At 46.2% G+C, this 60948-nt stretch overlaps 2 protein-coding genes across 3 annotated transcripts; both read right to left on the bottom strand.

Annotated features, from left to right (window-relative positions):
- Nucleotides 1-42875: 42875 nt before the first annotated feature.
- LOC136462759 (two-component response regulator ORR10-like) lies at nucleotides 42876-44125 on the bottom strand. Its single transcript, XM_066461809.1, has 4 exons — nucleotides 43980-44125; nucleotides 43722-43938; nucleotides 43296-43418; nucleotides 42876-43158 (listed from the first exon to the last, which is right to left on the bottom strand). The coding sequence occupies exons 1-4, from the start codon at nucleotides 44123-44125 to the stop codon at nucleotides 42997-42999; spliced, it is 648 nt and encodes a 215-aa protein (XP_066317906.1). The 3' UTR covers nucleotides 42876-42996.
- A 655-nt stretch (nucleotides 44126-44780) lies between these two features.
- LOC136466399 (pheophytinase, chloroplastic-like) lies at nucleotides 44781-52004 on the bottom strand. Of its 2 annotated transcripts, XM_066464784.1 has the most exons (7): nucleotides 51931-52004; nucleotides 50814-51811; nucleotides 48278-48955; nucleotides 47595-47821; nucleotides 47105-47296; nucleotides 46868-47024; nucleotides 44781-45229 (listed from the first exon to the last, which is right to left on the bottom strand). In XM_066464784.1, the coding sequence occupies exons 3-7, from the start codon at nucleotides 48923-48925 to the stop codon at nucleotides 44987-44989; spliced, it is 1467 nt and encodes a 488-aa protein (XP_066320881.1). In that variant the 5' UTR covers nucleotides 48926-48955; nucleotides 50814-51811; nucleotides 51931-52004; the 3' UTR covers nucleotides 44781-44986. The 2 variants fall into 2 exon arrangements, with proteins under 2 accessions (XP_066320881.1, XP_066320882.1); XM_066464785.1 differs by lacking the exons at nucleotides 50814-51811; nucleotides 51931-52004 and adding an exon at nucleotides 49253-49511.
- Nucleotides 52005-60948: the final 8944 nt, after the last annotated feature.

Genomic DNA, 60948 nt, shown 5'->3' on the forward strand with positions numbered 1-60948 from the left:
TTTCCTTTGCTATGCATAGACCAGATAGTCGACTCCACCTCAGGTTGCGAGATCCTCTCCTTTCTGAATGCCTACTCAGGCTATCACTAGATCATGATGAAAGAGTTTGATCAGCTTACAACCTCGTTCATCACCCCATATGGTTCATACTGCTACGTGACCATGCCTTTTGGTCTGAAGAACGCTGGCGCCACCTACCAAAGGTGCATGCAGTAATGCTTCACCGACCAAATTGACCCGCTCGATCAGCCTGATCAAGCCGAGCGGACGAAACCAACCATCGCTGTCTATGTTGATGACATAGTGGTCAAAATAGCTCGAGCTTGCGACCTAATCGCAAACTTGGCCGTGACATTCGTGAACCTTTGAAGGTTCAACATCAAACTGAATCCCAAAAAATGTGTTTTTGGGATTCCGAAGTGGAAGCTGCTTGGATACATCATGTCTGAGTGTGGCATCGAGGCCAACCCCAAAAAGATCATGGCCATCTCCAACATGGGCCCTATACACAATGTCAAGGGCGTACAAAGGCTCACTGGTAGTCTAGCTGCCCTGAGCCGATTCATCTCCCGGCTCGATGAATGGGGGATGCCACTCTATAAGCTCCTAAAAAAGACAGACACCTTCATCTGGACTGAGGAAGCTCAGTAGGCTGTAGAGAGCCTCAAAGCATCACTGACATCGGCCCCAATCCTTGTCGCTCCCGAATAGGGAGAACCCCTCCTCCTCTTTGTTGCAGCAAGCAACCATGTAGTGAGTGTCGCCCTAGTCATCGAAAGGGAGGAGCTGAGACACAACCTTAAGGTCCAGCGACCCATATACTTCATTGGGGAGGTACTCACTGACCCCAAGGTCCGATACCTTTAGGTGCAAAAACTCCTATACGCCATGCTGATGGTGACCCGAAAGCTCCTGCACTACTTCATCGACCACGAAGTCACAGTTGTCACTTCATACCCACTCAGAGACATCATCCGCAACCGCGATGCCATGAAATGGATCTCCAAGTGGGCACTCAAACTCATGGGCCACGACATCAGGTATATCCCTCGTACCACTATAAAGTCTTCGGCTCTTGCAGATTTTGTCGCTGAATGGACAGAGGTCCAGCTACCGACCCTAGATGTCATCCACAAGTACTGGACAATGTACTTTGATGGGTCCGTAATGGCACCTGGCTTAGGGGCTAGAGTGGTTCTGATCTCCCTAGATAGGAGTAGGCTCCGCTATGCCATTCGCCTCCATTTCTCAGCCTCAAACAACACCATAGAATATGAGGCCCTCATCAATGGGCTACGCATCGCCATCGAGCTCGGCGCTACGTGACTCTACATCCGCGGTGACTCAAAGTTAGTCATTGACTAGGTCATGAAGGAGTCCTCTTACAAAAGCCCCCTCATGACAGCATACTACCAGGAGGTGCACAAGCTCGAGGACAAATTCTAGGGGATTGAGCTGCATCACATCCCCCAAAAGGACAATGATGCCACCAATTTTCTCGCAAAATTGGTCGCCAGGCGGGATCCGTCTCCGAGCGAGGTCTTCATCAATGACCTCCATAAGCCGTCCACCCACATCCTAGAAGGTCCAATCTAGACACACCCTAATGCCAACCCGGTGCTCAGGGGCACCGACCCCGATGCCAAGCTGGTGCTCGAGGGCTCTGACCCTAGTGCCTCCATGACGACGTCACCCACTGACGTTGCCGTGTTGACACTCGATCAAACCGACTAGTGAGCGCCGCTACTCACCTACCTCCTCGAGGAGGTTCTCCCACCTAAAAGGACTAAAGCTCGATGGATCGCTCAATGCGCCAAGACCTTTGTCACACTCGGTGACAAACTCTACAAATGGAGTCCATCGGGGGTGCTCATGAAGTGCATCCCTACCAACCAAGGGAAGCAGCTCCTCCTCGAGGTCCATGCTAGGATCTACGGACATCATGTGGCCCCAAGGTCGCTGGTCAGAAAAGCCTTTCACCAAGGTTTTTACTAGCCCACCACACTACGAGATGTAAAGGAGGTCGTCCGTAGGTGTGAGGGATGCCAATTCTATGCTCGGCAAACTCATTTACCGGCCCAGGAGCTTCAAACCATCCCCATCACCTGGCCATTTGTGGTCTAGGCCTCGACATGGTAGGACCCCTAAAAAAGGGCCCAGGCAGCTTCACTCACCTGCTCATAGTGGTTGATAAGTTCACCAAGTGGATAGAGGCTAAGCCCATCACCAACATCCGCTTAGAAGAGGCGGTCAAATTCTTCCTCGACATCATCTACCGGTTCGGCGTTCCTAACTGCATCATCACTGACCACGAGACTAACTTCACTGGAAAGAAGTTCCTAGACTTCAGTGATGGATACGACATTAGGATCGACTGGGCCTTGGTTAGACATCTACGTACTAACGGTCAGGTCGAGCGTGCCAATGGCATGGTCCTCCAAGGACTTAAGCCATGCATCTTTGACTGACTCAACAAATACACCAGGTGATGGGTTGCAGAGGTCCCAATGATCCTCTGGAGCCTAAGAAGAACCCCGAACCGATCCATAGGGTTCACACCCTTCTTCCTAGCCTATGGAGCTGAAGCAGTGCTGCCCTCCGACCTCGACCATGGCGCCCCAAGAGTAAAGGCTTTCGACCACGATCGAGTCACAGAATCTTAGCAGGACACAGTCGACCTGCTCGAAGAGGCCTGCGAGATGACTGTCATCTGCTTCGCTCGCTACCAACAAACTCTCCGTAGGTACCATGAAAGGAAGATCAAGGGAAGGATCCTTGAAGCCAGTGGTCTCATACTCTAGAGGACCCAATCAATGAAGGAGAAACACAAATTCTCACCATCATGGGAAGGACCCTATACGATGACCGAGGTGATCAGACCGGGTGCCTACCAACTGAAGGATGATAATGGCAATGTTCTCACCAACACTTGGAATATTGAATAGCTATGTCATTTTCCCCTAAATTTGGTCTTACCGCTTTTATTCAACACTTGCTCATGTAAAGCACCCCGGCTCGAACACTTTCAGCCCAGGTCACTTAGGGGCTCCATGAGGGTACAATACCAAATACTACCTCTCTTCTTTACTTTCAGATGGGACGTGGCCTAGGTATGGCCCACCACTACCGCATGACTAGGTGCGAGAAACAAAGCGCCACCATGTGCAGGCGGCCATCTGCCTTCCTAGGTGGAACTTGGAAAGGCCAAACTATAGGATTTCCACCCAAGAGAAACCATTAGGCTTCCTAAGTCAATCAAATGGCTCAGGAAAATGCCGAGAGACAGGTAAGGAGCAAAGGGACATCCCATGTGGGCCATGCCAACTCCATCACAAATGACGAGCACGGATCCTGGTCTGACATTTCTGATTGGAGCTCTTCAAACCCCATCACTCGAGTCATCAAGGTAACATTACCAAACTCCCACTATTTCTTTATATAATCATTCATACATCCATACATGCATTCATTCCATACACCCGCGCCCCTAGACGATTCTACCCAAATCGCCTGGGGGCTCAGGGGCTAAGGCATTGCATATGCGGTTAAATGCATCACAACGCTCTGTGTTGCGTCACAAAATGGTAGTTGCCTCATTCAACATAAGCAACAACCAATTGAGGTTCGAAGGCTAGCCCACGAAGGGCTCAAGGCCACCTCATGTCAAACAGAGCCAGGGGAGAAAACACAGATGAGCCCCAAGCATCCCTCGCCCAGTCAGCCCCAAAGCAGATAGGGTCATCTCAACCTTCTCATTCGATCCTAAACCTCTGCCAAACCCATAGAATCTCCATCGAGGGGAGACCAGCTGAAAGGTCCTAATATGGCTAGAGGGGGATGAATAGCCTATTTAAAAATCTACAAACTAATTAGAGCAATTTGATTAGTATAACAAATAGCGAAATGGAAACTTGCTCTAGCTCTACAAGGGTTGCAAGCCACCTATCCAACAATTCTAGTTATTATGATCACTAGGCACACAATTTATAAGGTCACTACTCACTAAGAACTCTCACAATTGCTATACTAAAGAGCTCCACTAGATGAACTTAATCCACAAAGCAAACTCTCAATTCTAGCTACACTAAAGAGCTTGTTATAGCTAGTTTGTGGAAATGTAAATGAGTAAGTGAGGTGATTATACCGCCACGTAGAGGAGTGAACCAATCATAAGATGAATACTTTATTAATCACTGGGAGAATACCAAAGGGCAAGAGACAACCAATTTTCTCCTAAGGTTCACGTGCTTGCCAACACGCTATGTCCCCGTTGTGTCGACCAACACTTGGTGGTTTGGTAGCTAAGAGGTGTTGCATGAACCTCGTCCTCACAATTAGACACCGCAAGAACCTACCCATAAGTGAGGTAACTCAATGACACAAGCAATTCGCTAGAGTTACCTTTTGGAACTCCACCAGGAAGGTACAAATCCCCTCACAATCACCGAAGATGGCCATGAACAATCACCAACTCATGCCAATCCTCCTCCACTGCTCCAAGCCGTCTAGGTGGTGGCAACCACCAAGAGAAACAAGTGAATCCTATAGCAAAACACAAATATCAAGTGCCTCTAGATGCAATCACTCAAGCAATGCACTTAGATTCTCTCCCAATCTTACAATGATGATGGATTAATGATGGAGATGAGTGAGAGGGCTTTTGCTATGCTCACAAGGTTGCTATGTCAATGCAAAATGGCCAAGAGCGCGAGCTAGAGCCGGCCATGGGGCTTAAATAGAAGTCCCCATGAAATAGAGCCATTGTACCCCTTTACTGGGCATAACATGGGGTGTCCGGATGCTCCAGTCAAATTGACCGGATGCTAGACCTCAGCATCCGGTCACACGATTTGTGCCACGTGTCCCCTCTCTTCAAATGTTGATCACCCGATCTCAACGGTCAAGTGATGACCGGACACAGCAGCCCAAAGTGACCAAACGCTGAACCCCAGCGTCGATCATTTCCAGTAAGCATCTAGAGACAACTTTTTATGACCGGACGCGTCCGGTCATGCTCGACTAGACACACCCAGCGTACGGGCACACGACAACTCCCCTGTGCGCTGCCACATCAGCAGGACCAGACGCAACCTTCCAGCATCCGGTCACTTAGTGACCCAGTGTCTGATCAGAGACCGATGCCAGCGTCTTCATGCTTCACCTGACCGGACATGCTGGTCCAACCGAGACCAGCGTCCGGTCACTTATAGTGACTTCTATCTTTTCTGTCTAGGGCGTCGTTGGCACTGTTGGATTGTTCGCACTCTATGGGCAGACACTCCATCAGTGAAGTTCCTAACCCTTGCTACAATGTGCCAACCACCAAGTGTGTCACCTTGTGCACATGTGTTAGCATATTTTCACAAACATTTTCAAGGATGTTAGCACTCCACTAGATCCTAAATGCATATGCAATGAGTTAGAGTATCTAGTGGCACTTTGATAACAGCATTTCAATACAAGTTTCACCCCTCTTAATAGTATGGCTATCGATCCTAAATGTGATCACACTCACTAAGTGTCTCGATCACTAAAACAAAATGGCTCCTACTATTTATACCTTTGCCTTGAGCCTTTTGTTTTTTTCTTTCTTCTTTTCCAAGTTCAAGCATTTGATCATCACCATGCCATCACCATCACCATGATCTTTACCATTGCTTCATTACTTGGAGTAGTGCTACCTATCTCATAATCATTTTGATAAACTAGGTTAGCACTTAGGGTTTCATCAATTAACTAAAACCAAACTAGAGCTTTCAATCTCCCCCTTTTTGGTAATTGATAACAACCCACACAAAGATATGAATTGAAATTTAATTGAATCCATGTTGCTTGCCCAAGCATATTTACCATGTGTAAAAGAATATGGACAAGTTTCATGAACTCCAAATGGTAGCAATTGCTCCCCCTACATATGTGCTAAGAGTTTGGATTGTAGCTTGCACATATGCTTAGATAGGAAATATAGGAGACAATTTCTACCAAATGATGCTAAGGTATAAGAGATGGACCTTTGAAGCGTGATACCAATCGAAGTGCACCAATATACCATCCTTAGCACCATTGATAACTAGACATACATCAAAACTAGAATACCCCATGAGATCAACATTACAAGCAAGGGTCTAGTTTCTATAAAATGAACATAAGTCTAGTTACTTTAGCCTATGCATGCTAGTTTCTCATTTCATCATTCAAGCCTATAACTAGCATACACCACACAAGCATGGATATTGAAATTTAAAACTTGTGCCATGCAAGCAAATATATGAAATGCACATTCAAATACAACATACAAGTTTATGAGCTTGCTCCCCCTACTTGTGTGCATTTTTTATTGATCCCCTTACAATGTCATTTCATTTGTTTTCATTTGTTTGCTCCTCCTATCTTACTATCTTTGTGAATTTCTCTCCCCCTTTATCAACAATTAGCACAAAAGGTGAGCTCAAATTATAGATAGGTTGATGTGAAACTATGTGAAATGAGGATCATTTTCCCAATTTGGTTCAAACTAGATCACTTGCAAAAGATATTTAACTCAGTTTAATCCAAGGACAAGCTTCTTCACACCTCTAAATAAGGCTTATCTTATACCATGCTGAGTTAAACACTTATAGATTATTTTCTAGATCAAACACTAGGTTTACAAGCCCATAAACATGTCATATGCTACCACTAGATCATTTCAAGCATATAAGCAATAGTGGTACCATACAAGCATCAAATTCATTTGATTTTTATGAATAAGCCTAGGACATGATAGGAATGACTAGATGCACTAAACAAATCCTTAGCAATGGATGGATGACATGTCAATCAACTTTATCTTGCTTTGCTCGAAGGAGAGACATGTCATATAATGGGGGGTGCATCAACACATATTTGAGAAGTCAAGTATGTTCAATTCATTCTTTAGCTTGCAAAACCTCTTCTCATCAAGTGACTTAGTGAAGATATCGGCAAGTTGATCTTCGGTGCCCACACTCTCAATGCAAATATCCCCTTTTTGTTGATAATCTCTTATGAAATGATGGCGGACATCAATATGCTTTGTTCTTGAATATTGAACCGGGTTGTTGGTGAGCTTTACGGCACTTTCATTGTCACATAGCAATGGCACTTGCTTGAATTTGATTCCAAAATCACTCAAAGTAGCCTTCATCCAAAGTAATTGAGCACAACAACTATCGGCCAAAATGTACTCCGCTTCGGCGGTTGAAAGTGCTACACTATTTTGCTTCTTTGATGACCAAGACACAAGTAAACTTCCCAATAGTTGACATGTGCCTGATGTGCTCTTTCTCTTAACTTTGCATCCCGCATAATCAGAGTCTGAATATCCAATCAACTCAAATCTTGCTCCTTTGGGATACCACAATCCAACATTTTGTGTATGCTTCAAGTACCTCAATATTCTCTTTGTTGCCTTCAAATGACTTTCTCTTGGTGAGGCTTGAAATCTAGCACACATACATACACTAAACATCACATCTGTCCTTGATGCGGTCACATAGAGTAGGCTTCCAATTATAGACCGATACATCTTTTGATCCACCATGTTGCCGCTAGCATCACTATCCAAGCTTCCACTTGTTCCCATTGGTGTACTAATAGCTTTAGCATCATCCATTCCAAACTTCTTAAGCATGTCCTTGATATACTTACCTTGACTCATAAATATGCCATTCTTCATTTGCTTGATTTGAAGACCAAGGAAGTAACTAAGCTCTCCAATCATAGATATCTCAAACTCACTTGCCATCATCTTGCCAAACTCCTCACAAAAATCTTGATTTGTTGACCCAAATATGATATCATCAACATAGATTTACATTAAAAACAAGTCATTTCCAAGCTTCTTGGTGAAGAGAGTGGTGTCAACCTTTCCCATCTTGAATCCCTTAGAGAGTAGGAAATCCCTCAATCTCTCATACCATGCTCTAGGTGCTTGTTTTAATCTATACAAAGCCTTTCTCAACTTGTAAACATGGTTGGGTTTCTTTTCATCTTCAAAATTGGGAGGTTGCTCAACATACACGAGCTCATTGATGTACCCATTGAGAAATGCACTCTTCACATCCATTTGGTACAACTTGATGTTGTGGGCACAAGCATTGGCTAACAAGATCCTAATTGCTTCCAATCTTGCAACTGGCGCATATGTTTCTCCAAAGTCAAGACCTTCAACTTGAGTGTAACATTGAGCCACTAATATTGCTTTGTTCCTTATTACTATCCCATCTTGATCTTACTTATTCCGAAAGACCCACTTGGTTCCAATCACATTATGATCCTTAGGCCTCTCAACTAACTCCCATACTTGGTTTCTTATGAAGTTGTTTAGCTCTTCATGCATAGCATTGACCCAATCAACATTCTTCAAAGCTTCATCTATCTTCTTAGGTTCAATGGATGACACAAATGAGAAGTGCTCACAAAATGAAGCCAATCTTGATCTAGTTTGCACACCTCTTGAAATATCACCAATGATAGTGTCCAATGGATGATCTCTTGCAACATTGGTTAGTTAAAGTACTTGCACTTGATTGCTTATATTTGATTGATCACTTGGTTGAGATAATGAACTAGCCATGTGTTGTTGATCTTGCACTTTGTCATGACTAGCATTTGCTTGAACTTGATCATGAGAACCACTAGCTTGCACATTTGAGTTAGAGAACACTTGATTCTTGTCATCTTCAACATCAATCACCTCTCTAGGCCTTATATCAACAATGTCCATATTCTTTATTGCATTGACCAATTGAGTGTCTCTTACATCATCTAGATTCTCATCTTCCTCTTAGGAACCATTTGTTTCATCAAATTCCACACCATGAACCTCCTCAAGAGTACCACTAGCCAAATTCTAAACTCTATATGCCTTGCTAGTAGTGGAGTAACCAAGCAAGAAGCCTTCATCACATTTCTTTTCAAACTTGATCAATCTAATGCCTTTCTTCAACATGTAGCATTTACAATCAAAAACCCAAAAGTATGCTATGTTGGGCTTTCTTCCATTCAATAGCTCATATGGTGTCTTCTACATCATGGGGTGACAATAGAGTCGATTGCTATAATAGCAAGCCATGTTTATTGCTTCGGCCCAAAATTATTGACTCACATTGTACTCACTCAACATTGATCTTGCCATGTCAATCAAAGTTCTATTCTTTCTTTCAACTAGGCCATTTGATTATGGAGCGTACTTGGCCGAGAATTGATGTCTAATTCCAAATTCACTACACAACTCATCAATTCTAGTGTTCTTGAATTCACTACCATTGTCACTTCTAACTTTCTTGATAGTTGTTTCAAACTCATTGTGAATGCCCTTGACAAATGATTTGAATATTGCAAACACATCACTCCTGTCAACAAGAAAGAACACCCATGCGTATCTAGTGAAATCATCCACAATCACAAATTCATATTTGTTTCCCCCAATGCTAGTGTATGTAGTTGGTCCAAACAAGTCCATGTGCATCAACTCAAATGCCTTAGATGTGCTCATCATGTTCTTCTTAGGATGTGTGTTACCAACTTGCTTTCTGGCTTGACATGCACTACATAGCTTATCCTTTTCAAATGTGACATCTTTCAAGCCTCTAACTAAGTCATGCTTGATCAACTTGTACAATTGTTTCATTCCAACATGACCAAGCCTTCTATGTCATAACCAACCCATGCTAGATTTAGTGATCAAACATGTTGACAATTGAGCTTCTCTAGCATTGAAATAAACTAAGTATAGATTTTCATATCTAAATCCTTTGAATATCAAGTTAGAGCCATCTACACTTATGATCTCTACATCATCCACCCCAAATATACACTTGAAACCAAGATCACACAATTGAGCTACCGATAATAGGTTGAAGTTCAAGCTCTCTACTAGTAGCACATTGGTAATACTCAAGTCATTGGATATTGCAATCTTACCAAGCCCTTTGACCTTGCCTTTGCCATTGTCACCAAATGCGATACTATCAATCCCATTGCTCTTATTTTCATTGATTGAATTGAACATTCTTGGATCACCGGTCATGTGTTGTGTGCACCCACTATCAAGCACCCAATGCCTTTCTCTGACTTTATAATTGACCTACAAAAGAAGATCAATTCTTTTTAGGTACCCAAACTTGCTTGGGTCCTTGAAGGTTAGTTACCAAAGTCTTTGGTACCCAAATGGCCTTCTTCTTTGGGCCCACAATTGGTGTACTAATGAATTTAGCCTTCACACCATTGACACCCTTAACAAGCATGTAACAAGAATCAAATTTAATTGAGGATACATTAGGTAATTTATTCTTTCTAATCTTGCAATTTTGCTCTATATGCCCAACTTGTTTGCATCTATTGCAAAACCGACCATTGCCCTTCACAAAGCTAACTTTAGGAGTGACAAAGGCCATCTTGTCTTTCTTGGGGGTATACCCTAATCCCTCTTTGTTGAGAGAAAACCTTTGGCAACCCAAACACTTTAGCAAGCGGGCATCTCCACCATAGGCATTGCCTAAGGCACGAGTGAGCTCATTCACCTCCTTCTTGAGAGTCTTATTTTCCACCATTAGTGAGGCATCACAAGTGAGACCATCACTCAAAGGTGAAGTAGAAGTAGTAGTGCTACAAGAAGTGTTAGTGGGAGCAACTACAATGGGCTTATAAAAAGTTTCATCAATAAGATCACATGTTAGTCCCACATCACAAGACACGATCACTTGCTCCTTCTTGGCCTCCTCCTTCTTGACTTGCTTGATGAGAGAGGAGTGAGCTTTTCAAGCTTAGAGTGAGCTTTGCCAAGCTTCTTATGGGCTTCCATTAGCCTCTCATGAGTGGCATTGAGCTCATTAAGAGATTGCTCAAGAAATTTGACTTTCTTGTTCAATTCTTTGCACTCCTTTCTCTTTATCTCAAAGCAAGTGTGCACTTGCTCACACATGTCCATGAGCTCCTCCTTAGAGTACTCTTCTTCTTCATAATCACTCCTACAAGCATCACTTTCACATTCATCATCATCACTCACATCATATTTTACCTTGGTAGGCTTTGCCATGAGGCATGTTGATGAAGTGTCGAAGATAGAGGGCTTGTTGTTGATGGCGATGCTTGCTAGTGCTTTCTTGATAGATTTCTTGCCATCATCACTAGAGTCATCAATATCCAAAGAGCCATTACTATCCCAAGTGACCACATAGCCTCCACCCTTCTTCTTCTTTTTTCTCCTTCTTCTCCTTCTTTTCTTTCTTGTCCTTCTTGTGCTTCTTCTTCTCATCCTCATCATTATCACTATTGTAGGGACAATCCACTACAACATGATCGGGGCTCTTGCAATTGTAGCATCTTCTCACATATTCTTTGTTTTTGGTGTGATCTCTTCTCTTTCTTGCACCATACCCCTTCTTCATGAATTTGCCCATCTTGCGCACAAATAGAGCCATGGCCACATCATCAATGTCACTAAGATCCTCATCATCACTTGATACTTTCTTGGACTTGCCCTTGTTCTTGGATGATGAGCTAGCCTTGAATGCTAAACTCTTCTTCTTCTTGTCTTCTTCCTTCTTGTCATCCTTGTCAACACCTTCCCTTTCCACATGGTATGTCTCTTGTGTTATGATATCACCTAGTACTTGGTTAGGGATAATCTCCTTTAATCCTCCTCTTATGATAAGCAATCTCAACATCTCAAATCTTGGAGGTAGGCATATTAAGAAACGATGAGAGACATCATCATCCTTGATCTTCTCTCCCAAAGCCTTCAAGTCATTGACAATTACTTGTAACCGATGGAACATCTCTAGAATGCTCTCATCATCCTTCATCTTAAAGCTTGTCAACTTATCCTTGAGGATGTACAACTTGGCACTCTTCACCACCGGTGTGCCCTCATATGTTTCCTCCAATCTCTTCCATGCCTCATTAGCTCTTTCACAATCCTTGATTTGCTCAAACACCTTGGAATCAATGGCATTGTATATGGTGTTGAGAGCCATTGTATTGCATTGCTTGTTGGTCTTGTCTTGGTTGGTAGAATTATCGGGATCAATGATAGCATAGTCATTCTCAGTCACCTCCCATACTTGATCATTGATTGAACCAAGATACATCCTCATCTTTCTCTTCCAATAATCATAGCATATGCCATCAAAGAATGGTGGTTTGCCCCCCACATGGTTCAATACAACTTGAGCCATAATTTAACACTGAGGTTGTTAAGCCTTTAATCAAACGGTGACCACGGCTCTAATACCACTTGAAAGGTCCTAATATGGCTAGAGGGGGAGTGAATAGCCTATTTAAAAATCTACAAACCGACTAGAGCAATTTGATTAGTATAACAAATAGCAAAATGCAAACTTGCTCTAGCTCTACAAGGGTTGCAAGCCACCTATCCAACAATTCTAGTTATTATGATCACTAGACACACAATTTACAAGGTCACTACTCACTAAGAGCTCTCACAATTGCTACACTAAAGAGCTCCACTAGATGAACTTAATCCACAAAGCAAATTCTCAATTCTAGCTACACTAAAGAGCTTATTATAGCTAGTTTGTGGAAATGTAAATGAGTAAGTGAGGTGATTATACCGCCACATAGAGGAGTGAACCAATCACAAGATGAATACTTTATCAATCACCGGGAGAATACCAAAGGTCAAGAGACAACCAATTTTCTCCTGAGGTTCATGTGCTTGCCAACACGCTACATCCCCGTTGTGTCAACCAACACTTGGTGGTTCGGCAGCTAAGAGGTGTTGCACGAACCTCGTCCACACAATTGGACACTATAAGAACCTACCCACAAGTGAGGTAACTCAATGACACAAGCAATTTGCTAGAGTTACCTTTCAGCACTCCATCGAGAAGGTACAGATCCCCTCACAATCGCCGGAGATGGCCACGAACAATCATCAACTTATGCCAATCCTCCTCCGCTGCTCTAAGCCATCTAGGTGGTGGCAACCACTAAGAGAAATAAGTGAATCTCATAGCGAAACACAAATACTAAGTGCCTCTAGATGCAATCACTCAAGCAATGCACTTGGATTCTCTCCCAATCTTACAATGATGATGGATCAATGATAGAGATGAGTGGGAGAGCTTTTGCTATGCTCACAAGGTTGCTATGTCAATGCAAAATGGCCAAGAGCATGAGCTAGAGTTGGCCATGGGGCTTAAATAGAAGTCTCCACAAAATAGAGTCATTGTACTCTTTCACTGGGCACAACATAGGGTGACCAGACGCTCCAGTCAAATCGACCGAACGTTGGACCTTAGCGTCCGGTCATGCGATGCGTGCGATGTGTCCCCTCTCTTCAAATGTTGATCGCCTGATCTCAACAGTCAAGTGATGACCGGACGCAGTAGCCCAAAGTGACCAGACGCTGAACCCAAGTGTCCGGTCATTTTCGGTAAGCATCCAGAGATGACTTTTACGACTGGACGTGTCCGGTCATGCTCGACCGGACACACCCAGCGTTCGGTCACACAGCAACTCCCCTATGCGCTGCCATGTCAGCAGGACCAGACACAACCTTCCAGCGTCTGGTCACTAAGTGACCCAGCGTCCGGTCAGAGACTGACGCCAGTGTCTTCATGCTTCACCTAACTAGACACATCGGTCCAACCGAGACCAGCATCCAGTCACTTATAGTGACTTCTGTCTTTTCTATCTAGGGCGCCGGTGGCACCATCGGACTGTCCGCACTCTATGGGCGGACACTCCACTGGTGAAGTTCCTAACCCTTGCTCCAATGTGCCAACCACCAAGTGTGTCACCTTGTGCACATGTGTTAGCATATTTTCACAAACATTTTCAAGGGTGTTAGCACTCCACTTGATCCTAAATGCATATGCAATGAGTTAGAGCATCTAGTGGCACTTTGATAACCACATTTCAATACGAGTTTCACTCCTCTTAATAGTATGGCTATCAATCCTAAATGTGATCACACTCACTAAGTGTCTCGATCACTAAAACAAAATAGCACCTACTATTTATACCTTTGCCTTGAGCCTTTTGTTTTTCCCTTTCTTCTTTTCCAAGTTCAAGCATTTGATCATCACCATGCCATTACCATCACCATGATCTTTACCATTGCTTCATTACTTGGAGTAGTGCTACCTATCTCATAATCACTTTGATAAACTAGGTTAGCACTTAGGGTTTCATCAATTAACCAAAAACAAACTAGAGCTTTCACTAGTGGGCCACCCTAGGTCAGTCTCCAGAACAACCCTGGCATCTGCCGGGTTGCGGGTTAAGGAGCAGTGAAATGTCACATGAGGGCTATGCCGACCCCGTCACGAATGATGGACCCAAATTTCACTCGATCAAACTCGTTAGTGAGCTCACTGAGCATGTCACTCGAGCCCAAGCCATCGAGGTAAACGACATTAGCTCAGCCTCTTCGGTTGCGAGAAACCACGGACAGGGTAACACACAAAACTCAACCAACCCCTACTAAGAGCAAACAGGGCTCAGGGGCTCAAGACACCCAAAAATGCCTAAACTGCCTCGGCTGCGCCCAACGCGTGCACCCGACGCTAGGATCCACGGGCTCCATCTCGCCCGATCCCTAAACTACCTCAGCTGCGCCCGACACTAGGTTCCGCGAGCTTCATCTCGCTCGATCCCTAAACTGCCTTGGCTATGCCCGATGCATGCACCCAACACCAGGATCCGTGAGCTCCGTCTCGCTCGATCCCTAAACTGCCTTGGCTATGCCTGACGTGTGTGCCCGATGCTAGGATCTGCAAGCTCCATCTCGCCTGATCCCTAAACTACCTCGACTGTGCCCTGAAAGGATCAAGATGCCCAAGAGGGGAGGTGAATTGGGATAATTACAAATTTCTTTGCAATAATCAAATCCTATGGTTAGCCCAATTAACCACTTGTGCCTAGAAAGTGTTTCTATTGATCTAACACACAAAAGTTTAGCACCCTAAGTTCCAATCCTACTCTAGCATGACAATTCTAGGAATGTAAAAGACAAGTATTGAATTGCTCAAAGTAAATGCTTAAAGTAAACAGAGGAGAAGGAATGCGGTGATGTTTTGTCGAGGTATCGGAGAGTCGCCACTTCCCACTAGTCCTTGTTGGAGCACCCGTGCAAGGGTGTAGCTCCCCCTTGATCCGCACAAGGATCAAGTGCTCTCTATGGGTTGATTCTTTGACACTCTGTCGCGGTGAATCACCCACAACCGCTCACAACTTGAGTTGGGTCACCCACAAGCTCCACCGGATGATCACCAAGCTCCCAATCACCACCAAGCCGTCTAGGTGATGGCGATCACCAAGAGTAACAAGCACGAACTCTCACTTGACCACGACAAGCCTAATGAGAAGGGTGGATGCACACTTTGCTACTCTTGCTTTGCTAATGAGGGCTCTCTTTGGGATTCTCAAATCTCAATCACCTCACTAGGACCTTGCTCTTCTTGGCACTCTCAAACATGTTTCTCAGCTATTGGAATGAGCAAAAGTACCCCCAGACATGAATGGAGGTGGTATTTATAACATGGGCTGAAAAACAAACCGTTATGTGCCTCTGCGGGGTGACCAAACACTCCGGTCATGTTGACTAGACGCGTCGGTCAGTTTACCCCAAACTCTAGTGTTTACAGTGTGACCGGACGCTGGCCAGCGTCCGATCAGCACTGACCGGACATGTTCAGTCGAAATTTTCCCTTTTTGAAACCTTACTGGAGTCGACCGGACACTAGCCCTCAGCGTTCGGTCACATGACCTCTCAGCGTTCGGTTGCACCAGACGAAAACACCTCGGTCAAATGAACTGACCGGACCCTAAGCCAGCGTCCAGTCACACTGAAGCCAGCGTCCGGTCAGTATTTGACCCTCCATTCACTTCCAACTCTCGATCACATGTGAATGAAGTTTGATCCATTGGATCTAAGGACTATTTTGGAGCTACCTAGTGCTAGTTTTAGCAAGTGTGCACCACACCTAACCCACTAGACTCACCTAGGTCAAGCTACCCATTCGTACCCCCCTTAATAGTATGACCAAAGGAAAAACAAAGTCATAAACTACTCTAAGTGTCACTCCAACTCTAATCAACACTTAGAACTAGTCCATCCTTAACCTTGTCGTCCATCCTTTAAAAACCAAAATGATTTCCATCATAGGGGCATGACCATCATGATAGCCCAATCAATCTCTATTACCGTGACCTAACTTAATTGCCTCTACAAAACACACATTAGTCACAGTAATCATGTATTATCATTAATCACTAAAACCCAACTAGGGGCCTAGATGCTTTCAATCTTCCCCTTTTTAGTGATTGATGACAATACCACCTCGAGTATGTGAAAGAGATTAGGTTTTTGACATGCTTGATTCATATAAGCTTTTGGCAATAAGAACAAAAGTGTTAGGGAAGCTTATATGACCCAAGCCAACATGATGTACTCAAAGAATATGAAATAAGCATGAGTACTAGTAATAAAGCTCATTTGTATTGGAGTAAAAACGTGGAAGCAAGAGCAAATGAGCTTAGCACAAATGATATGACATGTAAATAATTCAAAGTAGAGAGCACACATGTCATATATCATGATTGCATAGATATCATTATCACATAAATAGTTTAATGCATAAAAGTAAGCACACGACGAATGCATAATAGTGTATCACATATAAAAACTCCAAATGTAATAGATAAGCTAATAGATAAACTAAGCTCCCCCCCCTAGATATGTCGCTCCCCTAAGTCTAACATACTCAATCTCTCTCCCCCTTTGGCGTCAAACACCAAAACCTAAGGGTCGGTCGGTGGGGCTGCAGCGGACGAGTCGAGCGCTGAGGTATGAGGAGCAAGCTAGAACTGGGCACCATCATCATTGGACCCTAAGCTCTGAGTAGTCTAACCCTCTATAGCTGGTAGTGAAGCTAAAGCAATCTGGGTCGGATCAGAGACTGGAGCTACTGTAGACTCTACAGGGATAACTATAGCAACTGGCTCTGATGATGACACTTAGGAAGGGAGCATCTCTGTAGTCCTGGTAATAGGTGCAGCTATAGAAGGACTTGGGACATGTAGATATGGAGGAGTGGGCTGCCCTGTCAACTCACTGAAGGATGCACCAAGGCTCCTGGACACTGTAGGCTCTGGCACTAGCAGTGAGGACATCTCAGCCGGTGTGAAGCCCGTCTAAAGAGGTGTGAACTACAGGGCTATCACTAGCGAAGCAAAATACTGGGACACCTGCTCTGTAGGTGAAGCAAACTATGTTGGTGGCTATCCCTAACTCTGAAGCCCACTAGGATGTAAAGCTGGAGTCATAGAAGTAGTGGCCATCTGACCAAGCTAGGGCGAAGGCTATGGCGGTGGAGCCCCAATAGCTGTCACAACATGCTGCATAAATCCAAGTAGCTACTGCTACATGAGGATCTGTTGGTGATGCATGGCCTACTGCTGCTGCTGCTGCTACTATAGAGCCTACATCTGCTGCTGAATAGCTAGCTGCTGTCTCTAAAACTCATCTTGCCGAGTCTAGAACTGTGCAGAAGTGGCAGCGGTCTCCTGAGCCTGGCGTGTCTGATCCTATCTCATCCGCTCAAGTATAGCAAGGAGAGCGAGGTCTGTCTGTGGTGTAGGTGGAGCTAAACTGGAGCTGCCGGCCTCATGATCATGTCGACATGTAGACATTTGAGGAATGTCCTGGTAGTCCTTGTCTAAGCTTTCACTGGGGTCGCTCTCAATCATCCCCTCCTGCTGAGCAAGCTCCTCCTCCTCAGTAGCTACAATACCCCTGATAATAGCATCTGCTGGGCTATAGTCTCTAGTATATCTGGATGATGGCACGGCTGACTAGGTGCCTATGGTGTACTATGGTGGATCATCTGAGTTAGGTTGTATGTAGGGAACTCTATAGTAGCACCACTATACTCATCTAGCATCTCAGGCGGCCTCACTATAACTGCCTTATGAATAAGAAATGTGATCCAATGGGCATAGGGCAACTGTCGATGACCTCTGAACCCCTCAGCAATAGTATCCTCTATCTCTGAAAGAAGGAGATCCCAAATGTCAAACACTATCTGCTGCATCAGAGAGTTGAGAAGCCATAGCTATAAGCAAGTCAAGCCCTCGCGATACACCATCCTCAGAATCAAGGTCCTCCTCATAATGGGTCCTCCTCATAATGGCATTCAGCACTCTAGCTGTAGGAGTGAGATCACTAGGAGTCCTGCTCAACCCCTCGCCAAAAGGCTCCTTGAAGCAGTGGTGAACCAAATCTATGGGAGGCACCATACCGCCATGAGAGCGTCTAGGAGGCACTGTCTGTCCATAGCAAACATCATGTAACCTAACAGGCTGCTCCTAAAGCCTGAGTATCTCCCTGACCCTAGTGCTCATCAGTTTATAATCTCTGCCTCTGAATGCAAAGTGAATGTATATATGCTGTGGGTCAATCCATAGTGTAGCATAGAACTGATGGACCCAAGATGGAACATATAATCATGTCCATCCAATCAAGTCTGTCAGCCCTGGCAGATATGTAAGGTAGGGGTGAATGTGCTCTCCAGCTACTGCAACTATAGACTCAATGTTGCACACCCTCTGAGGTCTGAATACAACTCCACTGATAAGATATGTATTGTAGAAATCCTCCTGGAGTGGTATGTAGAAGTCCTCTGATGCTCTGTCATCCCTCCTTGGTGGAACCATTGCTCAAACTCCACAAACCTAAGCTGCTGCACCTGCTTGGCCGTGGTGGCCCTCAAGTCCAAGTGTGTCATAGGAAGCAGACCCTGTGGTCTAGATGGTGAACGAGAACCCCTCTGCTATGTATCTACCCTTGGCGTGACTAGAGCACGGGTACGACTAGAGCAGTGAAGCTATGGCTAAGGTGCCTGCTCTATCTCCTTGACCTGCTGTCCCTCCTAAGTCTGCTCTATTGACGGTGCCTGCTACTGTGACTCCCCCTAAGGCTAACCCTCATCGATGGCAACACGCCGACCTCCAATCATGAGAGTCCCAGCTAGACCACCATGAAGGCGCTCAACCTGCTCAAGTGTAGCCCTTGCTTCTGGTGAAAGCTGATCAGCAATCCATACTCCAGTGCAAGCACCTCCTCTCTCGGCATGCTCTGCAACCTCTACAACTATGGCTGCTCTAGCTATCTCTGTATCTGGGTACTTGTGCTTCTTTGTTGCTGTCTTCTTTATTGCCTTGCCTTTTGGATCTATAGGCAAGCGAGGCAGACGCCTCAGATCCTCATCACTTGGACCACCTCCGGCATTCTTGACATGAGCCATCTGACAAGGACTACTGCCTCTGACAAAGATCAACTGCTACTGACACTTTCAAGGCTTGGCCTTGATCTGTACTCATGAGCTTGGCCCCGAGTTGACTGACAACTGCAAACACGATCTCAATGGCATCGACTCGCTGCATGATAGAATAGATAGGATATACAAATAATTTTAATTATGCATCTAGAGGTATGAAACCCTATGAAAGCAAGCAATTAGGTACGAAATAGAAACGTGGGCTTGCTACCTGATGAACCATCGATTTGAGAAGAGAAACGACACATGGGGAACCACCGAAACACGAGGCTAGGGTTAGGTTCAAACATCGCAACTTGCCACTGGATGGATCTAGCGATGTGGGTAGTGATCAATGCGGCTCAAGTGTGTGGAGCAGAGGCAAATCCTAGGGCACGGCGGCAGCATTGGAGCACGGGACGACGTCAGCGCTAGGGCAAGCGGCAGCGGAGCTGGAGCACGGGATGATGTCAGCGCTAGGGCAAGCGGTGTCGGCGCTGTGGTTGTGGTGCGAGCAGGGCACTGCGGCGACACTATGTGAAGGGTCGAGATGGTGGACTAGAGGGGGGGTGAATAGTCTTTTCTAAAACTTAATCGTGTCGGCTAACCGATACAAATGCGGAATTAAAACTATCGGTCTAGCCAAGACTATACCCCACTATATATGTTCACTAGCACCTTGCAAAGATAACAATTATGCAACAAAGGTGCTGGGCTAGTTAGAGCTCTCCTAAACAATTCTAGGAGCAAGGTTACGCAAACCTATGCCACTAGTACTTTAAGCAACAAGTGAGCTCCTACACATGCTAGTAAGCAAAAGCACAAAGCTAACTAAGCTCACTAGCAATGCTCAATAACAAGGCAACCAATGCCTAATTAGAGAGCGCAAAAACTTAGCTACACAAACTAAGCAATGTGACTAACAAGGTTACTAAAACCAAATTAGCCACGCAAGGGAGCTACTTCTATGCTACACAAGCAAGAAGGTAATTAGCAAGCTACACAAGCTATCTAATTACAAGAGCAACTACACAAGCTTAATATGTATAAAAGTAATTGCAAGCTTGTGTAACGTGGATGCAAACCAACAGGAAGAATAAGGTTGACACGATGATTTTTCTCCCGAGATTCACGTGTTTGCCAACACGCTAGTCCCCGTTGTGTCGACCCCTCACTTGGTGGTTCAGCGGCTAATTAGCATCAACCGCTAAGCCCGCACGTCGAGCGCTGCAAGAACCTACCCCAGAAGTGAGGGTAGCTCAATGACACGCTTTACTAGAGTTGCTCTTCGTGGCTCCCGCAGGGCGAGCACAATGCCCCTCACAAGCACTTCTCCAGAGCGCCGCACAAGCTTCTTGCGCGCTTCGACGGAGACCACCACCAAGCCATCTAGGAGGTGGCAACCTCCAAGAGTAACAAGCACCACCGGCTTGCAACTCGATCACCTAGTGCCACTCGATGCAACCTCATGATGCAATCGCACTAGAATCGCTCACTCACACAATCGAATGATCACTATCAAGTATATGTGTGATGGAGGGCTCCCAAGCACTCATAAGCATGGACACTAAGTCCCCTTAGGTGCTGTCTCTCGGCCATGGCCAAAGGCCACTTCTATTTATAGCCCCAAGGGCTAAACTAGCCGTTACCCCTTCACTGGGCAAAAATTGGGCCGACCGGACGCTCCGATCGTGTTGACCGGACGCTGGACCTCAGCGTCCGGTCGCCCGCAGACGACCACGTGTCCCGATTCCAACGGTCACTTGACCTGACCAGATGCAGTAGCTTCAACTGACCAGACGCTGAACCCCCAGCATCCGGTCGTTTCCAGTAAGGTTCCGACCTCGACCGTACGTGTCCGGTCACACTTGATCGGACGCAGCCCAACGTCCGGTCACACTCCAGCTTCTGCGTTACCATACGTCAGCCTGACCAGACACACCCTACCAACGTCTGGTGCTTTCAGACCCAGCGTCCGGTCAGTTGACCGACGCCAGCGTCTTCACGATCAACTCGTTTTCACTTCTAACTTCTTCACCCTTGCTCCAATGTGCCAACCACAAGAACTTGCATCCGGCGCAATAGAAAATAGGCATTCCATTTTCCTGAAAGAGAGAGGGACCCAAACCCATCTCACCCCTGCAAACACCACCTCCTTTGTAAATGTGCCAACATCACCAAGTGTACACCACCATGTGTATGTGTGTTAGCTTTTCACAATTATTTCCCAAAGGATGTTAGCCACTCAACTTGCCACGCCACTCGATCCTAGCGATGATGCAAAGTTAGATCACTCGAGTGGCACTAGATGACCGATATGCAAATAAGTTTGCCCCTCTTGATAGTACGGCCATCTATCCTAAACCCGGTCATAAACTTCTCTACACACCTATGACCGGTGAAATGAAATGCCCTAGGTTATACCTTTGCCTTGCGCATTCCATTCCATCACCTTCAATGTCGATGCAACACATGCACCAACACAATCAACAATGATATGATCTACTTCATATCATCACGTGATCATATTGGTTCATCAATCTTGACTTCACTTGCTCTTCATCGTTGCCATCGTCCATCGGCGCTAAGTCTTGCTCAAGCTTCACCGCCACGCGGTCCATCACTCCAAAGCCTTTGACTTGCCCTTCACGCTTGCAACCGGTCTATCAAGCCAAGTCTTGTCTTGATCTTCTCCACCTTGATCACATGACTCAATGTCATCTCTCATGTGCATTTAAGCTCCTTCATCATCACATGTGTGAGCTTTGCAACATCTCCAAGCCATTTCACCTTCATGGCATATGTTGCTCACACACATGTACCTGTGGACTAATCACCTATGTATCTCACATAAACACAATTAGTCCACCTAAGTTGTCACTCAATTACCAAAACCAAACAAGGACCTTTCACTATGGCATGGGGCAATAAGCATGGCGGTGTGAGGAGATGCGTGGGCACGCGGGGATGGCGTCGTGGGGCACGGCGGCGTTGCTGGCGTGGCTGTGCGGGAGCGGCACAGAGGAGCATGGTGCGGATGCAACTACGACGGTGGCTAGGGATGGATCATGGCGATGACAGCGCAGATGCAGAGTTGGCCGAGGTGGCGCTATGATTATAAAGGGTCCCCCGCAGGATTGGATAAGGAAAGAGGAAAAGAGTTCGTATGCCGCACGAATCCTATTGACCGGACGCTTCGGTGGCAGCGACCGGACGCTGCCACCCAGCATCCGGTCGATTCTAGAGAGGTCCAAATCCTCTCGAATCATGACCGGACGTGTCCGGTGGACACCGACCGGACGCAGCCAGAGTCCGGTCACCTTGCCTTGACGCCTTCTTGATCGACCGGACGCTGAAGCTCCATCTGACCGGACGCTGGGAAAACACTATTTCAGCATCTAGTCACTCCTTCTCGGTAGCTGTTCACCTCCTATGAACTGACCGGATGCTGGACATCAGTGTTCGATGTAGCGTCCGGTCACTCCTTTTCCAGCGAATCTTCAAAGTCCTTCGTCCTGCCTGTTCCCAATCAAGTCCCAACTCAAATAAGATCTAAACACCAATTGGGACTGATGTGAGTGACCTCTATCAAACCCTCATGTTTTTCAAAAATATTTTGCCTTAGGCTATAATTCTTTTTAAGAAAATAGGCAATAAGAGGGAAATTGAAGATAAATGACAAAACAATATTCATGCATATGTAATGTAATACTTGAAAGTAAATCTGGTTGCTTGTCAAGTTTGATCCAAGGTTAAGCTTCTTCACGCTTTTCAGTAGTTATCTTAACCATGTTAGACAAGCCCTATATGCATTATTATAAATTAAACATGTTGTATATTACAATGAATGCAAGGGACAACACAAGCTCATCTTTTAGTAAAGTTGCTAAAATCAAGCACATTGAGCTCATTCCGCAATCTACAAAATGTTGCCTCATCTAGTGGTTTAGTGAAGATATCCGCCAATTGATCCTCGGTCCTTACACCTTCTAGTGATATATCATTTTTAGCAACATGATCTCTAAGAAAGTGATGGCGAATATCTATGTGCTTGGTGCGAGAGTGTTGAACCAAATTATTTGCAAGTTTTACCGCACTTTCATTGTCAAATAAAAGAAGTACTTTTTTCTAGAACTATACCATAGTCTAGCAAAGTTTGTTTCATATAAAGTATTTGTGCACAACAAGCATCCGCGGCAATGTATTCCGCTTCGGCGGTGGACAAGGCCACACTATTTTGCTTCTTGGAGGACCAAGACACAAGTGATCTACCAAGCAAATGGCACCCTCCGGATGTGCTTTTTCTATCAACTTTACAACCGGCATAATCCAAATCAAAATAGACAACTAACTCAAATATTGCTCCTTTGGGATACCAAAGGCCAATGCTTGGTGTGTGCTTAAGATATCTAAGGATTTTTTTTACGGCAATTAAATGAGTTTCCTTAGGATTAGCTTGAAATCTAGCACACATACACACACTAAACATGATGTTGGGCCTAGATGCGGTCAAATATAACAAGCTACCAATCATAGAGTGGTAGAGAGTTTGATCAACCGTGTTACCTTCCTCATCTAGGTTGAGATGTTCATTAGTTGGCATTGGTGTCTTGATTGGCTTATATTCACCCATCTTGAATCTCTTGAGAAGATCATTTGTATATTTCTCTTGAGAGATGAAAATCCGTTCTTTCATTTGCTTGACTTGAAAACCAAGAAAGAATGTAAGCTCTCCAATCATTGACATCTTGAACTTCTTCGACATCAATTCACCAAACTCTTTGCAAGATTCTTCATTTGATGATCCAAAGATGATATCATCAACATACACTTAACAAATGAAGATGTGCCCATCAAGCTTCTTGGTGAATAGTGTGGTATCGACCTTCCTAATGGTGAAGCCCTTCTCAATGAGGAAGTCCTGAAGGCACTCATACCAAGCTCTTGGGGCTTGCTTAAGTCCATATAACGCCTTGGACAACCTATAAACATGATTAGGATATCTAGGGTCTTCAAACTCGAGAGGTTGATCAACATAGACTAGTTCATTAATAAAGCCATTTAAAACAGCACTTTTCACATCCATTTAATAAAGTTTCATTTCATGATGTGATGCATATGCAAGAAGGATACGAATGGCTTCTAGTCTTGCAACCGATGCAAACGTCTCTCCAAAATCCAAACCTTCAACTTGAGAGAACCCCTTTGCTATTAATCTTGCCTTATTCCTCATGACAACGCCTTGATCATCTTGCTTGTTGCAGAACACCCACTTTGTTCCAATGACTCTTGCACCTTGTGGTTGCTCTTTAAGAGTCTAAACTTCATTGCGGATGAAGTTGTTCAACTCTTCATGCATGGCATTTATCCAATCCGGATCTTGAAGAGCTTCTTCTACCTTAGTGGGCTCATAGCAAGAGATAAAAGAGTGATGAGCAATAAATGAAGCAAGTTTTTGTGATTGAGTCATTACACCCTTTGATGGACTCCCTATGATAAGATCTTGTGGATGATCTTATAGTAGAGGTGTATTTCTTCTATTGACCACTTGAGGAGGAGGTTGTGGAGCATTAACATCTTGTGCTTGTACCACCATTTGATCATGGGAGACATGAGTGTCTTCATTTTCTACTCTCCCATCTTTATCACCATCTTGTGGCACACTTGATGAAGAAGGTGGATCAATCACTTGTACATTATCTTCATCATCTTTAGGCTTGATGTCTCCAACCAGAATGTTCTTCATAGCCTCCCTTAATGGTTCATCACCTACATCATCAAGATTCTCATGTGCTCCTTGGGAGCCGTTAGATTCATCAAATTCCACACCATATGTTTCTTCAACCAAGCCGGTGGCATGATTAAATACTCTATATGCTTTAGACTTTGATGAGTAACCAATAAGAAAACTAATATCACAACGTCTTTGAAACTTCCCTAGGTGTTGCCGCTTCTTGTAGATGTGGCATTTGCAACCAAACACCCTAAAGACGGAGACATCCGACTTCTTCTCATTGAGCAACTCATAAGGTGTCTTACCAAGGAACTTTTGAAGGAATAGACAATTTGATGCATAGCATACGGTGTTGATAGCTTCCGCCCATAGAGCTTCGAGGGTGTTGTACTCATCAAGCATTGTTCTTGCAAGAGTGATCAATGTCCGGTTCTTCCTCTCAACTACACCATTTTGTTGAGGAATATATGTTGCGGAGACCTCATGCTTGATCTCAACTTCTGTAACACCCTGGTGTTATGCTAGCATTTAGGCACTGCAAATCATGCATATCATGCATCATCAAGCATCCTAATCATACATGCCTAATCATGTAAAGAACAACTAAAACACTGCTTCGAAACATATGAAACATGTTGTGAAACCTGAATATTGCATACACTTGTTAGAGTTGTTTTGCCCTGATTTTGCTTACTACGTTAGTAGAACTTGTTTGGTTATGCTTGTAAATCATCTAGGATTATTTAGTTCAATTCTTGGAGCGAAGTTGTATTCAAATTATTTCAAAATTTTGCTTTAAAAATAATTCTCCAAAATTAAGGTTTTGAGTTAAAATTGACTTTAATTTTAGCATTCAAAATCTATCAAGAATTTGGCTTTGGTCATAAAATCAAAGTTGTAGATATTGAAAAATGGAACAAATTTCATTTTTGCACCAATTTGTGAAAATGTTTTTAAATGGCTCAAAAATGGGAATTTAATTCTGTTTATTTGAGAAATAAAAAGAAAATAATTTCATTTCGCTTAACAGGCCGCCGCTCAGCTTCTCGGCCCACGGCCGAAGCCGGCCTGGCCCGCGTCCCCGCCTACCACGCGCCTCACCAGCCCAGCGCACTAGCCCACCTCGCGCGCCGGCCCACGCGCCACGCCATCCCACGCGCGTCTCGCCTCGGCCCAGCCCCACGCCGTTCCCCTGCTCGCCGCTCGCACACGCGCCGACCGCGGCAGAGCACGCCCACCGCATGGCGGCCATGCGCCGTCAATGCCGTCGCGCGTCGCAGCCGGCCTGCGCCCGTGCCCATGCGCCCACCTACTTCTGCTAAAGCCACTGTGCTCGCTTGCACTCTCCCACGCTGCCTCTCCTCTCCGCTAGCGCTGAGCTCACCCACTCTCCCCCTCGCCGCGCCACCACACCCGCCGGCCAAATTCGCCGCTTCTCCTCCACCTCGGCCAGCAATCGTGCGCCCGCAGCTCCGCCTCGCTCTCCGGCACGTGGTGCTCGTGCTTGTGCCGACTGTCGAGCTCAGGTAGCGCCTTCTCGCGCCTCGCCACCGTCGGCCATGGCGCCGCCGTGCTCGGCCGCCGTGGAAGGCACCCTTCCTGCTCTTCTCCACCCTGCCTAGCTACATTCCCGCCTTCGCCAGCTTCTCGCGAACCACATACGCCCGCTAGCTCGCCCTGTCATGGCCGGTAATGGCCGCCGGTCTCGTTGGCCGAGCCGCGCCGCCGCGGTGTCACAGCGCCGGCGTGGCTTCGCCTCGGTCGAAGCTGGGCCAATGAGGCCATGGGCCGACGCCCTGCCGGGCCGCCTGCCCCTTCCCTTCGCTCGGGCCGCGTAGGCCAAGTGTGGCCGTGGGCCGACTTATTCCCGTGGGCCGGCCCAGTAGCAATAGGAGGATTTGTTTTCAATTTTTTCTTTATTATTTGAAAATAGAAATGGTTTAGAAAATGTTTGGATACTCAAATTTGCTCCAAATCTATTGAAATAAATTTTTCTAGGTTCCTTATCACCAGATCTACTTGGAAAAATTATTGCATGTCATTTTTGGGATGCTTTTCTGTAGGACTTTATTTAATCATGGATATTGCTGATAACTTGAAAAATGTGTAGAAAAATCTATGGGCTTCAAAAAAAATATGATTTCAAGTTTGTTAATCTTCTTATGTAATGTACTTCCTAGGAAAAATATGTGTCATGCATGTACTGTAGAAAAATTTTGAGGTGTAGTTCAAGTACCTTTAATGGCTGATTTTTGTTATTTTAGCTAGAGCGCAAACTTTGTATAAAACATGCATGTGATAATTTTTGTATAGTGATTGTATGCTATGAAGATCATAGGAAAAATGCTAACTCTATTGTTTGACACTTTTCACGGTACAAAGTATTTTCATGTTCATAATCATGCCATAGCTTGTTATTTTTGTGTAGACTAATCCACTCATTCAAATACCATGAAAATCTAATAGTAGACTACTTAGGGTAGTACTATGCTATAGTAATTTTCTCAGATTTTTCTAAGCAATAAAAATAGATGTTGCTATTCAAACCTATTATTAATTAGGGTTTAATTAAGTGTTGCTTTTTGTGTGATTAAGAAATTAGTAAAGCTTTGGTGTATCTTTGAAGCAATTAATAAGATGTGTTGATTTAGCATATTAGGAGTAGAAGAGAATGCAGTAGATGACATGTGCTTGTAGTATATGTTCTTGGATGATGTTGACTACCTTGCATTCAAGCATATCCCTTGTATTCATCTCATCCGATGCACCGATTGCATAAGCACTTACGCATATTGCATCATACAGGATCGCAAACCAAGAACCCAGTCGTCATACCCAAGGAGCTTGAGGAGCAGTTCGAGGTGCAGCCGCAGGAAGTGCCTGAAGCCGACGAGGAGGACATTGAGGAACTTTCGGAGTGCCCCAATCACCGCCCGAGCTCCTTCAAGAGAGGCAAGCCCTGGAGCATTTTCTCCCGGTTTGCAATTATTAATTAAATGCTTTACTTTAATTGATGCATTACGTTCAGGAGTTGTTTGCAACCGTTGCTGCATTATACCTTGTCTACCTTTGTTATACTATATCCTTGTTACCCTGGTATCCGTAGTCGAGTCAATGCTTAGCTGGCTTAGACCGGTAGAAGTCGGGTGATTTCCTATCACCTGCGAGCTATAGGTGGTTACCTGGATCTGCTTGGATGACTATGAAGTCATGGTATAACTAAGTGTTAAATGAAGTTGAGACCGGACGGAGACTTGTAGAGTTTTGGACTGTAGTGCTTTCCGTCTGTGTCGATTAAGGACCGACCGTTGTTGGGCCTCGAGTCATGTTGAACGCATGCCTTACATTTAGCTGGCCGGATAAAGTACCTTCCGACCGCGAAGCTGGGAGATTATTCGGGCCGAGTAGATTGCCCGCAATGCACTGTGCCAGAGCAGGTGTGGTAGGACACGGGGGCGAGATGATAAGACCAAAGTGCAGTCGGTCGGCCCTCGGGTACATGTGGTTCCTGGCAAACTAGAGATTCCTGGATAGTTGACTCGGTGATCAATATCTCACTTTAGCGGGTGAGTGAGGTTTGTGTAAGGAATAAATCACCAGCTGGTTAGGAATCGATTCAAATCACCATCGCTCCTGGACAGTGAGCACTTGACTTGAGTGACTTCATCGTAGTAAATGTTTATGGAACACTTGGACAATTATAATGAATATGACAGTATGGAAGTTGTTTAATGATCATTGGTTATCATTATCTGCTTCATCACGTGTTTGCTCTAGTATAGGTGCAAATCTAGTCGACAGGTTAATAACAATTAACTTGACAATAATGCTTTTGAAAAGGGTCTTGAAATGCTAAAAATGCTTCTTTTTGCAAATGAGTCAGCTACCCTACTATAAAGCCCTTCATAATCCTTGGTGTCGCTTATTTTCGGTTATGTTGGGTAAATCTAGCTGAGTACCTTCTCGTACTTAGGGTTTTATTCCCACTTGTTGCAGATGGGCAGATGTATTACTGCTACTATATCAACTGCCTTTATCCTGTGATGGGTGATGCTTAGGACCATGGGCATGGTCATTCCTTACATCTCGTCTGATGCTTTTGTTGGAGATGATCATTCACTGGCACTGTATTTGAACTCCGTGTGAGTGTGTGTGTGGTTTGAACAAATGGCTTCCGCTACTTTTATTCGAACTTGTTTTGTAATAACTATGTTTAAACTCTGATGTATCTGAGATGCAAACTTTTATGTAATATGTGATGGTGACCGCTAAACTTATTACGATCTTGGCTGGAATAGAAGTTGGTTTAAAATCTTTCATGATTTCATGGACTACCGGGTTATACGGGCTTAAGTTTGCTGAATCGTCTGCTCTGACGGATGATTTTCTTACTTAATTTCGTATAATTGGTCGGTTCTGTTACAACTTCATCACAATAGGCTTCTATGTTTGTGTTGTCAAATTCCTTCCCATTGTCACTTCTTATCTTCTTAAGCTTCACTTCAAATTCATTTTGTGCTCTCTTGGCAAACTTCTTGAAACAAGATGCAACTTCGGATTTGTCATGAAGGAAGAATACCCATGTATACCTTGAATAGTCATCAACAATCACAAGACAATAAAGATTTCCTCCCAAACTCTTGTATGTTGTTGGCCCAAATAAGTCCATGTGAAGGAGTTCTAGCACTCTTGTGGTTGATATAAAAGCTTTGGTTGGATGAGTATTTGCAACTTGCTTGTCGGCTTGACATGCACTACAAAGCTTGTCCTTCTCAAACTTCACATCCTTCAACCCTCTCACCAAATCATTCTTCATCAGCTTCTTGAGTGAGCTCATCCCAACATGAGCAAGTCTTCTATGCCATAGCCACCCAAGTGTTATTTTGGTGAATAGGCATGTCTTCAAGTTTGTATCTTCGGAGGTGAAGTCCACTAGATATAGGTTATTGTATCTAAATCCTTTGAATATCATATGATCATCATGCTTCTTGGATACAATAACCTCCTTCTCGGTAAACAAGCATTGAAAGCCAAGATCACACAATTGTCCAACGGATAGCAAGTTGAAACTCAATAAAGCAACATATAGCACATTGAAGATGGAATGATCATTTGATATAGCCACTTTGCCCAATCCTTTGACCTTGCCCTTTGAGTTATCTCCAAATGTGATTCTTTCTTATCCATCTACTTCTTCATCTAGTGAGGTGAACATACGAGGATCACCGATCATATGTTGTGTGCAACCACTATCAATAACCCAATGACTTCCACCGGTCTTGTAGTTCACCTACACACATGAGATCAAGCTTTAGGAACCCAAACTTGTTGAGGGCCCTTCACCTTCTCAACAAGTGACTTTGCAACCCAAATTTTCTTAGGCCTATTCTTGTTGGGAGGTCCTAAGAACATCACTTTTATCTTTCTACTAGAATCCTTTCTAAGCATGTAGTGAGCATTGAAGGCAAAAGGTCTAGCATGCTTGGGCAAGGGTTGTGGTGGTGGAGTTTGGCACTCATGAGCAAAGTGGCATTCTTGTCCACACTCAAAACATCTCTTTGACTTTGGCTTGGACTTATGTTGTTGTTGAGCTTGAGCCTTCTTTTCTTGGTTTGCCAAGTACCCAATGCCATTTCTATCCATTTTCATGATGATGTTCGTTAGTAGCTCACTTTAAAGATGCTTGCCTCTAGTGAACTTGCTCAATCCAATCTTAAGATGCTCTTTCTCCAACTTGAGCTTCTTGTTTTCTTCCTTGAGAGCATCATTGTTTTTCTCTTCCTTGAGCTTCTTGTTCTCATCTTTGAGCTTCTCATTCTCAAGGATCAAACCATCATCATGAACAATAGTTTCTAGCACAATATACTTGGTGGAATTGAGTTTTTCAAGATCTTTCTTGAGCTTTTCATTGTCATTCTTGAGCTTGACAAACTCATCATAATCATTGGCTTCAACCACTTGCTTGCCCTTGCTACTAGAACTTTGCTCAATGCTCTCAATAATCAAGTCATCACATGATGTAGCTATATCAATCTTAACAACATCATTAGTAGCATCATATGGCTCATTGGATAAGAATTCTTGAGCAATAACAAGATTATCATGATTAACCTTAAGAGTAGTATATTCTTCTCTTAGCTTGTTGTAGCTAGTGATGAGCTCATTATGTGTTCTCTCAAGTTTATCATGTTTTTCTTTAAGCTCTTTCTTAGAAGATTTGAGATCCTTGAGTTTGGATGATATAGCATCATTTGCTTCTTTAAGCTCAACACTAGCCTTTTCTGCTATATCACATTTGGCTAAACGAGAATCATTTTTAGCTTCTAGCTTTTCATTTTTAGCACTAGTTTTTATAATGATCTTAGTGTATTGTTTCAGCAATCTAGCAAGATCATCATAAGAAGGTGATTCATATTCATCATCATCACTATCGCTATCATCATCACTAGCATGCTCATCATCACTACTATCATCATTATTAGATACCTTGCGGTCACCCTTGGCCATAAGGCATAGGTGTGTAGAGGATGATGGCGGTGGTGGCGGTGAAGATGATGAAGAGTCGATAACAATTGCGGCCACCTTCTCGTTGTCACTATCATCATTGGATGAGGCACTAGATGAATCAATGTCCATGAGCCAATCACCGACAATGTATGCCTTTCCACTCTTCTTCTTCTTGTGGAAGTCCTTCTTCTTGCCATCTCTCTTCTTGTATGGCTTGTTCTTCTTCTTCTCTTCTTTTTCTTCATTACTTGAGTCATCTTTCTTGCCCTTGTATTTGTTCTTGAACTTGTCTTTCTTGGGCTTAGAGCATTGGTGTGCTAGATGACCAAGTTCTCCACAATTGAAGCAATCCATCTCAGAGATTAGCTTCCTTCTAGAGCTAGTGAAAAACTTCTTCTTCTTGCCATCAAACTTGATGCCACTCTTGTTGAGCTTCTTTAGCATTTTGGCGGTCTTTTTTACCATGAGAGCAAGACTTTCATCATCAACTTCATCATCACTTGAGCTCTCATACTCAAGTCTTGCTTTACCCTTCTCTTGGCTAGCTTTGAATGCTAAGTCCTTATCTTTCTTCTTGGTAGAGGATGAGCCATCTTGTGACATAATATGCACGTACATCTCATGGGCATTGATCTTTCCCAAGATTTGTATCGGTGTAGCGGTGGAAAGATCACCTTGATAAAGCATGGTCACAATATGCCCATATTTATCAATAGGGAGGACACTCAAGATCTTTCTTACAACATCGGATGGTTGCATTTGAGTGAGTCCAAACCCATTGACTTCCTCTACAAGAACATTCAAACGTGAATACATCTCATTAGCATATTCTTTAGGAAGCATTTCAAAAGAGCTGAGCTTTTTTATGACAAGATGATAGCGTTCCTCACGCTCACTCTTAGTTCCCTCATGGAGCGCATAAATGTCCGACCATAGTGCATGGACGTCTTTGTGGTTGCTCACCCGATTGAACACACCTTTGCAAAGGCCTCTAAAGATGGTGTTTCAAGCCTTTGCATTCCACTACTCATAATTCACCTCATCGCCTTGTAGGTGAGTAGTATCCCGAGGTTTTGGGAAGCCTTGTGAGGTGGCTCTAAGAATACCAACATCTAGAGCTTCTAGATACACCTCCATGCTAATTTTCCAATAAGGAAAATCATCTCCCTCAAAGATAGGAGGAGGTCCATCCCCATAAGACATCTTGCTCTAGGTAGTTAAGCCTAAATACGTGAGCACGAGACTCTAATACCAATTGAAAGGATCAAGATGCCCAAGAGGGGGGGTGAATTGGGCTAATTACAAATTTCTTTGCAATAATCAAATCCTATGGTTAGCACAATTAACCCCTTGTGCCTAGAAAGTGTTTCTATTGATCTAACGCATAAAAGTTTAGCACCCTAAGTTCCAATCCTACTCTAGCATGTCAATTCTAGGAATGTAAAAGACAAGTATTGAATTGCTCAAAGTAAATGCTTAAAGTAAAGAGAGGAGAAGGAACGCAGCGATGTTTTGCCAAGGTATCGGAGAGTCGCCACTCCCCACTAGTCCTCATTGGAGCACCCGCGCAAGGGTGTAGCTTCTCTTGATCCACGCAAGGATCAAGTGCTCTCTATAGGTTAATTATTTGACACTCCATCGCGGTGAATCACCCACAACCGCTCACAACTTGAGTTGGGTCACCCACAAGCTTCGTCGGATGATCACCAAACTACCAATCACCACCAAGCCATCTAGGTGATGGCGATCACCAAGAGTAACAAGCACGAACTCTCACTTGACCACGACAAGCCTAATGAGAAGGGTGGATGTACACTTTGCTACTCTTGCTTCACTAATGAGGGCTCTCTTTGGGATTCTCAAATCTTAATCACCTCACTAGGACCTTGCTCTTCTTGGCACTCTCAAACATGTTTCTCAGCTGTTGGAATGAGCAAAAGTACCCCCACACACGAATGGAGGTGGTATTTATAACATGGGCTAAAAAATGAACCGTTATGTGCCTCTACGGGGTGACCAGACGCTCTGGTCATGTTGACCGGACGCGCCGATCAGTTTACCCTGAACTCTAGTATTTACAGTGTGACCGGACGCTGGCCAATGTCTGGTCAGCACTGACCAGACACGTCTGGTCGAGATTTTCCCTTTCTAGAACCTTATTAGAGTCGACCGGACGATGGCCCTCAGCGTCCGGTCACATGACCTCTCAGTGTTCGGTCGCACCAGACAAAAACACCTCGGTCAAATGAACTGACCAGACCCTGAGCCAGCGTCCGGTCACACCAGAGCCAGTGTCCGGTCAGTATTTGACCCTCCATTCACTTTCAACTCTCGATCACATGTGAGTGAAGTTTGCTCCATTGGATCTAAGGACTATTTTGGAGCTACCTAATGCTAGTTTTAGCAAGTGTGCACCACACCTAACCCACTAGACTTACCTAGGTCAAGCTACCCATTCATACCCCCCTTAATAGTATGGCCAAAGGAAAAACAAAGTCCTAAACTACTCTAAGTGTCACTCCAACTCCAATCGACACTTAGAACTAGTCCATCCTTAACCTTGTCGTCCATCCTTTGAAAACCAAAATGATTTCCATCATAGGGGCATGACCATCATGATAGCCCAATCAATCTCCATTACCATGACCTAACTTAATTGCCTCTGCAAAACACACGTTAGTCACAATAATCGTGTATTGTCATTAATCACCAAAACCCAACTAGGGGCCTAGATGCTTTCACGCCCGACGCTTGGATCCACGAGCTCCATCTCGCTCGATCCCTAAACTACCTCGGCAGCGTCCGACACATGCGCCCAATGCTAGGATCTGCGAGCTCCGTCTCGCCTGATCCCTAAACTGCCTCGGTTGCGCCTGACGCGTGCGCCCGACGTCAGGATCCACGAGCTCCATCTTGCTCGATCCCCAAACTGCCTCGATCCCTAAAACACCTAGGGGGCTCGAGGGCTACACCCGTGGGTGCTCAGGGGCTACACCCGCGGGTGCACTCGCACGCACCCGCTGATGAAACAAAACTTCCCCCGCAGGCAACACAAAAAACCCCTAGACGATTCTACCCGAATCGCTCGGGGCTACACCCGTGGGTGCTCAGGGGCTACACCCGTGGGTGCGCTCACGTGCACCGACCATCAAGACAAAAATCTCCTAGGAGATTCTACCCGAATCGCCCAGGGGCTCCTGCCGGGTTTATAAACCTAGGGTCCCTCATGCACCAGCTTCCCAACAAAAGGCTTGGCCCAGCAGACAACATTGCAAATGATGCGCAAATCCTGGGCCAGCCCAAATACCTAAACAACAGGCCAGAAGGGTGATCTAATCTCTGACTGGAAGGCCTGGCCGAAGAGGAACGGCGCCCGCTTTCGACCCCGGCCCACCTCTCCGATCGGAGCGCTCGCTTCCGACATCGGCCCACCTCCGGATGACCTCTCTGACCAGAAGGCCTGGCCAAACACCGCCTCCAACTCCTACCTACATCTCTGACCAAGGATGCACTGAACTCCTGCTTATAGTTCTTCTCCGACTAGCGCAAACAGAGCCGACTGGGACCAATCGATCGGGGATGCCCGCTCAGTAAGGACTAGGAAACGGACAGAGAAGAGTAAAGCAGGGCACTCAAGTCAACCGCAATACCAAGGACCGTACCCTGTACACCCACAAGATAGTACCCTGCAACCTCCTGGCGTGTCAGAACCCCAGCAGTGTTGTGGGCGCCGACATTTTCCCTATAGTGTTGTGGGGGCCATCAACTCCCATACCAGACAAACACGGTAAGGCTCCCCCCACATGCCTCTGGGCATCAACAGTGTTGTGGGCGCTGACATTTACCATACCGGGCGAACATGGTAAAACCCCCTACAGGCCTTTGGGCATCAACAGTATGGCAGGTACCGACGTCTGCCATACTAGAAGAAGATGACACAACCTCCCACGTGCATCTGACATTAAACAGTATTGTGGGCGCCTACCATCATCTCATACCCGCCGGTGTGGGCAACAAGACTTAGTAGCATACGTACACTCTTTCACTCTCACTTGTAAGGCCATCCCCTTCATCTATAAAAGGGGATGCACTCTCTCCCAAAAAGGGGATGGCTCAGTTCACTTACATTGATTCACCCTTTATAACTTTAGACACTCTAAAGTTATACAAAGCACACGCTCGAACACTTAGCACATAGCGGAGCTCCCGTCACTCTCGACCCTTCAGACCAGAGTCCGACCGGACCTCTTGTACCCCCCATCTTTCTCCCTTCTGTTTGTAACCCCACTGCAAACTTCGAGCACCTGGGCTCAGGAATAAAGTCACCGACCGACTCAAACTAGACGTAAGGCACGTTGCTTGAACCAGTATAAACCCAGCGTCATTGAGTGCTAGGCCACCTCCGATCACAACGTATAGCAAAACTACAAATACTTACGTGTTGGTCACTTTCTGCACCGACTGAGTGCAAGGGAGAGCAAGAGCCTAGTCGGGTGATTGAGATTTGATAATCCAAGATTAAGGACCTCATTAGTTTATAGGGAGTAGCAAGTGTGCATCCACCTTTCTCATTAGGCTTGTCTTGGTCAAGTGAGAATTTGTGCTTGTTACTCTTGGTGATCGCCATTACCTAGACGGCTCGGTGGTGATTGGGAGCTTGGTGATCATCTGGCGGAACTTGTGGATGACCCAAGTCATGTTGTGAGTGGTTGTGGGCGATTCACCGCGACGGAGTGTTAAAGAATCAGCCCGTAGAGAGCACTTGATCCTTGCACGAATCAAGGGGGAGCTACACCCTTGTGCGGGTGCTCCAACAAGGACTAGTGGGGAGTGGCGACTCTCTGATACATCAGGAAAACATAGTTGTGTTCCTTTCCTTCTCTTTACATTGAGCATTTACATTTGAGCAATTCATTTCATGTCTTCACATTCCTAGAATTGTCATGCTAGAGTAGGATTGGAACCTAGGGTGCAAAACTTTTATGCGGGAGAACAATAGAAACACATTCTAGGCACAAGGGGTGAAATGGGCTAAATGTAGGGCTTAATTATTGTAAAAGTTTAGAATTAGTCCAATTCACCCCCCCCTCTTGGGCATCTTGATCATTTCAACCTCGACGTCTGGGCTATTACTGTCGGAGGAGGTGGGCACGACATCTAGCCATGGCCGCATGGAATTCGTTTGCCACAAAAGGGGCGCCGCCGCATGGAGGAAGCCATCGCCATGGCTGACGTCGAGGAGGGCGCTGCTGCTAGGGGCTCGGATGTAGTTGTCGTCACCGAAGAGCATGGAGAGGTGCCGATGCTAGTACTGGTGGAGATGGTGGCGCCATTGGTAGGGGTGAGGGCGCCGCCGCGTTTGTTGTGGGTTGGATCTGGTCCGCGCGCGTTGTAGGGTGGGGGTGCCGCCGATGTCATGGGAGAGAGGACACAGGAACCGCGGCCGCCACCTCGCGCCCTCTGCGAATCCAGGAGCTCATCTCCCCTTCCGCTTCTTTTCCATCCCTCGAGCGAGGTATACATAGGACGGGCGGGTATACGGAGAAGGAAACCGCCATGGGTACACGCGGCCGAGTAAGGCGACATCGGCGGCGCCCCCAACCTGCAGCGCGCGCAGACCAGATCCAGGCAGCAACAAACGCGGCGGCGCCCTCACCCCTACCAGCGGCGCCACCATCTCCACCAGTACTAGCGGCGGCACCTCTCCATGCTCTCCGACGGCGGCAACCGCATCCGAGCCCCTAGCAGCAGCGCCCTCCTCGACGTCAGCGACGGCGACGACTTCCTCCATGCGGCGGCGCCCCTTCCGTGGCAAACGAATTCCATGCCGCCATGGCTAGATGCCGTGCCTACCTCCTCCGACAGCAATAGCCTAGACGTTGAGGTATGGACAGCACCACAAATTTGATGTTTTCTCAAATTAGTTCTTCATCTAGGGTTTTCTGAATTCTGAAATTGTCAAGATTCTTTCAGTCTTTTTAGGTTCTCTCTGTTGGAACGAATTACCTGATATGTTGAAGTTGTGGCTAAAATCTCTGACCAATCGGACTTGATTTGTTTGACTTTTGGTGAAATTTTGGAGCAACTGCATGGAAGCTGTCATGCGCGTACAAGGACGCCGATGGTCGGGTCGTAATTCTAAAGCCACACATTCCTTTGCCCTGTATCCATCTTTTTTCCTCTCCAGATTAGAATTACTAAGCAATTTATTCCAATGTTTCATTATCTGTCCTTTCCCCGGCGTAGTATTCCTTGATAGGCTAATATTTGCGGGTGAATATTTGCAGATAGTGGCATCCAATGTTGGATGCACATGGTCAGAAACTGCTTCATGCTTCAGGTTTGTGTGCTCTCATCCTGTATATACATTAACACATAGAGATTACCATTACTATCCTTCTTAACCGAACTCTAGAGGCACACCTAACAAATAAACTGAGTGGCAATGCACTGCTCACTGCTCATTGCTGAGGGATGAATAGCACTTTTGGTTCACTGAAGGGTATCTAATATGGTCACATCTCATCTGAGTATCTGATCCCATCCTTTCCTTTGCATGCTTCGCATGTGCATAGCTGAAGTATCCTATCGTCCATCATGCGTTTCTTTGAAGTCATTCTTGTCTTCTTTGAAATTTCATAAATTGACAGCCTATCTTAGAAATGCATTGTCCCTGACCAAACAGAAGCAACAAGCAACTCAAAAAAGGGAGAAGGAAGCAACGGTCAAAGTCCTTGACCAAACAGAAGCAACAAGCAACTCAAAATGGGAGAAGGAAGCAACAGTCAAAGAGGGGCAAAAAAGGTGGCAAGTATCACTTTTGCCCATTATAATTTATGTTTGTACTTGTTAATCAGGCATTGATTTTTTTTCTCATTTGATTCATCAGGAAAAAGAAATGATCGGTGGTATATGGGTTTGATATGAAATTCCTTTATTTCACTTTCTTAGAACGCCAGGGTATGTAATAAACAATATAAGTAACTCTATGTATGCTACCCCTTTTGGGTGAGTTATAAATCTTATTCTATGGCTTGATAACCAAAACACATAGACTTTTAGATGTTTTATTCACATTATCAAAAATCACATTTCATTTTATTTGTGCTGCTTTCAGTATGACTCAAAACAGTGTGTTACTAAGATCAGGTTTATTGTACTATCTGGTGATCTCAAAAAACTTTGTTTTCGAGCAGGTGGAATATACACCTGAAGCATATGTGTATAGCCCATTGCAACATCATAATCTACTTTTGCAAGATCCTTATGAAACACTTACAGCATACCTCTAAAACATCTGAAACATTTAAAATGTACACTTACAACATCTATTGTATCTCGATGCGGCCTCCTCTACCGTCTCCATCGGGACGCCGCAGCCATAGCAGGAGGCGAGGCCGGAGGGCTTCCGCGCCAGGGCCCGACGCTTCTCCTTGCATAGCGGCCTCAGTTGCTAGCTGACGGCGAGCGATCACCACACGTGGGTGCGGCGGTGCCCGCGCCGTCAGGCGAAGCAGGCCGCAGAGCAGAAGCAGCGCGGCGGGGCGGTGGAGCAGGGGAAAGAGCAGTGCGGGGTGACCGTCGACGGCGGAGCGGGCCGTAGAGCAGGAGCAGCAGGGCACCCGACGGTGTAGGAGCAGGCGAGGTCACCGTCGACGTGTGGAGCAGGTCTCTCGTCTCCTTCTTCTCTTCTTATCCAACCGGCGCAACGAAAGAGACGGACGTGAATACTGTAATAAAAAACAAGCAGATGCAGAGCAGAGGTTTACTGGGCTGGTACGCAGGATGACGAAGGGGCGTCCGTACATTCGTAGCATTTCGGAAAACAAAACTATAAACAAACGCTAGTGGAAAACGGCATCCTTTGAAAGCCTCTTATACTACTAAGAGTAAGAGGTGAAGCTGCAATATTTAGAGTGAAAGCCTCTTTCAAATTCGCAACGACCTTTTCAGCTTCCTACACATCCAGTATTTACATACAAGGTCAAAAGTTTGATAGTCGCCAAACAAAATAGTTCAAACGTTGTCAAAAAAAAAAAATTCAAAAATCCTTGACCTTTGAAACACTCGGTAACCACAAATTCCTTATAATAACTCAAAAACGCATTTGAAAAGCAGCTAGCAGCCTAGCACTATGGGTGATTCACAGTGCCTCCTGGCAAATTTAAATCGGTAACCATAGAAATTTTATTATGGTTGGAAAAAAGAGAACCGTTAGTGAGGAGAGATCGAGTGGCTGGAAAAATAAAGAATTTGAAAAGCAGCTAGCACTATGGGTGATTCTCAGTACCTACTAGCAAAATTTAATTCAAAGATTTTTCAAAACATTTCTCATGGAGATGGAGCCCAGAAAACAGCCACAAACGAACAAATAACCTGAGAGAAAAACCAAAAAATTCAAGAGAAAATTCCTTATTTGACACTGAAAAAATAAGTCGTTCTTTTTTTTTTGGTCCTGATTTTTTTTTCATTCCTTATTTAACCCTCACTTTAACTTTCATCCCTAATATGACAACGCAGTCAAATCCATCGGCTAACGGTGTTAAGTGGCTGTTAAAAAGATATTTTTGCCCCTAGGTGCATGCAGACGCTGGGCCCTGGGCACATGCATGCAGCGTATCGAGCCGCTGGCTGCTCTCTTTTTTTCTCAATTTTGCTAGACACGCCGCATGCAGGCTGGCCAGAATTTTTTTTAATTTTAACACTTTTTGGAAATTAATTTTAAATCTAACACCGCTGGTTTTTTTTAAAAAAAAAACTAACACTTTTAGCCGCGTCTATTGCCCTAGCGCGGCCAAATGCATATGACGCGCCATGCATGGTGGCGCGGATGGCGCGGCAGAGGGCTGACGTGGCGGTGACCAGGAGCGCTAACTGCTGACGGGGCAGAGCCTGCCATGCCACCGATCTTGGCGCGGCACTGCCGCGCCCTGATCCGTGGCGCGGCAGAGCCGAATAAACTTGTGCACTGGCTCACTGTAGTACTAGCTACTGTACGCCACTGTAGACACAACCACACATGCATGCATACACCCACGCAGCTAGCTAGCACCAGCAGCGCCACTGCTGCGATTAGTCGACTGCTCTCCACTGTTGCTGCAATTGTGCGCCTCCCATTCTTTCTCTGTCGGTCGAGCGTGGCCAGGCGAAAAGCAAAGTTGGCCAATATGCGGTCGACAGCACACACCCTGCGGTCCCCAGCGCATGCACGCGCTCCTATCCTGCGCGGCTCTCCCTCTCTCGCAGAGTGCAAGCCACTCTTTCTCACAAAAGTCAAAGGAGCAGCAGCATGCAAAGCGGGCCCCACGGCTATTCCAGGCGCTCTCTCACAAGAAGGAAACGGAGCAGGCAGCACGCGCAGAGGCGTGGGCAGCGATGGATGAGGCGGGACGGCTCGCCTGCCTCTCCCTGTGCGCAAAATCCCTAGTTAAAAAACAGGAAAGCTATACCTTGCGCAAAATCCGTGAGCGACGGACTGGCCTGTGCGCTTGCACGACACTTGGTGTTGGTTCATCAGTAGCCATAAGTCCTCTTGATGTACTACAAGGCACCTGCATGAGCAGTACTTGTCGGTCGTCGATCGTGCGTCCGTCTTGATGGCAGACACGATCCTGTCCTATGGTGTGGGTGTGGCTGATCGGAGTAAACAGATCGATTATTGGTTCGCACAGTACTGTATCTGTAAGTGCAGTAGCATTGCTTCATCACTCACTACCTGTAGTAGTAGTAGTTGCTCTGTTTGATTGGCAACGCCTGCTCCTACACACCACACTACAGTAGTCTCCCTTCACTTCACCTTCACCTTTGCAGCATCGGTCATTTTCATTTTCAGCAGCTGTTGAGCAGTAGCATCGTGTTCACCTAGCCCTGTTGTCAAATCATGCAGTAGATGCAGTAGTCAAGGGGCTTAGATAAATTTCATTTTCGACTTCGAGACGCCTGCTGCTGCTGTCGGTGGCGCCAGGAGAGGCGGAGGAGGCGCCTGCTGCTGCTGTCGATTTCATTGCGCTAAGGCGCCTCCTTTCTTGTCACTGCACTGCACTCACCTCCGTCACGTCAGCCTCGCGGCGCTGCGCCAAACAGCTGAAAGCCAGCCCGTCACAAACTGTAGCACTGACCACGCCATCGCATGGCAGTGATGATGCACCAACTGCAGAGAGGTCACGGTCCATCGGTTTGGCGAGAGCTTGCTGGACTAGACGGCCGTGTTCCTGTAGCCTGATCCTAGCTAGCGTTGTTAATTAACAGGGATGATAGCCATGTTCCATCTCTCTAATCACTCTTTGTGATAGGTCTCGTGCTGTGCAGGCGGCTTAATTGTATTACTTAATTCGATTTGACGTGCACTCATAGCTTAATCTAGCTGCTTAATAATTTGTGGCCTGAGAAACTAAAGCACGTTGTTGCGGTCGGCGGCGGCGGCGGCGGAGTTGCCGTTGTTGGACGAGGAGGAGATGCGCTGGCAGGAGCGGCACACGGTGAGGGTGGTGGGCAGGGACATGTGCATGTAGAGGTGCGGCGAGACGAGCTTGAGAGCGTGGAGCTCCTACACCTCCTTGTGTAGCCGCCGGTTCTCCTCCGTCAGCGTCTCGCAGCAGCGCTTCAGGTACTCGCAGTCCACCTCCGTCTGCTTCAGCTTCGTTCTGCACGAGGAGGCCAGGAGGGGCAGAAAAGAGGAAAAAGTGCGCATGCTGATCAGAGGTTCATCAAAATACGCAGCATGCTGGCTATAGAGCGGCTAGCTGTGTGTGAAATTAAAGCTGTGCAACGGCGACATATCGCATGTGCGTTTCGTACCTGGCGCTCCTGTTCTGGAACCACACCTCCACCTGGCGGGGCCGCAGGCCCAGCTGCTACGCCAAGGCTGCCTTCTGCCGCTGCACGCCATTAATCAGCAGCAAGTTTATTCGGCTCTGCCGCGCCACGGATCAGGGTGCGGCAGTGTCGCGTCAAGATCGGTGGCGCGGCAGGCCCTGCCCTGTCAGCGGTCAACGCTCTTGGTCGCCGCCACGTCAGCCCTCTGCCGTGCTACCATGCATGGCGCGGCACAGGCATTTGGCCGCACCAGGGCAATAGGCGCGGCCAAAAGTGTTAGTTTAAAAAAACCGGCGGTGTTAGATTTAAAATTAATTTCTAAAAAGTGTTAAAATTAAAAAAAAATCGTTGGCCGCTGTTTTTTTCTCTTTTTGCTGGTGGCCGGTGTGCAGACGCTGGGATGCCGTTTTTTCTCTTTTTTCAACATGATACAACAGCATGATTTGTAAGACGTTTATACAACATTTTTTTCAACATTTACACAGCATGATAATGACACATGATATAGCAAGTTCATATGAATAAGGGGGTTAATTCTCTTGTGTTACAAATTAGTTTGCCAAAAGCTAAGTAAAACAAAGAATAAATAAAGGGAGAAAAAAGGGGGTTAATTCTCCTATAATCAGTTTGCAGCTAACCGTGCCTTGATCTGTTTCTCTGGGGCAAAATTTCTTCGTTGTCTTCTGCCTCTCTCTTGCGTCTGTTGTTGTTATTGCTGCTGTTGCTGTCGTTTGTGGGGTTACTGCATTCGTTGCTGTTGTTGTTGCTTTGCTGGTGCTGTTCCTGATAGTGCTCCTGCAAGTGTAAAGCAGAAGGTGAACAACCACTTGCAGTATGAATTTGACTGCTAAATGGCATTCATTTGCATCATGAGTACTCAAAAGCGCAAAAAGAGCAAAGGAACTCTACATACATGCCTGCAAGGTGATTACCTTCAGCGAGTTGCCTGCGCTTAACATCTGTAGGCCATCATCGTCTGTAAACAAGCAGCAGACCATTGTTATGTCCTCCAACTTCTCGAGAGTGGAGAATGATCTAAGGGATTCATTGCTCACCTGCAAAACAAGAGACAAGAAATTGGAACTCACTTGATTCGCGCACGCGAAATAGCATCTATGTTAGCAAGGGAATAATCTCATAAACTATTAAACTCTAAGAAGAATCTTAATGTTTTTAAGGAAACAGCATCCTACTAGCATTGCCACATTTGTCCCCCATTCTAGTCAGTTCACAGATGATTGAACGCTTCTGAATTCTCGACAGGTCAAGTCACAATCATTTTCAATTGAATCCATCAGAGGCTTCAGACCAATCGTACTACTGACCAAAGAGACTGATACGGATTTTAGGGATGCTACCTTGAGGTAGGAGATGTCAACGCTGCGAAGCTCGGGGCACTTCTTGGCGAGCAGCTCGATGCCAATGTCGGAGATCTCACAGCACCACTTGACGCTGAGCTTCTCCGGCCCGGGGCACCCGACGGCGACCTTGGCGAGCCCAACGTCGGTGACGCCGAGGCACTTGTCCATGACGAGCTCCCTGAGCCCCGTGGCAGCGGCGAGGGCGGCCATCTCCCTGTCCTCAGCGGTGACGCAGTGGGACAGGCCTCGGCTCACGCGAAGGCGCGGCTGGCGAGGCGGTAGGACTTGCGGTCACGCGGGTCGCGCACGCCCGCCAGTGCGTGCGCGAGCAGGTCCAGCGACAGCGCGTCCACGCCCGCACGGGCGCCGGTGGAGGAGCTACGGGGGTCGTCGTGGCTCATCTCGCGGGGCGACGACGGTCAAGATCTGATCCCGCCGGTCGAGCTGGTTGTGGGGAGCTCGCGCCGGCCGACGGGGCTCGCGCCCGCAGCCTTCGTGCCCCGCCCAGGGGGGCTCGCCGCCGCCTCTGCAACCAGCCCGAGGGCTCGCCACCGCTGCCACGCCCCGCCCGAGGGAGCCACCGGCCGGATCCACATCCTCCCCCGCCGGATCTCCTTCCATCTTGCCGCCGACGGCCGGCCACCGCCAGGATTCAGCCCGCCGCCGGATTGGTCTAGGGTTCGAGCCAGGGACACTCACGCACGGGAGAGAGGACAGGAGACGCACACGCACGAGAGAGATTCGACGGAGGGTAATTATAACCCCAATCAAAATGTCTGACAGCGTGTCCTAGGGTCTCTAACGGAAGAAGCTAACGGAACGAACGGTAGTGTCATATTAGGAATAAAAGTTGAAGTGAGTGTCAAACAGAGAACGAAAAAATTTTCCGGGCCAAGAAAGGAATGACTCATTTTCCCAGTGTCAAATAAGAAATTTTCTCAAAATTCAAACATATTAGCCTGAGATTCAAAGGATGAAAGGAAACAATAGTATGTCATCTCGTAGGATCTGACGATTACCCACGCTCAATTTGTATCATTTTGTCGAGTACATGTACATAGATGAAATGTTTCCTTGTAGCATATCTTGACAGGACTCAGGATAAATTTTGAAACTACCACTGTAGTGTCAATATTTACATGAAATTCTGAAGACACTGTCTGTTTACAAATAGATTACCTGACCAATTTAATAAAGTAATAAATACAATATTTTGAATCAAAGCTTCTAAGAGTAAGATCTATTGGAGTTGTAAGGATGGATTATCTTAAGACTACCCGTGAGTTGGGGACATGTGTGTTCAAGAATGAGCTTAGTTGGCTCCATAAGGAAATTTTGGTACCATAGAGCCGCACACTAACTGATTTCCTTGATCCTTCTCTGACGAACTCCAGTTCTCTGGATACACCATGCTCAGCATAGCTGGGTTCTTCTAGAAATGGCAGGTCGATCGAACCCTCAGACTCAAGGTTCTTCAACCACCCTCGGAGCAAGTAGTTTATAACCTGATGATCAGGAAATTATTACAGATCTCATAGATATAAGCTATTACCATGATCAACTAAATAATACTGGACCATTTTGGAAAACTGGGGTGAAGCTGTGGATTGAATTATTGAAGACAATGAGCTGCAGAGAGTTATGTTGTCGCTGCAAGTAGGGAGCTTCTTAGAGGCTACCCATTGTACACGGCTGCTACAGATGAATAAGAAGAGATCATGTCTCTTTTAAGGCATTGTTATACTTGTTGAATCATGAATGCACAACAGGACAAATAAGTACTACAACACATGAGACCCATTGTACTGATATTTACTTACTTCATAAGAGTATATGCGCTTGAACGGTAGATCTAATGCATACTAGTACCTCCCATCATTAGTATAGGATACCATAAAACTCCTTTTACTTTTCCCCGTTTGCATTATAGTGGTAATTGCTATTTGAGTAGTGTAAAAGCAAAGCCTTTAACAGTTTGCAAGGAAAAAAAACCAAACTTTCACAATACTCTTCCAAGGTAATATTTACACCTGTTGATTTTCCATTTCTATTGTATAGACATATTTAAGATTCCAATTTCCAAACTTAGACACAAATCATTAATAGCTGCGATATTTACAAAGTTTAAACCAACAGAGTCCTGTTCAGGTAACATGTTAATCAATGAGTTTCTTCTAAACTTGTTACATTAGAAGAAAATTCTGAATCTTATTTTGCTTAGAACTGGTTAAGTAGAGCTCGGTGCTTTGAGTTTGGTGCAGCTGATAGTTTCAGGTTTTCGTATGCTAAAAACTGTAAAACTGGTATCCCCAGTATGTCGGATCTTTGGCCTTCGTTAAGCTTTCAATAAAGCCAGGTGAATGCCTTTGATCTAAAAAAAATTCTGAATCTTAGTCAGATACACTATATACTAAGGGCCCGTTTGGATCCTTGGAATTGAATTCATTCTAATAATTACAATTTAGACATAGATTAATTAAGCTAATATAGTTGTATATGGAATATATTTGTATATTTATTGTTAGACATACAAGGGACATACTTATATGTTGCATTTCTATTGTAGTGAAGTGAGTTGAAAAGTGTGCTATAAGTTGGAGAATAGAATTATAACATAGTGATCTATATAATCCATTTCCATCTCCCACCCTATGAATTTGAGATAGGCTTATTTGTGAGCTTGAGAAAGTTATGGAATGTCAAATTCCAAGCCAAATAGCCTAATCCATTAAGTAGATTTCAATTTCTCCAAAATGAAGGGATCCAAACAGCCCCTAATAGAAATTCCTTGCAGTTTTCCATTTCCTACGTGCAATAACTCCAACAAGTTCTCTTAAAAGAGACAGTTTTACCCACTTGCAGAACTTATGCAGCTCATTTCCTAATCAATGGGTTAATACCATGAACCTTGTAGGAGGATTGCATTCGATATACATATACCCCTACAACATGCTGTCCAACAGAACAGCTAGTTTGTGTCATTTACTTTGATGAGGACCCCTGACTTTTATTGTTTGTTGACTTGCAGAGAAATATTTGTAAGACAAAAGTATTACCAAAACCCATTAAGAATTACCAATTGGAATATGGCATATTAAGGCCAAAAGGAGAGCTGAAATTTATAAACAAAGAGCAATCCTTACCTCAGGGACCTCATCATGAGGACAATGACCGGCAGGACTAATTTCATAATAAGGTGCTTCGGGTACCTGCTGTTTGACTTTAATGCCCCAAAAAGGTCTAATCCAAGGATCTTCTCTTCCATACATGAGAGATAGAGGAACGCCTTGGCTTTGGCACCTACAAATGATGAGTGTTAAAATGGAAAATTGCATTTATTATGTAAAGTTTCACTTGATCATTTAGATTATCTAATTCACCTAGAGATTGCCTCTTGGAAGGATATCTGACCCCTTGGAGCAAACATAATGGAGGCAAATGATGCAGCAGCTGCTGGGTGTTGTGTTATCTCCACAATACGAGAGAACACTTTGTCCACATTTGTTGAGTGGTCAGCATATACTTGTTTGAGTATGTCTTGAATACTTTTTGGGTCACTTATCTTTTGCCAACTACATCACAGAGGAAATTACACTCCACTTAGTTTATAGACACACGCATTAGACACTTACTTTTGCACACCAGTCTATTTCTAAAATTTCAATAATGCAACTATGCGAGAGAAATAAGTAAACTAAATCACTATGGTAATAATATTTTCACATGTAAAATCTACACATATAGTGTCTTATGAAATAAGTAAATATCATATAAAGTTAAAAGTGTTCAATATAGTGAAGTTAAAACATCAGAAACTATTAGTTCACCTCAGTGCGAAAATGTTCTCCATAACTAATAAACAACACTTACACTGCTTCAGTAAGTTTCCTCACAAATGATGGAAGAGGAAATGTCCCAGCCCATGGGAAAATCTTTGACAATCGGGGAGATGTAGCAGGGTTAGGAAAGAATCCCCAAAATGGTGTTGCATTAAGCAATGTGACACCTTTTACAAGGTGTGGACTGGATGCGGCAAAATACAGAGCAACGAAACCTCCAAGAGAGTTCCCCACAATATAAACTGGTTCACGGATAACCTGGAAATGAACTATAAACTTAGCTTACGAGATACGTTGTATAAATCTCATGGTGAAAATATATGATCATATGCATGGGCAAGCGTCTATAGTTTCTCTGCAATACAAAGGCATAGATAGCTAAACCATCCATCTACGATGGTGAGCATACACAAAAGTTAAAGCTTCTGTATGCAATTTTGAACAGGACAAACAAATAAGACAATTACTCTATTCCTAGCAGCAAAATATGCAGAACTTATGTTGATCATCGGTGTTAGTTTCAAGCAGTTTGTCAACAAAAAAATGAAGGAATTCAAATAATGTTCCAATTTCAGATATTTATCAACAAAGAAAATAATAGTAACAAGCCTACGAGGAGTTCCCAAGAGGCATGCTAAGATTTTTAAACTAAACATGGATGACATTTTAGCAAAACAAACATTGCAAGACACAATTACGAATTCAAGGAGATACCTCCTCAATGAAATGCTGAACTTGGTTTTGCCATAAATCCACAGAATACACCAGCTCCTCTGCCCAAGGCTGCGAATCTTGTCCAAACCCCCAAAACACCTCTTCACTCACGATGCTACTAGGAGCAGGGTCTTCACCTGGCAGCGACATCCCCTGCCCGAGAAAATCCATCGTCCACACTCTATGATCGCGACCAAGATCCCTTAGTTGCTTCTCGAAATGGAACGTCCCGACTCCGAACCCCGGCAGGAAGAGCACCGCAGGCGCCTTGCTGTTCTCCACACCGGACCTCTCGTAGTACACAGTCAGCTTCGGCTTCCACTCCCAGAACCCAGTACTGATCGGGGAGCTATCAGGGCCTTCCGGGAGGCCTTGAATCTCAACCTCCTCCACCTTCCTGGAAGGAATGGCCTGCAGAGCTGCATCCACGTCGCTTACATGGAATCCCTGGGCTGCATGGACCTTGCCGGAACCGCCTGGATTCGAAGCTCCTCTTGTGGTTCCGACACACATAACCGCATATCTTCTGGGCCGGGAAGGCTTGGCATGCCCCAGACCAAGACCTAGAGCACTGCCCCGAAGCCTCCATGCACTTGCTGGTGTTTGATGTAATGCCGAGCAGGAGTGGCTGCATGAGACCACCTCCATGGTCGCTACGATGCTTGATGCCCACTAGTTCTGCAGAGAAATGGAGATAAACGACTTCACTGGACCGAACTGGAACCAACAATTCGACCGTTTTCCATATGACAATTTTTTGATCCAAAGAGCTAAATTCTGCCGTCTCATACATAGATATAAAGCAGGGGCGGCAGGACACGGGTGTACACATGTATACCCGTTTTTTTTTTTCGGGCAAAAAATCGAAGCTAGAAGGTGAAAAAACATGCTCAGATCTGAATATAGATAGCATAAATCAGAGTTTTTGGTGTTGGATTTCGCACGGCAGGAAGGGAAGGGAACGAGCGGGCATACCTGGCCGACCTGGCACGGGCGGCGGTGCTCACTACTCACCCTGTCGTCGCCGCTAGGAAAGAAGGGCCCAGAGAGTGAGGGAGTGGGGTGAAGGCGAGGATCGGAGACGAAGGAGAAGGAGAGTGCAACGCAGGACGCGCTCGCGCCGCCCCGGATGGACTGCTGCTTGCTTGGACCTTGGATGCGTGCACGCCATCCGCGTGGAAGAGGGGAGTGGAGGAGAGGAGTTCGGTGTGCACGGATTGCTCTGGGTTTGTCCGTTTGCGGGTTGGAGAATCGTGGAAGTAACTCGAGACTACAAAGAAAAAGACCGCCCTGTAGCTTTTCCTGTTTTGATTCTCAGTGACCGGGGGTGTTTGGTCCTGCTAAAATTTAGTCCCGGTCCGTGGGATGTTTAACACTAATTTAGAGTATTAAAGGTAGGTTAATTATAAAATTAATTATACAGGTTAAGACTAATTTACAAGATAAATCTATTAAGTCTAATTAGGCTCATGTTTAGTCTTTTAAATTAGTATCTAAATACTCGTTGTGACATCTTTAGTCCTAGATCCAAACACCCCATTGTATCAGCGGTTACAACGGTTTAAATTATCTCAAACGAATATCCCATAACATTGTGATTCCTAAATAAATCATTATGGGAGCTTATAACTTTGGTTCAAATGAATCAAAATGCAGGAAAGTTCCCTCTACTTCTCAATTTACATGGAACGTAGATCTCACTTTTCTTGAATAAAGTTCGGCTGATAGTTTCTGTGGTTGATAAGTCGACTGATGCTGATTTGTTGTGAGAAAAAATACTATACCATAACTAATTAGCTAGGCTAATAAGTTCAAGCGAACAGGGCAGTGCCAATCATCCAACCTTAGTGTATATCAAGGTGTGCTCGCACACGTTACAGACATCGTTCGCATGGGCTAGACAGACTCATTACCTATCAATCCCCTCCTCAAAATCTCCATTATTTACTCTACTTTGACGTGTATCACCATCTTCATAGTGACACCCTCGATGACGATTGTTGTTCATCCTTTCAAGAGGCAAGAGAGCTCTCAGGCAATCATCGCTCCAAGTGCCATATTCCTCCTCGCTAATGTGTTTCGTCTTGAAGGTGAGTCAAGCCGTGCAAGTCCATGTAGTGTTGTTGCCTCACCTTTGAAAGCTCCAACCATGTCCTTTGCAAACAATCAAGTTGGGATCAAGGTCTAGACATGAGCCCAAGCCCCAAAGGACTTGATAGGCAGGGCTAAGGATGACGGTAGACACGCTTGACATAATAAGGTTTCCGTATGCGCTATGTGAGCGAGGAAGGTTTGGTGGTGTGGGCTTTAAAATCACACTAGTCCATTACGCGCGCCCTCGCGCGCGCCGGCAAATCACCTGGTTAAGGCGTAGGTAAAAAATATGTATAATCTTTGCATGCAGTGCATACATATCAAAGAATGGATGCAGCATAAATTTGTTTGTGCTGATCATCAGGTAATTGAAATAGCTGAGGAACTTGTAGTTGCAATTGTTAATTATGCACCTTCCTTAATATGAAAACAGATAATGTACCTCTCTTCAACTGTGTGATGGTACTTGATCAGCATCTGTATTTCGCCAATAAATGTCGAAGATAGCCAATGACAGGCAACACCGTTATTGAACCACCACCATTTAGACCACCAGAAGGCATGCACAGGCGAGATGGAATAGGAACTAGACTGGAACATTTTTTTAGCTGAGATGAAGCCCAGGGAGCATCTAGAAGTTGTCATGCTGCATAAACCTCATAGGATATAGCAGGTGATTAGATCGTAAAAGTTAGGCGGCCATGTAGTCCCGATAATTTCTAGAAGTTGCCGTGATCGATATATAATAAATTTTAGGTAAAATGTAAATTAAGCATGTATATGCATGAAGTAGGCAAGATCTTTTGTAGCCTGCTGAATATCACTTTGTGCCTATTCTTTTTTCAATCAATTTGCAGATAAAAAAAACTTTACGACCTTTTGGATGTTGTCAAGCTGCACAAACTCTTGATAACCAACAGTAGGTGCTGAAAGCATCAGAATGGATGCATATGTTGTACCAGCTCGTAGAACGTCTATTGATTGACATGTGATTTTCAGAGAGCATCTGAATTTACAGGTCAAATGGAGGCGTACTTCCTCCATTTCTGTTTTACAACCTGGGATGTAAGGCAGGTATCATATGCAAGCTTGAACTGTGTGTCTACGCCATATCTATTTTACACATCCTAAAAATACCTATAGATTTGTGAAATGGATTACAGACTAAGGAGGGATAACTGCTGTGCGTACGGGTCTTTATTCTAAAAACAGAACGCGCGAATAAACAAAAAAGAGGACAGGAAGCAGATGGCAACAATATTCATCGCACAGTCGCAGCTCGTTAGATTAAGCAAGAAAGAGGGCATTACAAAATTGGACAGGTCAAGAGGTCTCACAAATGTTGTTTGAAAATTAACACAAGAGCAGGATGCATATCTGAACTGATAAGGAAAAAGCAGGCAAGAAGGTCCAGCTCGGCATCGATCCTCACTATACAGCCTGCAGTAATGTGCAAACGCTAAACATAAGCTACATTTAAACAGGCGGGCCAAACAACCTGCAGGCTCATTTGACGCACAGAAAAGGATAGAGAGTTACACATGGAGCAGGGCGTAGACCTGAATTTTATGGAAGACGTGATCATGCCGTGGCACCGCACCGCAGCGGTGCTTCTTTTGCACCAGCCTATACACTTGAAGACGAATGCAAAGAACGATATTGGTTACAAAAGTTTATATGTGCATATATACTTTGGTAAAAAAAAACGAGACCTCAAACTACTCAACCTGCATGTGCAAATAGATTTCAGATTCATTCATGAGCCAAAAGATCAGAGTGAGGCAGTCCTCTATGGGTTCTTGGACCTGCACACAATAGGAGCAAGTGAGGTTGTCAATCAATCACTTATCCCAGCCGGAAAAGGGAGTAAAATTGGGGAATCGAATGTCGGTCACATGGATGGTTACCATACCTGAGGCTGCCTAAGCTAGAAAGGGCGAGGGCAAGAGGGAAAGGAGGTGGCAGCATAGGTGGCCATCGACGCCGTTCGGGGGAGGAGATGTGATGAAGGGGCTGATGTAGGTCCGCGCCACCGCCATTCGAGGGACCACCTGGGCGTCCTCCACCCCTGAGACCTGAGAGCAGAATGGATCAAGATTGAACAGATGATTGAGATAGAGGGCTGTTTGAAGTGATAATGAGCATAACAAATCACAAAGATCACATCAATGTAGAAGCCGCAGGATCCCTCATATAGATTGGTACCACCACATTTTTTTACTGGATCATGCATTGACCTTTTGTTTTGTTTCAGTAAGTTATGCCAAAGCATACATTATTGCCAAACCATCAAGATTGTTGTTGCTGACAAAAGCAGGGACGCTTTACTGTTAGTAAATGTAATGCAACATCCCAAAAAATTGCTTCCAGTAAGAACATGTTATGAATGGGATAGTCATACATGTAAGTAAGTTCAGTGGATCTGAGTTTTTTTTTGTGCAATAAAAAAGTTTCCAAAGCTTCCATGCACATATATCATGTTTTGACAACTGAACATATATGATGGCACTTCTTCCAAATCATTTTCCAGTGGTCAGAAGCGCCATGGCAGACATGTCATGACAGAGGTCTCGTACATGGCAACCACGAGAAGCAAGGCAGGCTTGTATAGAGAAGCAACAGGAGAAACAAAATGACAGAATACAGACCAGACCAACCTGCACGGTTGCCATGAGGAACGCAAGAAACAGTCAGGCAGCCGAGGGGCATCCCGATGAATAAAACAGCTAGGTCTTCACTGTGATGTGGCACACGCTGACAAAATTCATGGCAACACATATGACTATTTCTTCTTTTACTGGCAGCTGCTCCAGCACCTGCATATTTACCGACAACGTATGGAACCTGTATTAATTTCAGAAGTACTGTAATTTTTAGGAATACAACTAACCTAATGTGCTCACGCTATCTCAAACAAATGTGCCCTATACTATCTACAATATCTGATAAAGTAACTTTGGATCATTCATTTCAAAGTGAAGTGCACGAAGAATTCCAAATCACATGCTCTCTGGCCCTGTAATGTAAGTAATGACATTAAGAACATGTGAGGAACCTAACCAAATAAAAAAAATTGCAAACCATCCCTGCTATCATGCATAAACAACAGCACAACACAAACATGTAGGAAGTCACTAAGATAATGTAACAACACCTATGACAGCAATGCTCTCGGAACCAAGTAGTTAATCTTGTGCTTGAAGAGTGAATATAAAGAGAAAAGTATAATGGGAGATATAGAGGAGGAATATGAATTGGATGTTACCTTGCCTGCTAAATGAGAACTGAAGCACTCCAATTATACTTTACCCAGTAGCATATGCTGGCCATAAAAACAAACGGAAGTATTAGGCCAAGTAAAATACAGTTCGAAAAACAATGGGAATCATGGCTCAATATGATATATCATGTGCAACTAAATAAAATTCATTGTAAAATAGAAGAGAGGAGGTAAGGAAAAAAAAAGAAAAGACATGCTAATCATAGTTGCAGCGGCCATGCTGGTTATTTATTTTGAGAAGCATTCATACCCTTGCAAAGTGGTGGCATAGTAAGAACTCATCCACATTTAAGCATTAGCTTACTGAGCCAAATATCTCATATTTACGTGGATCCCCATAAAGGCAAGGGCACCTGTATCAATTTACATAGCACGGCAAAAACATATATCCTCTAAAAAAAGAAAATATGAGAAATCTAAGAACAATCCAATCTATGTATATAATTGTCGGTGCACCGGCAAGTAAATTTATAGTAATGCGCGTTAGGCTCGGATGGTGCGCTAAAGGACACAAGATTTATACTGGTTCGGGCCGAATATCCCTACGTCCAGTTTGTTGCTGCTCGTGTTATTAGCACTGAAAACGGTTCGTGGTAGGGGGAACAAACGATCGAGAGAGGGACTGGTCCTAAGTCTCTGATGGAAGGGTTGAAAGGAGGCCAAGAGCTTTGTAGCAGCTTGACTGTGTGTGTGAGTGTCTTGTGTTATTCCGTCAAAGATCCGTCCCCTTGGTGGAGGAAGCGCATCCCCTTTTATAGATGAAGGGGATGGCTTTACAAGGGTGAGGGCTTTAGGATGCGTATTCTACCTAGTCTTGTGGCTCACGTCTACCCGGCCTGGTTCTTCATTCTGATGAGTGCGAAGGAAGATAAGCGCCTACAATACTGTCGATGCCTCTGTAGAATGTCAGGTTGGTTATAGAATGTTGCCCTGCGCAGGGTATGGGCTGCAGTACAGTGGTTTTGACTTATGAGTCTCCCTCAGCCTTGCTCCGCACGCCCTCTGGTTCCTATGAGTCTTCGTTGGAGGGACGAGGGGTCGGGGTCCGGAGTAGCGCCGTGGCCAAGGTCTTCTGACTTGGTAGACCTGAGGGGTCGAAAAGCGGGCACAGCTCCCTTGGGTCCATACCGTGGTGACGGAATATCCGTCGTTCGTGGAGATAGCAAATCCTTTTCTGGAGCGTAGTGGTTGTCCTATATCTTCGTCGGGTTCCGTATCCCAGAGCTGAAGGCGACGCCTACAACTCTACAGGGCGAGGGGCACGCACCTAAAATACCTTTCGGGCTCTGCGGTGCCCGAAAGGGTCTAAAGCACATGTCCCGTCATTCCCTGACAGTACTTTTCCTGCTAGGGCGCAGGGTATGGTCCTTGGAGCCATGGTTGACCCGAACATCTTGTCTTGCCCTGTACCCATCACCATGAGGGAACGGGGAGAAGTTGTCAGGTAAGATTAAATCAGTCTTTAGATACCGAGCAGGGCGAGGCTCGTTCCTGGCCGTCGGGTGAAGCGGAGGCTAGTCCTTATCTCTTGGTCGAGACCGAGCCCGCCCCTCCGGGGTCGGGCGAGGCGGAGTCTATCCCTCAGCCCTCGGGCGAAACTGAGCCCGCCCCAAAGGCGTCGGGCGAGACAGAGACTAGCCCTGAGCCCTCGGGCGAGACAGAGCTATCTCAAAGGCGTCGGGTGAGGTGGAGTCTATCCCTCAGCCCTCGAGCAAGACCGAGCTTGCCCCAAAGACCGAGCTTGCCCCCGAGCCTCTAGGTGATTCGGATAGAACCGCCTAGAGGGTGTTTTTGATTTCGTCGGAGTTATTTTGCCAGAGGGTGCGCGCGAGCGCACCCGATGGGTGTAGCCCCCGAGCCCCCGGGTGATTCGAGCAGGGTCGCCTAGGGGGTTGTAACGGACCCTTCATGGGTAAGGTTGAAGGACTTAGTTTTTCGTCAACCGGATATTTTTTCGAGGGGGTCATGGTATCCCGTTCGCGGGGATCTCATTCAGGGCTGACCTAATTTGGGCTTGTCCGTGGACCGGGATCCAGTAATACTTGCGCCCTTGATTTCGGATCGTTCGCGGACCCGTCCTCAGTTGGGCCGGCCGTCGAGCTTCTGGGCCCTAGGTGGGCCAAAATAGAAAAAAATCTTTGTGACCTGCCTTCCCCAGGTGGGAAGAGAGTCCGGATTCACCTGGGGATGGCGAACCGTCCACCGTGATTTTTGGTGGGAAAGGATAGGGACTACGGGCGCATGTCCCGCGACATGACGCGGCGGTGCGCGTGGTAGGCCCAGAGATCGAGGCGGACGGTTGCCCTTCTTGCGTCCGTCGCCCCTATAAAACCACGGGATTCGCCCCCAAGGTTCCGTATTTCGCCCCCTTACCTTTGCGTCTGAAACATCTGCCACCAATCGTCCCAGCCTCCTGCGCCCGCACCGCCACCGTCGACCGACTTGCATCTGTGTTGTAGCCACCATCAAGCTTGTGCCTGCCTTTCTCCCCAATTGCTTTAATGGAGTTGTGGGGCAGATCTAGCATCACCTCACGGCGTTTGGAGGGCCTCGTCCGCCGTGGCCTTCTCCGCCCGCTGTCCGCCGTCCAGGAGTGGCTGCTACATGGTGACGAGGGTGAGCCAGTGCCGCCCGAAGGGTATGTCGTTTCTTTCGCTATCTTCCATGAGCGGGGATTTGCGGTACCCGCGCATAGATTCCTTCGGGGGCTGCTGGATTATTATGAGGTGGAGCTACAGCATCTAACTCCCAACGGGATTCAACATATGGCGGCGTTTGTTGCCCTGTGCAAGGGTTTCTTAGGGATCGATCCCTATTTTGATCTGTGGCGGTATTTCTTTACCGTTAGTTTGTCGAAGAGGAAGATTGGGGGGAAAGATGCGAACGCGCCGATGGGATGTGCCAGCGTTCATCTGCGCCATACCCGGTCGAGGGGTTACCCATACATGCGTCTGGCGACATCCAACAAGGGATGGCACTCGCAGTGGTTTTATGTCAGGGATGATGTGAGTGCCACCCTACCGAGGTACACTGGGTGCCTTATTGAAGAGGCTCCGGAGTCATGGGGCTAGGGCGTCCAGTTCAAAGACAAAAAACACCTCTCCGACCTTCTTTCCGCCCTCCAAGCCCTGAAGGATCAGGGCATAAAGGTGACAGGGATTATCGGTGCCTATCATGCGAGGAGGGTGGCGCCGCTAATGGCGCGCGTGCTTCCCCTGCATCGGATGATGCCCGGGATGTCGTTCGAGGGGACGGTGCTTGTTGACGAGGCGCTCCCTTTCTCGGAAGTGGCGCAACGCATTAAGGAGGCGACGGAGCCGACGAAGGATTCCAAAGGCAGCGTCCTCGACATTGTGTATCCGGTGCTCGGACATCCCCCAATGCGGCCGGAACCTGGGTTCTTCGAATTCGTATGCCCTCTTCTCCCGTGCTCTTTCTTTTTCCTAAATCTCCATTTTTGATACTTGCTTTTGCGACGTTGGGACCAGCTGAGGGGGCTAGTCTTCAAAGATAGTCCGGTTCTGCTGCCAAAGGACAAGGCTGTGGCGGCGGCGAATCGACTCGTGGCCGAGCGGGACAAAAAAGCAAGGGAGCAGATGAAGAAGGCGAAACGACTGAAGCAGGAGGCACGGGATCAGGGAGAGGATGTGAGCAGTGATGACGACGACGATGACGATGATGATGATGACGAGGTAGTCATCGACGTGGATTGGGGCGTCCTGGAGGACGAGGACACGCTAACAAGTGCCCACCCATCCGTGCAGGGACCCTTCTCGTTCCACGCGGAGGGAAGTGAGTCGGTGCAGGCCGGAGAGTCCGCCGCTTCGCATGGCGTGCCAATCGAGGATCGGTGGATGGGGAAAGACGGGCTTGCCACCGCCGACCCCGAGGTGATGGTGGAGGGGAGTGGCTTTGATGCCGCGCCCCATGAGATGATGGAGGGGAGCAGCTCTAGTGTCGTGCCCCACGAGGTGAGGGAGATGAGCCCCACTGCCTCAGAGCAGGGGGCAGGCTCGAAACGGTCCCGCCCAGATGATTCGGGGCAGGGATCTAGGGATTCGTCCCCAAAACACTTCCGCCAGCCGAGGGCGTCAGTGTAAGCTACTGATTCCCCTGTTTTCATCCCTTTTCCATTTCTATTTTGACCTAATGGCTATTACCTTTGTGTAGGTTCTTGCGGATGGGTCATCCCCTAGGGCTGGCGCCCAAGAAGAGCCTCGCCATTCAAGTGGGACGGATGGCGTCGCCTGGCGTCACCCCTGTTTCGAGCAAGAGTGGTGCTGACGTTGGAGCCACGTTGGCCGACCCGACGGCGTCTGTGGTGGCGCCCACGCCCGCAGTGGTTACCGAGCAGGCGGCTTCCTCTATGGCGGACGTGGTACAACCAGACGAGGGCCGCATACCGCCGGTGGAGGAGGTCGTGACCGTGCCAAGCCAGGATTAGCCAGGCACAGCCATGGTGGCGCTCGAGGGCGTAGTGCAATCCACGCCACTGGGGGCCTAGGTGGATCCACTCGTGGCGCTCGAAGCGGCCTAGATGGAGGAGGGTCCGGTCGGAGCATCCTCGAGCACGACAGTTGTGCCGCATAGGGTCAGGAAGGAGCCACCCCTGGCCCCTTTGTCGGGAGGAAGCCACTCCCCCACACAGGAGGAGCCGCCGCTCCAGTGGATGGCTGCCCAGGATCCGACATCGGCTCTTTTCTCGCTCGATGATCATGCCGAGAGCATGGAGGGTCTTGACATCGGAATCACGACCATGCTGGATGCCCTAGACCAGGCCAGAGGAGCCCTACGTAAAATCATTGTTCCTACTACCCAGGTACTCACTTGGTTTTCACATGTTTTGTGTTTTCGCATTTCTGATACCAGTCTTCTTCCTCTTTAGATTCTTGTTGCTCGTAGCCAGAATAAATCCTGATTCTTCCGCGAGCAGAAGGCGGAGTGGGATCGCCTTTCTGAGGAGGCCCGGCTACGAGCAGGCATGGCCGCACAGCTTGCTACCGCCCAGGAGTGGGAGGCCCAGGCGCGTTAGGACACGGAGGAGGCCCACGGGATGTTTGAGGATTTGTCGGCGAGGTCAAAGCTAGATGGGGAGGAGATCGCTAGGCTCTGAAAGGAGCGAGACGAGCTGCTGTAGAGGAATGCCATGGCTAATGAGAAGGCCGGTGAGGTCCTGAAGGAGCTGGAGATGGAGCGGGACCTCCAACGAAAGGCCGAGAGTAGGGCCACATCCCTTCAGCAAAAGGTGGACGAGGACATCGAGGTGGTCCATTCTCTCTGGGCAGATCTCGATGACACGGTGAGCCAAAGGTTGAGCGCCGAAAATGTCTCTATCAAGCTAGAAAAGGAGCTTGCCCATGTATGAAGGACCCTTTAGACTGAGAGCGACGAGCATGATCTTCTACAAGCTGTGGTCAGGGTGGTCCTTGATGCCCTAAAGGTGGTGGAGCCGGTGGAGACTAGCCTGCTCGTGGCTCGTGCCGTAGGTATCACGGCTCAGGTGGGCTAGCTTGAGGAGAGTGCTTTTCACACCGAGATCACCCAGGCCTTCACCATCACCCATGCTCATTATGAGAAGGAAATCAACCTGAAGGTGATGAGCGAAGGTTTCCCGTCCACCTATGAGGATGATGAGCTGGAGGCAATGGAGAAGATGGTTGCTCCCCTTGCGAAAAACCTGGCGGATAATCTGAAAGAGATGGTTCTCCCTTTGCGGGAGTAGTTAGTCGAATATTTTTTATAACAACTTATATGTAATATGTGAACAAGTGTCGGTATTTTCGAGTCCAAACGTAGTTTCGTGATTTTGCTTCGTAATTTCGTTTTGTTTGATTTTTTGCGATCTTACCAATCTGTTCCCCCGAATCTTGCCGCTGGTCTTGATGCGAGGAGATTGTTTCAAAAAAAGGAAGGGAGGTAGCCGTACCTTAACCAGCCCCCGAGTAAGGTTCGACCCCCTGCATTTGCTGGGGTCGGGGGTTATTGGAGACCAGAACGTTCAGATGGAATCCCATTCCGTGGTTTTGGTGATAGGGTCGACGAAGTCCTTAGATGGCATTGCAATATTCCCCGTCCTGTCTTCCAACAGAATTCCCCAAACGGGGACTCTATGGGCTCGGCAAGGTAGGGCCTTTGAACCTGTGTCCCTGTTTTGAGCGGCTCGAGCCCCCGGGCCTTGTTAGGGTCTGATAGGGGTCGGCCGTAATTTGCGTGTTATCCCATCCTCGATTTTCGCAATCGGAGGGGCTGAGTAAACAACACTTGCCTTGACGGCTCGAGTATCGCGCTCAATGAGCTCGCTAACGGGTACGTTCGTGTGGAATCCGGGTCCATCATTTGCTGATGGGGTCGGCAGAGCCCTCTGGTGGCACTCCACAACTTCTTAACCTGCCTCCCGGTAGATGCCCGAGCCGTTCGATAGGCTCAGGTGGCCCGATGGCCTCTCCTCGATGGAGATTCTGTGGGTTTGGCTCGGGGTTAAAATCGAATGAGAAAAGGTTGAGATGTCCTTGTCCGCTTCTAAGCGGGGTCGGGCAAGGCCACTGGGGCTTGTCTCAGTTATTTCTCCCTAGCTCTGTTCGGCACGAGGCGGCCTTGAGCCCTTTATGGGCCAGCCTTCGAACCTCGGCCTGCTACCACCTATATCAAATGAGGCGACGGCCGTTTCGTGATGCGACACAAAGCGTTGGGATGTTTTGCATATGTATAATATAATTGAAATGAAGACGGGGTCGATAATGTTACCTTGGCGGTATGAGTGACGGAAAGCTCCTACCAGATGTGTCCGTGCAGGGTTCGGGCCCTGATGTTTGTGATGAGGTTGGAGTAACCTGCATAAGAATCGCTATTCTTTGTTTTTCGTATCTCGGTGGCGGTCCGAGCCGTTTAATTAACTTGGGCAACCTGACAGCTTCTCCTTTGGGGGAGATTCTGTAGGCGGACCCCTCTGAACCCTTCTTGAGAAGGCAGATGTTGAAGCTAGAGACGCGAGGGGCGTTGAGTATAATTTTTCTGGTGAACAGAAACACCGTAGCTACTGAGGCGTAGGGTCTGCTAGTTCGTCTAGTTTTACTCAAAGTTCTATGCCCGTATTCCGTACCCCTGGTTTCAAGCATACGGAGGGGTCGAGTGAAGAGGATGTCTAGACTGGTAGATATCCTTGGCAGCCCCCGAGTGATGTTTGTGTCCCCGCCGTTCGACGGGGTCGGAAGTTCGGTAATAAATCTTTAACGCGTAAAGTAAGAAGGCAGAGATGCTTATCTTTCTCTAGACGTTCATTCGTCATCTCTCCTGGGCC

Source organism: Miscanthus floridulus, chromosome 7 (genome assembly GCF_019320115.1).
Source record: "Miscanthus floridulus cultivar M001 chromosome 7, ASM1932011v1, whole genome shotgun sequence".
NCBI lineage: Eukaryota > Viridiplantae > Streptophyta > Magnoliopsida > Poales > Poaceae > Miscanthus > Miscanthus floridulus.

Bases quoted from the DNA above. Each gene is read 5' to 3' on its own strand.
- LOC136462759 (XM_066461809.1), bottom strand. From the start codon at position 44,125: ATGAGCCACGACGACCCCCGTAGCTCCTCCACCGGCGCCCGTGCGGGC. The intron at 43,939-43,979 runs GTGAGCCGAGGC...CGCTGAGGACAG, and splicing joins CTCGCCAGCCGCGCCTTCGC to GGAGATGGCCGCCCTCGCCG. The intron at 43,419-43,721 runs GTAGCATCCCTA...CTTGTTTTGCAG, and splicing joins TTGACATCTCCTACCTCAAG to GTGAGCAATGAATCCCTTAG.
- LOC136466399 (XM_066464784.1), bottom strand. From the start codon at position 48,925: ATGGAGGTGGTCTCATGCAGCCACTCCTGCTCGGCATTACATCAAACA. The intron at 47,297-47,594 runs GTAAGTGTTGTT...TCTGTGATGTAG, and splicing joins AGGAAACTTACTGAAGCAGT to TTGGCAAAAGATAAGTGACC. The intron at 47,025-47,104 runs GTGAATTAGATA...CATCATTTGTAG, and splicing joins TTCCAAGAGGCAATCTCTAG to GTGCCAAAGCCAAGGCGTTC.